Genomic DNA, 72,089 nt, shown 5'->3' with positions numbered 1-72,089 from the left:
GAGTTCTAAGTTCTAGGGGACTTATGACCTCAGATGTTAAGTCCCATAGCGCTCAGAGCCATTTGAACCATTTTTGAATACTATTTACATGGTAACACGCTCAAAGGTATCTAGGCTTTGAACCATCAGAATAACTACACGCGTCTCCTTTGATAGTCTGCATATAAAAAAAAGTAGCACACTGTGAAGATAATTTAAATTACTGTGTTGCACAAACTACAGTTCTGAGTGGTTCTTGTGTAGTTGTTCAAGCTCTTTTAAGCAGGGAAGTCACACAAGCCATATATACATGCTGTATGAACCATAAGTTGAATTTCATCATAGTAGCAACATGTGGAAGGATCAAGACACAGCAGATTTTTTTTTGTATGACACTGCAGGAACTTTTATGAGTAGGGGAGCAGTGCAGAAAATGTTTATTGATGCACAAGAAACCTGAAGAGGGGAGAAATGAAATTAAAAAGTTTGTGACACTAGATGGACTTGTTACTATGGCTTATGTTTGGCTATGAATAAGACAGTTGAAGGTACCATTGTAACCCTAATACACATTCTGGCAGAAAATTCAGAACGAGATTTAGAAGCATTAGGGTTTTGAGCAAAGTTCAATTTTTATTTTCTTTTTCTTTTATGGTTGGTTGGTTGTTTTGGGGAAGGAGACCAGACATCGAGGTCATCGGTCTCATCGGATGAGGGAAGGATGGGGAAGGAAGTCGGCCGTGCCCTTTGAAAGGAACCATCCTGGCATTTGCCTGAAGCGATTTAGGGAAATCACGGAAAACCTAAATCAGGATGGCCGGACGCGGGATTGAACCGTCGTCCTCCTGAATGCGAGTCCAGTGTCGAACCACTGCGCCACCTCGCTCGGTTTTTCTTTTATGTCTGTTCTCAAGTTTGCTAGAAAAGTGCATCAGTATATGGTTTCCTTCAGGGCAAAGACTGTGATATTGTTTCTGCAATCAACTTAGTAGAAGCTACAGGTGATCATTTCAACCAAATGCATAGATCAGGCTTAGGTTTCACTTGTGTATGGAAAGAGAGTGTAGATACGGCAACAAAACTAGGTGCTGATACTCCCAAAGACTCTGCTTTTCTTGGTAGAATTCGAAAGCTGCCAAAACATCGTGATTAATAGGTTTGTGATTTGCTGAATAAATATAGTCTGGAACCTGTATAACCAACTGGTTTCAAATATTTAGTATATGATAAAGTTTTATATATAATAGACAATGAACTTGAGAGATATTTTATCTCAAATTCCAGAATAATTAAATAAATCACTTGGAAATTAGTTGACAACATACTCAGGCAAGATGGCGTCTAGTGTGGTTGTTCATAGTCGTCAAGCGAAAAAAAGTTACAGTTTTGTCGTAAAAAATGCAAACTGTGGGAAGTGTGACAGTGAAATAGTGAAATATTGAGATCCTTTTGTAGCAGTAATGGTACAGGTACGAATGTTATGCTGCTATGTAAAGATAGCAGCACATTAAAAGTGTTTCAGTTGAAGTGAATCTGTATTATTTCTCTTTCCCATGTACTTGACATTAACGCTGCCAAGATTGATAGTTAGTTCCGTGTTATAACGTTTTAAGTAGGGAAAGTTTAATTATAACCACCCGGTACGTCAACAATACATGGTGTAGCCGGTATGCTCCCTAACCTGTGTCCTTTATTGCACAAAACTCGTTATTTAACGTATGGTATAGCCACGTATCTGCGGTAAGAAAACGTTGCGGCATTTTCCCTAAAACTGCTACAGTGAAAAACGCCCATATAGCCTTACCCTTAGCCTTAAGCAAAACAGCAGTCAGTTTAAAAACAATGAAGAGAAAAGATCCTCAAAGGAAAGAAATCAGCCCTCCACAATCGAGTGCCTTGTTTCGACTCTCTCATTACCGGTATTTTCTCACAGAGAAGATGGTATTCTTCGCTTCTAAACTGAAACGTCTATTAATTGAACTCGTCCCCCGTTACATTCATACTTAGGTAAATTTCTACGGACGCCCATGCATCGATGAAACTCTTCCTTTAAATACCAGTCTTGCATCTTTCTTCCCAAGGCTCGAGTTTATATGGTCGTTAACCCTTAAGTCAGTACTAACAGATACTCATATACAGGATGGTCCATTGATCGTAACCGGGCCAAATATCTCACGAAATAAGCGTCAAACGAAGAAAACTACAAAGAACGAAACTTGTCTAGCTTGAAGGGGAAAACCAGATGGCACTATGGTTGGCCCGCTAGATGGCGCTGCCATAGGTCAAACGGATCTCAACTGCGTTTTTTAAAATAGGAACACTTCAAGCTGTCGGTGCTATGAACCTTCCCTTTGAGTACAATAGTAGATTCTGTTGCATTGAATGGAAAAGGCACAATGCCAAGTTCTGTCCTGAAGAGTAACTCTTCTAACAGTCTTTGCTTTGAACTTTTTCCGGGAGTTCAGAATTAGATTCTGATAAACTTCTCCAGCATTTCTGTATCAATTGGACCTTCACATTGACGATGAAACACACAAACTGCATCCATATTGAATACAAAAGGGGCAATGCCAACTTTTGTCCAGGGGGAGTAACGCTTTAAACAGTGTGTGCTTTGAATCTTATCTGGGAGTTTGGTAGTAGATTCCGATATACCACTGTAAGGTTTACAGTAATCCTTAGATCGTCATATTGACGATGAAACACAGAAATTGCATCGGGATTGAATACAAAAGGCCCAATGCTGGCTTCTGTCAATGGGGAGGAACGCTTCAAAGAGTTCGTGATTAGAACATTTATTGGAAGTCCAGTAGTATATTCCGATACACCACTGCAGGCTTACTGTAACCCTTGGACCTTCACATTGACGATGAAACACAGAAATTATATCAGGATTGAATATCAAAGGCACAATGCCATCTTCCGTCCAGAGTGAGTAACCCTTCAAACGATCTGTGGTTTGAACCTTTCCTGGGAGTCCAGTATCAGATTTTGACACACCTCTGCAGATTTTCTGTAACCCTTGGACCTTCACATTGACGATGAAACACAGAAATTGCATTAGGATTGAATACAAAAGGCACAATACACACCTGTGTCAAGGGGGAGTAACCCTTCAAACACACTGTGTTAAAATCTTTACTGGGATATTAGTATTATATTTTGATTAACCACGACATGTTTACAGCAACGATTGGGCCTTCTCATTGACGATGTAACAAAGAAATTGCACCGTGATTGAATGAAAAAGGCACAATGCCAACTTCTGTCCAGGGGGAGTAACACTTCAAACTGTCGGTGCTTTGAACCTTCCCTTTGAGTACAATAGTAGATTCCGTTGCACCACTGCAGCTTTACTGTTACCTTTAAACCTTCACATTGACAATGAAACACACCAACTGCATGTGGATTGAATACAAAATACACAATGCCAACTTTTGTGCAGGGGGAGTAACGCTTCAAACAGGCTGTGCTTTGAACCTTTTCTGGGAGTCCAGTATTAGATTCCGATGCACCACTGCAGAATTACTGTAACCCTTCGAACTTCATATAGACGATCAAACACAGAAATTGTATCGTGATTGAAAACAAAACCACAATGTCGAGTTCTGTCCAGGGGGAGTAACGCCTCAAACTTTTTGTGATTAGAACCTTTCATTGGAATCCAGTAGTAGATTCCGACGCACCACTGCATGTCTACCGAAACCCTTGGACCTTCACATTGAGGATAAATCAAGGAGATTGCATCGTGATTGTATACGAAAAGCACAATGCCGACTTCTGTCCACGGGGAGAGACGCTTCATACACTCTGAGCTTTGAACCTTTCCTGGGAGCCCAGTATTAGATTCTGATACACTTCTGCAGACTGAAATTGCATTATGATTGAATACGAAAGGCACAATACAAACTTGTGCCCAGGGAGTTACCCTTCAAACAGTCTGAGTTAAAAACTTCCCTGGGAGACCAGTATTAGATTCCGAAGCACCACGGCAGGCTTACTGTCTCGCTTGGACGTCCACACTGATGATGTAACACACAAATTGCATCGGAATTGAATTCAAAAGGCACAATGAGGACTTCTGGCCATGGGAGTAACTCTTCTAACAGTGTGTGCTTTGAAACCTTACTGGGAGTCCAGCATTAGATTCCGATGCACCACTGCAGGTATACTGTAACCCTTCGAACTTCACATAGACGTTGAAACAAAAAAATTGCATCGGCATTGAATACAAAAGCCACAATGCCGACTTCTGTCCAGGTGGAGTAACGCATCAAAATGTCTGTGCTTTGAACCATTTCGGGGAGTCCAGTAGTAGATTCCGATGCACTACTGCATTTTTACTGTAACCCTTGGACTTTATTATAGACAATAAATCACAGAGATTGCATTGTGATTGTATACAGAAGGCACAAAGCCGACTTGTGTTCAGAGGAAGTGACGCTTCAAACAGTCTGCGCTTTGTACCTTTTCTGGGAGTGCAGTATTAGATTCCGATGCACCACTGCAGGTTTAATGTAGCCTTTGGGCCTTCATAGTGACGATGAAACACTGAAAATGATTCGGGATTGAAGACAAAAGGCACAATGCCGACTTCTGTCCAGGGGGAGTAACGATTAAAACAGTCTGTGTTTGAACATTTCCTGCGAGTCTTGTAGTATATTCCGATGCACCACTGCAGGTTTATTGTAACCCCTGGACTTTCACATTGGTGATTAAATACAGAAATTGCATCGGGATTGAATACAAAATTCACAATGCGAACTTATATCCAGGGGGAGCAGCGCTTCAAACAGCATGTACTATGAACCTTACCTGGGAGTCCAGTAGTAGATTCCAATGCACCACTGCAGGCCAACTGTAACCCTTGGACGTTCACATTGCCGATGAAACACAGATGTTGCATCGGGATAGAATACAAAAGTCACAATGCAGACTTACGTCCAGAGTGAATAACGGTTAAAAGCATTCTGTGCTTTGAACCTTTCCAGGGAGTCTAGTATAAGATTCCGATGCAACATTGCAGCATTAATTTAACCCTTGGATCTTAACATTGACGATGAAACACACAAAGTGAATCGGGATCGAATACAAAATGCACAATGCCGGTTTCTGTCAAGGGGGAGTGACGCTACAGCAGTCTGTGCTTTGAACCGAACGTGGGAGTCCAGTAGTACATTCTGATGCACCAATGCAGGCTTACCGTAACCCTTGGACCTTCACATTGTCGGTGAAATACAGAAATTGCATCGGAATTGAATACAAAATGCACAATTCAGACTTACGTCCAGAGTGAGTAACGCTTCAAACAATCTGTGGTTTTGCCTTTCCTGGGAGTCCAGATGCAACATTGCAGCATTAATGTAACCCTTGGGCCTTAAACTTGACGATGAAATGCAGTAGTTGCATAGGCACTGAATACAAAAGGCACAATACCGACCTCTGTCCAGGGGATGTAACGCGTCACTCTGTCTTTGGTTTGAATCTTTCCTGGGAGTCCAGTTGTAGATTCCAATGCACGACTGCAGGTTTACTGTAACCCTTGGAAGTTCGTATTGACGATGAATCACAGAAATTGCATCGGGATTGAATACAAAAGCCACAATGCCAACTTCTGTTCAGGGGGAGTAACGCATCAAACAGTCTGTGTTCGAACCTTTCGTGGGAGTCCAGTAGTTAATTGCGATGCGCCACTGCAGGCTCACTGTAACCCTTGGACCTTCACATAGACGATGAAACACAGAAATTGCATTAGGATTGAATACAGATGGCACAATACACACTTGTGACCAGGGGAGTAACCATTCAAAGAGTCTCTGTTAATAACTTTCCTGGGAGACCAGTATTAGATAATGATTAACCACAACATGTTTACTGTAACCCTTGGGCCTTCTCATTGACGATGAAACACAGAAATTGCGTCCGGATTGAATACAAAAGGCATAATCCACATTTTTGTGCAGGGGGAGTAACACTTCAAACAGTCTGTGTTAAAAACTTTCTTGGGAAACCAGTGTTAGATTATGATGCAATACGGCACATTTACTGGAACCCCGTGTGCCTTCACATTGACGATGAAACAGAGAAATTGCATTCGAATGGAATATAAACGGCACATTGACGACTTCTGTCCACGGTTAGTTACGCCTCATACAGTCCGTGATATGGAAGTTTCCTGGGCGACCCGTGTTAGATTAGGATGCACCACGGCGGGATTACTGTTTGCCTTGGACGTTCACATTGACGATGAAACACAGAAATTGCATCGGGATTGAATACAAAAAGCACAATGCCGACCTTTCAAACAGTATGTAATTTGAAACTTTCCTTTGAGTCCAGTATTAGACTCCGATGCACCACTGCAGATTTACTGTAGCCTTTGGGCCTTCATAGTGACGATGAAACACTGAAACAGAATCGGGATTGAAGACAAAAGGCGCAATGCCGACTTACTGAAATCCCTGGGGCCTCCACATTGACGATGAAACACACCTACAGCATTCAGATTGAATGCAAAAGGGACAATGACAATTTTTCTCCAGTGGGAGTAACGCTTCAAAAAGTCTGTGCTTTGAACCTTTTCTGGAAGTCCAGCAGTAGATTCCGATGCACCACTGCAGGTTTACTATAGCCCTTGGACCTTCACATGGATGAAGAAACACACAAATTGAATCGAGATTGAATACAAAATGCACAATCCCGGTTTCTATCAAGGTGGAGTAAAGCTACAACAGTTTGTGCTTTTAACATTTATTGGGAGTCCAGTAGTAAATTCTGATGCACCAATGCAGGCTTACCGTAACCCTTGGACCTTCACATTCTCCATGAAATACAGAAATTGCATTGGGATTGAATACAAAAGGCAGATTTCCTACTTACGTCCAGAGTGAGTAACGCTTCAAATTGATTGCAAAAGGCACATTCCGACGTCCGTCCAGAGTGAATAACGCTTCAAACAGTCTGTGACTTGAACCTTTCCAGGGAATCCAGTATAAGATTCCTATGCAACATTGCAGCATTAATGTGACCCTTGAATCTTAACAATGACGAAGAAACACAATAATTGCATCTGGATTAAATACAAAAGTCAAAATGTCGATTTCTTTCCAGGGGGAGTAACTTTTCAAACTGTCTGTGCGTGGAACACTTATTGGGAATCCAGTAGTATATTCTTATGCACCACTTCAGACTTACTGTAGCCCTTGGACCTTCACACTGACGATGTAATACAGAAATTGTTTCGGATTGGAATGCAAAAAGCACAATGCCGACTTCCGTACAGAGTGAGTAACGCTTCAAACAGTCTGTGCTTAGGACCTTTTCTGGGAGTCCAGTAGTAAATTCCAATGCAGCACTGCAAATTTACTGTAGCCTTTGGACCTTCACAGTGACGATGAAATACAGTAATTGCATCTGGATTGAATGCAAAAGGCACAATGCCGACTTCTGTCCAGAGGGAGTAACGCTTCATACAGAGTGTAATTCGAAACTTTCCTGGGAGTCCAGTATTATATTCCGATTCACCACTGCAACTTTACTGTAATCCTTCGAATTTCATACTGACGATTATACACAGAAATTCCATCGGAATTGAATACAAAATATCACAATGCCGACTTCTGTCCAGGGGGAGTAATGCTTCAGTCTCTGCTTTTTCCTAGCAGTACAATAGTAAATTACGATGCACAACTGCAGCTTTACTGTTACCCTTGGACCCTCACATTGTTGATGAAACACACAAACCGAATCCCCATTGAATACAAAAGGCACAATGTTGACTTCCGCCCATGAGCAACTTTTCAAACACTCTGTACTTTGAACCTTTCCTGAGAATCCAGTAGTAGATTCCGGTGCACCACTTGCAGCCTTGCTGTGACCCTTGGACTATCACATTTATGACGAAACACAGAAACTGGATCGTGATTAAATAAGTAAGGCACAATGCAAACTTTTGTCCAGGAGGAATAACGCTTCAAACAATCTGGGCTTTTGAACTTTTATTTTGAGTCCAGTAGTACATTCCGATGCACCACTGCAGTCATAGTGTAACCCTTGGACCTTCCCATTGAAGATGAAAGACAGAAATTGCAACGGGCATGAATACAAAAGGGAAAATGCAAACTTTTGCTCAGGAGGAGTAACGCATCAAACTGTCTGCGCTTTGAAAGTTTCCTGGGAGCCCCGTAGTAGATTCTGATGCACCACTGCAGGCTTACTGAATCTTGGGACGTTCACATAGACCATGAAACATATTTATTGGATCGGGATTAAATACAAAAGGCACAATGCCGACTTCCGTCCAGATTAAGTCACGCTTCAAACAGTCTGTGCTTTGAACCTTACCTGGGAGTCCAGTAGTAGATTCCGGTGCACCACTCCAGCTTTACTGCAAACCTTTGACGTACATACTGACGATGAAACACAAAAATTCCATCGGAATTAAAAACATGATATCACAATGCCGACTTTTGGCCAGGGGGAGTAACGTTTCAAACAGTCTGTGCTTTTTCCTGGCAGTACAATAGACGATTTCTATGCCCCACTGCAGCGTTTCTGTTATCCTTGGACCTTCACATTAACGATGAAACACAGACTTTGCATCGGGATTGAATACAAATGGCCCAATGCCGGCATCTGTCAAGGGGGAGTAATGCTTCAAACAGTCTGTGTTTGAACATTTATTGGGAGTCCAGTAGTACAATCCGATGCACCACTGCGGCCTTACTGTAACCCTTGGACCTTCAAACTGATGATGAAGCACAGAAAATGCATCGTGATTGAATACAAAAGGCACAATGCCGGCTTCTGTCCAGGAGGAGTAACGCTTCAAACAGTCTGTGTTTTGAACATTTATTGGGAGTCCAGTAATAGCCTACATTGCGCTGCAAAACTGCAAGCTTACTGCAACCCTTGAAATTTCACATTTATGATGAACCACAGAAACTGCATCGAGAATATATACAAAAGGCACAATGAAAACTTTTGTCCAGGAGGAGTAACGCTTCAAATAGTCTGTGATTTGAACATTTCCTGGGAGTCCAGTAGTAGATTACGATGCATCACTGCAAGCTTACTTTAACCCTTGTACCTTCGCATTGACGATCAAACACAGAAATGACATCGGGATTGAATACAAAATTCACAATGCTGTCTACCATTCAGGGGGATTAACGCTTCAAACAGTGTGTACTTTGAAACATTTCTGGGAGTTCAGTATTAGATTCCGATGCACCACTGCAGGTTTACTGTAAACCTTCGACCTTCATACTGACGATGAAACAAAGAAACTGCATTAGGATTGAATACAATACACACTTGTGTCCAGCGGGAGTAACGCCTCAAGCAATCTGTGTTAAAAATTTTCCTGGGAGCCCAGTATTAGATTATGATTCACCACGACATGTTTATTGTAACCCTTGCGCCTTCACATTGACAATGAAACACAGAAATTGTTAGCAACGCTTCATACAGCCTGTGATATGAAACTTTCCTGGCAGACCAGTAGCACATTCCGATGCACCACTGCAGGCTTACTGTAACCCTTGGGCCTTCACATTGACGATCAAACACATAATTACATCGGGATTGGATACAAAATGCTCGATGACGACTTCTGTCCAGGGCGAGTAACGCTTCATACAGTCTGTGATACGAAAATTTCCTGGGAGACCAGTATTAGATTCAGATGCACGACAGTAGGCTTACTGTATCCCTTGGATGTTCACAGTGACGATGAAACACAGAAATTCCATCTGGATTATATACAAAATGTCACAATGCCGACTTCAGTACAAGGGGAGTAACGCTTCAAACAGGCTGTGCTTTTTCCTGGGTGCACAACAGTAGATTCCGATGCACCAAAGCAGTTTTACTGTTACCCTTGGACCTTCACATTGACGATGAAACACACAAACTGCGTAAGGATTAAATACAAAAGGCACATGCGGACTTCCACATAGAGTGAGAAAGGCTTCAAACAGTCTGTGCCATGAACCTTACCTGAGAGTCCAGGAGTAGATTCAGATGCACCACTGCAGGCTTACTGACTGTGCTTTGAACCTTTATTGGGAGTCCAGTAGTATATTCCGATGCACCACTGCAGGGTTACTGTAACCCTTGGACTTTCATATTCACCTTGAAACACAGAAATTGCATCGGAATAGAATATAAAATATCACGATGCTGACTTCTGTCCATGGGGAGTAACACATCTAACAGTGTGTAATTTGAACTTTTCCACGGAGTACAGTAGTAGTATCCGATGCACCACTGCAGCTTTAGTCTCACCCTTGGATCTTCACGTTGACGATGAAACACTCAAATTGCATCTGGATTGAATACAAAAAGCACAATGCCTACTTTTGTCCAGGGGGAGTAACTTTTCAAAGAGTCTGTGCTTTGAACCTTTTCTGGGAGTCCAGTAGTAGAGTCTGATGCACTACTGAAGGTTTACTGTAGCCCTTGGACATTCACATTGACGATGAAATACATAAATTGCATCAGGTTTGAATACATAAAGCCCAATGTCGACTTCTGTCAAGGGGAGCAACGCTTCAAAAGTCTGTGCTTTGAACCGAACGTGGGAGTCCAGTAGTAAATTCCCATGCACTACTGCAGGTTTACTGTAACCCTTGGACCTTCACATTGACGATGAAACACAGAAATTGCATCCGGATGGAACACAACCTTCACAATGCAGACTTCTGTCCAGGGGGAGTAACACTTCAAACGGTCTCTGCTTTGAACCTTTTCTGGGAGTCCAGTAGTCGATTCCGATGCACCACTGCAGGCTTACTGTAATCCTTTGACGTTCCCATTGACGGTAAAACACAGGAATTGCTTCGGGATTGAATACAAAAGGCACAATGCCGACTTCTGTCCAGGTAGAGTAGCGCTTCAAACAGCCTGTGCCTTGAACCTTTATTGGGAGTCCGTTAGTATATTCCGATGTATCACTGCAGGCTTACTGTAACCTTTGGAGTTTCACATTGACCTTGAAACAGAGAAATTGCATCGGGATGGAATACTAAAGGCACAATGCGCCTTTCATGACCCGCCTTCCAGCGGAAACGTCCAAGCCATGAGATGCCGATACCTTTTTCTCGACATGATATTCTGAAACCACTACAAACAGAATCTCCATTAAATTTTCAAGAAGACACATTTGGACGTTCCGCCAATCAGAGGCGTTATTGACTCCTGGAATTCTGGTACATAGACTAATTTAATTTTAAAAATTTAAAAATTAAAAAAAAGTAAATAAGTGAAAGAAAATAAAAATATATATACAGGGTGTTCCACTGATCGTGACCGGTCCAAATATCTCACGAAATAAGCGTCAAACGAAGAAAACTTCAAAGTACGAAACTTGTCTAGCTTGAAGGGGAAAACCAGATGGCACTATGGTTGGCCCACTAGATGGCGCTGCCATAGGTCAAAAGGATCTCAACTGCGTTTGTTTTAAAACAGGAACCCCCATTTTTTATTACATATTCGTGTAGTATGTAAAGAAATATGAATGTCTTAGTTGGACCACTTTTTTCGCTTTGTGATAGATGGTGCTGTAATAGTCACAAGTTGATAACAGGAAGTTACGGTATATTGGTAATTTTTACTTATGGGCCGTCTGACAGCAACTGAATAAAACACAATTTTAGTGCCATACGCGTTTCGCCTTTATTTTCTGCAAGGCATGATCAGTGGCCTGGAATATGTACATATGTTAGCTATTTAATTTACATTTTTGTCACAGTGCCTATAGGTTATAAACAGTTCTGGTGGTTGGTATTTCCTATTAAGTAGTAATGTTTTGAACTGTACTTACAGGTTGCGTGGACAATTTCTTACATATTACGCTCCTGTTGCATTTTGTGTGTTGTTCTTCTTCTTATGAACGCCAATTTGCGGTTTTTCCCCACATTCTACAGTACTGTGAACTGAACGCTTGTTTTAATGCAATGTTTTAGTTTCTGTTGCCGACTGTCGAATGTTTTTGCCAAAGATCGAATGTTATTGCCAAACCTATGAGTGTAACTACTGAAGTATCTGTGGGCTGTTCGTGTATGCATATGTGTGTGTGTTTTGTTGTGATCTATGTTTTTTGTGCTGTGTGTGTGTGTGTGTGTGTGTCTGTGTCTGTATAATGGGGTGATATAATTTATTTTATTTATTTTTTATTGGCTGTGTGTGTGTGTGGTGTGTGTGTGTGTGTGTGTGTGTGTGTGTGTGTGTGTGTGTGTGTCCAGATGGTGTGGGGAAGAGCTTTTTTGTTTTATGTAATCATTTCCTTTACTAAGTGTAGTAGGGAGCCTGTGCTGATGTGAGTTTGTTCATTTATCACATGTTTGTTTTCTGCTATGGCTTTCTGGATGTGGAAGTTTTCTTGCATTTGTATAAGATGTTTGTCATGGTTGCTTATTCTCATTATTTTCATTTCTTGTTCCATGTTTGTAGGATTATGGTTATAATGTTTTAAATGCTCTGCAAAAGTGGAATGGTTTTTTTCATACTTCCAACATCTGATATGTTCTTTGTATCTTGTTTCAAAATTCCTGCATGTCATGCCTATGTATACTGCATCACAACTTTGACAGTCAAGTTTATATATTCCTGATTGTTGGAATTTGTCCCTCTTGGTAGCTGGCTGGCTTAGGTGTGATTGAAGGGTTTGCCCAGGCTTATATGCTATTTTGAAACCCTGTCTCTTTAGGATGTTTGCACCTCTGTGTGTTAGTTTATGTGTGTAGGTCATGGTGTATCATCTGGTTCTTTTCCGTGTGGTGTTGTCATTGTGTGTGTTTGTTGAGTGTGTTCGTAAGTTTTCAGCTTCTGAGTTCATTTGTATTCTGGAAATGTTGTGTTAGTTTTGTATTTGTGTTTTTATTTTTTGATTGATCGTGTGTACCACATGTGTGTTATACCCGTTGTTCCTAGCTATTTGTATGATTGTACTCACATCTTGTTCATAGTTTCTCTTGCTGAGTGGGATTCTGTGTAATCTATGTAACATGTGTCTTAGTGCTGCAAGTTTTTGGCTGTGGGGGTGGTCGGATGTGGAATGTATTATTGTGTCTGTGGCTGTTGGTTTTCTAAAGATGTTAAATGTATGTTTGCCATTTTATTTTTTAATTGTAATGTCAAGAAAATTTATTTGATTTTCTTTTTCAAGTGTGAATTTTATGTTCTGATGAGCTTTGTTTATTTCTGAATGGAGTTCATCTATTTTTTCACTTGGCTCATCTACCAGACAAATAATGTCATCCACATATCTGTACCAATATGTGATTTTGAAACTTTCATTTGTGGTTATCTTTTCAAATATCTGATTTTCTAGGTGACTGATGAAAATGTTTGCTAGTGTTCCTGATATTGGGGATCCCATGGGCAGTCCATCAGTTTGTAGATAATATTCTTTCTCAAACTGAGAGTAGTTTTGTTCAGTTGTCAGTCTGAGCATATCTGTTATTTTCTTTATTGCGTCTGTGGTGAGGTTGCTGCGGGATGAGAGATTTTGTTCTATGATTTCTATTGTTTCTGTGATAGGGATGGAGGTATACATATTTTCTATATCGAATGAAATCAGTGATGCTGTATGTGGTACCTGTATGTTCTGTATGTTTTCTACTAGGTTTCCTGTGTTTATCACTGTTCTGTTGTTTTCTACTTTATAGTGTTCTGTAACTAACTTTTGGAGGTGTTTGGCTATGCGGTATGATGGGACTTTCTTGAAGTTGACAACAGCTCTCATTGGCATTCTGCCTTTATGTACTTTCAGTTGACTGCGGAGTGTTGGTGCTTGTGGGTTTTTCTGTGTTAAGTAGTATTTCTGTTTGTCTGTGAGTGTGTGTTCAATGGTTCTCAGTGTTCGTTTCACATTTGCCTGGAATCGTTCAGTTGGATCTGACTTCAGTTTTTGTATGGCATTGGTATTTATGTATTCCTTGGTTTTTGTGATGTATTGCTCTTTATCCATGAGTGCTGTTACATTTCCCTTGTCTGCTCTTGTTATTAATATGTTATCGTTTGTTAACTTTTGTTGTAACCTTTTCATAGTGGCTGCTTCTGTTTGGTTGTTCTTATTGTGTGTCTGCTGTGTTTGTTTTATTACGCATTTTATTTCTTCTTTTACTAGTTCTCTTGTCAGTCCTATGTTTATTTCATAACTATTTTGTTGTTCTTCACGTGTAAGAATGTGTTCAGTTTCTACTATGAGATTTTCTATGTAATGATTGTTCACTTTGCTATTGGTGCAGTGTTTCAAACCTTTTTCCAAGAGCATTTTTTTCATTTTCGTGTAATTCTGTCTCTGTTAGGTTAACTAAGCGTGGATGGAATGTGTGTTGGTGTTCATGTGGTTTCACATTTAAAACGTTAATGTATTTTTGGGTCTTTTTTACTGTTAGTTTCATTATCTTCTGTTTATGTTTGTTTTGTAAATGTTTCATTGCTGTGCTGGTACTGCGAACGGCTGAAAGCAAGGGGAAACTACAGCTGTAATTTTTCCTGAGGGCATGCAGCTTTACTGTATGATTACATGATGATGGCGTCCTCTTGGGTAGAATATTCCGGAGGTAAAATAGTCCACCATTCGAATCTCCGGGCGGGGACTACTCAAGAGGATGTCGTTATCAGGAGAAAGAAAACTGGCGTTCTACGGATCGGAGCGTGGAATGTCAGATCCCTTAATCGGGCAGGTAGGTTAGAAAATTTAAAAAGGGAAATGGATAGGTTGAAGTTAGATATAGTGGGAATTAGTGAAGTTCGGTGGCAGGAGGAACAAGACTTCTGGTCAGGTGACTACAGGGTTATAAACACAAAATCAAATAGGGGTAATGCAGGAGTAGGTTTAATAATGAATAGGAAAATAGGAATGCGGGTAAGCTACTACAAACAGCATAGTGAACGCATTATTGTGGCCAAGATAGATACGAAGCCCACGCCTACTACAGTAGTACAAGTTTATATGCCAACTAGCTTTGCAGATGACGAAGAAATTGAAGAAATGTACGATGAAATAAAAGAAATTATTCAGATTGTGAAGGGAGACGAAAATTTAATAGTCATGGGTGACTGGAATTCAAGTGTAGGAAAAGGGAGAGAAGGAAACATAGTAGGTGAATATGGATTGGGGGACAGAAATGAAAGAGGAAGCCGCCTGGTCGAATTTTGCACAGAGCACAACATAATCATAACTAACACTTGGTTTAAGAATCATGAAAGAAGGTTGTATACATGGAAGAACCCTGGAGATACTAAAAGGTATCAGATAGATTATATAATGGTAAGACAGAGATTTAGGAACCAGGTTTTAAATTGTAAGACATTTCCAGGGGCAGATGTGGACTCTGACCACAATCTATTGGTTATGACCTGTAGATTAAAACTGAAGAAACTGCAAAAAGATGGGAATTTAAGGAGATGGGACCTGGATAAACTAAAAGAACCAGAGGATGTACAGAGATTCAGGGAGAGCATAAGGGAGCAATTGACAGGAATGGGGGAAATAAATACAGTAGAAGAAGAATGGGTAGCTTTGAGGGATGAAGTAGTGAAGGCAGCAGAGGATCAAGTAGGTAGAAAGACGAGGGCTAGTAGAAATCCTTGGGTAACAGAAGAAATATTGAATTTAATTGATGAAAGGAGAAAATATAAAAATGCAGTAAGTGAAACAGGCAAAAAGGAATACAAACGTCTCAAAAATGAGATTGACAGGAAGTGCAAAATGGCTAAGCAGGGATGGCTAGAGGACAAATGTAAGGATGTAGAGGCCTATCTCACTAGGGGTAAGATAGATACCGTCTACAGGAAAATTAAAGAGACCTTTGGAGATAAGAGAACGACTTGTATGAATATCAAGACCTCAGATGGAAATCCAGTTCTAAGCAAAGAAGGGAAAGCAGAAAGGTGGAAGGAGTATATAGAGGGTCTATACAAGGGCGATGTACTTGAGGACAATATTATGGAAATGGAACAGGATGTAGATGAAGATGAAATGGGAGATACGATACTGCGTGAAGAGTTTGACAGAGCACTGAAAGACCTGAGTCGAAACAAGGCCCCCGGAGTAGACAATTTTCCATTGGAACTACTGACGGCCGTGGGAGAGCCAGTCCTGACAAAACTCTACCATCTGGTGAGCAAGATGTATGAAACAGGCGAAATACCCTCAGACTTCAAGAAGAATATAATAATTCCAATCCCAAAGAAAGCAGGTGTTGACAGATGTGAAAATTACCGAACTATCAGCTTAATAAGTCACAGCGGCAAAATACTAACACAAATTCTTTACAGACGAATGGAAAAACTAGCAGAAGCCAACCTCGGGGAAGATCAGTTTGGATTCCGTAGAAACACTGGAACACGTGAGGCAATACTGACCTTACGACTTATCTTAGAAGAAAGATTACGGAAAGGCAAACCTACGTTTCTAGCATTTGTAGACTTAGAGAAAGCTTTTGACAATGTTGACTGGAATACTCTCTTTCAAATTCTAAAGGTGGCAGGGGTAAAATACAGGGAGCGAAAGGCTATTTACAATTTGTACAGAAACCAGATGGCAGTTATAAGAGTCGAGGGACATGAAAGGGAAGCAGTGGTTGGGAAGGGAGTAAGACAGGGTTGTAGCCTCTCCCCGATGTTATTCAATCTGTATATTGAGCAAGCAGTAAAGGAAACAAAAGAAAAATTCGGAGTAGGTATTAAAATTCATGGAGAAGAAATAAAAACTTTGAGGTTCGCCGATGACATTGTAATTCTGTCAGAGACAGCAAAGGACTTGGAAGAGCAGTTGAATGGAATGGACAGTGTCTTGAAAGGAGGATATAAGATGAATATCAACAAAAGCAAAACAAGGATAATGGAACGTAGTCTAATTAAGTCGGGTGATGCTGAGGGAATTAGATTAGGAAATGAGGCACTTAAAGTAGTAAAGGAGTTTTGCTATTTGGGGAGCAAAATAACTGATGATGGTCGAAGTAGAGAAGATATAAAATGTAGACTGGCAATGGCAAGGAAAGCGTTTCTGAAGAAGAGAAATTTGTTAACATCGAGTATAGACTTAAGTGTCGGGAAGTCGTTTCTGAAAGTATACGTATGGAGTGTAGCCATGTATGGAAGTGAAACATGGACGATAACTAGTTTGGACAAGAAGAGAATAGAAGCTTTCGAAATGTGGTGCTACAGAAGAATGCTGAAGATTAGATGGGTAGATCACATAACTAATGAGGAAGTATTGAATAGGATTGGGGAGAAGAGAAGTTTGTGGCACAACTTGACCAGAAGAAGGGATCGGTTGGTAGGACATGTTCTGAGGCATCAAGGGATCACCAATTTAGTACTAGAGGGCAGCGTGGAGGGTAAAAATCGTAGAGGGAGACCAAGAGATGAATACACTAAGCAGATTCAGAAGGATGTAGGTTGCAGTAGGTACTGGGAGATGAAAAAGCTTGCACAGGATAGAGTAGCATGGAGAGCTGCATCAAACCAGTCTCAGGACTGAAGACCACAACAACAAACATGTGTTGTGTTCAGTTTTTTCTACTAGTGTCATGAAAACTGCGGCGTTAGCTACGTTTTTTGCCAATTCTAGATGAGTCTCATAGAGCATCATGTTTAGGTGCTGTTTTTTCGAATACAGCATCTTAATTTCATGTAGTAACCAATATCGTCCTGCAAATGATTTCGACTTTTGTGCCACTGTAGAACTGTTTTTAACCTTTACATTAATGTAACTTGGAATTAAATCGTTCTTTTTGCATGTTTTGTTGAATTTTATGTGCTGTATCGTCTTATGGAGTTTCAGATGAATTTTCTTGAACCTGTTGTACACGTTGACAGGGAATGCTTGACATAGCTGTCAGACGGTCCATAAGTAAAAATTACCGATATACCGTAATATTACATGCAACTGAGGAAGACAGGACTACAAAAGCTGAAGATGATAACAGGAAGGTTTTTTAAATTAAAATACAGAACGTAGGTACGTTTGAACATTTTATTTCGATTGTTCCAATGTGATCCATGTACCTTTGTGAACTTATCGTTTCTGAGAATGCATGCTGTTGCAGCGTGATTACCTGTAAATACCAGATTAATGCAATAAATGCTCAAAATGGTGTCCATCAACCTCAATGCACTTGGCAATACGTGTAACGACATTCCTCTCAACAGCGAGTAGTTCGCCTTCCGTAATTTTCGCACATGCATTTACAATGCGCTGACGCATGTTGTCAGGCGTTGTCGGTAGTTCACGATAGTAAATATCCTTCAACTTTCCCCACAGAAAGAAATCAGGGACCATCAGAACCGTTGAACGTGCGGGCCATGGTGCTTCGACGACCAATTCACCTGTCATGAAATATGCTACTGAATACCGCTTCAACCGCACGCAAGCTATCTGCCAGACATCCATCGTGTTGGAAGTACATCGTCATTCTGTCATGCAGTGAAACATCTTGTAGTAACATCGGTAGAACATTGTGTAGGAAATCAGCATACATTGCACCATTTAGATTGCCATCGATAAAATAGGGGCCAATTGTCCTTCCTCCCATAATGCTGCACCATACGTAAACCCGCCAAGGTCACTGATGTTCCAGTTGTCGCAGCCAATGTGGATTTTCCGTTGCCCAATAGTGTATATTATGGCGATTTACGTTACCGCTGTTGGTGAATGACGCTTCGTCGCTTAACAGAACGCGTGCAAAAAATCTGTCATCGTCCTGTAATTTCTCTTCTGCCCAGTGGCAAAACTGTACACGAAGTTCAAAGTCGTCTCCATGCAATTCCTGGTGCGTAGAAATACGGTACGGGTGCAATCGATCTTGATGTAGCATTCTCAACACCGACGTTTTTGAGATTCCCGATTCTGGCGCAATTTGTCTGCTGCTGATGTGCGGATTAGCAAAATGGCTCTGAGCACTATGGGACTTAACTTCTGAGGTTATCAGTCTCCTGGAACTTAGAACTACTTAAACCCAACTAACGTAAGGACACCACACATATCCATGTCTGAAGCAGGATTCGAAGCTGCAACCGTAGCGGTTGCGCGGCTCCAGACTGTAGCGCCTAGAACCTCTCGGCCAGTCCGGCCGGCGCGGATTAGCCACAACAGCAGCTAAAACACCTACTTGGGCATCATCATTTATTGCAGGTCGTGACTGACGTTTCACATGTGGCTGAACACTTCCCATTTCCTTAAATAACGTTACTATCTGGCGAACGCTCCGGACACTTGGATGAAGTCGTCCAGGATACTGAGCAGTATACATAGCACACGCCCGTTGGGCATTTTGTTCATAATAGCCATACACCAACATGATACCGACCTTTTCTGCAATTGGTAAACGGTCCTTTTCAACGCGAGTAATGTATGACGAAGCAAATACCGTTCACACTGGCGGATTGTTATGTTATACCATGTACTTATACGTTTGTGACTACTCTTGTTTCATGAATTATGGCTACAGTGCTATATGTGACATTTGATTCATATTCATGTGGGACAATTGTGCATGAACTCGAGCTGAATAGCCATGGAAGCAAGCTGTATGGACAAAACAGCTGCTTCAGGAAGATGGCTACAATTACTATGTTACCAGTACATCAAAAGTTTGCACTTATAAACGTCTGCACTAATAAAACAATTAGTTGCTCCATGTTCAGAAGATGTGCTGAATCCGCAACCCTCTTCCTTTTTTAATGAATATCGCTCAAGTTGGCGTTGAGAACTTTATTGCGTCCACTACCGGTTTCATATTTTGCATCAGGCCATTTTTAAGTTCTTCAGAAAAATTTTGTGCAGAGGGACAACGTGGACGCAGTAGTTTCCAACAGCATCTGGAGTGGTTTTCATTAAATGAATAACATTATTGCGTCCACTACCGGTTTCGTTTTTGACATCAGGCCGGTTTTAAGTTCTTCGGAAAAATTTTGTGCAGTGCGGCAATGTGGACGCAATAGTTTCCGACAGCAACTGGAGTGGTTTTCATTAAATGAATAAGAAAACAGTATTTTCTTTCGAGTCCAACGATCGCGCCAAATGTTTTTACTTCTCTGATCCTTTACTATCGCAGACTGCTGTCAACTGTTTCAAAATTCCAACCGACATTCACCACTTCAGTGGTAGGCCTAAGGTACTCATGCTGGGACAGGTGCTACTTACGTAACGTAGAATGATGTTTATGGAAATAACTATGTACGCAATGGCTTTGTTTGTCACTGCTTGGGGAGTTTTCTTTTCATGCAGAAGGTTTAAAATCATTCTCCAATATTTCTTGGGTCAGCCAAGGGACCAAAAGCCTCAAGAAGACACACATCCAAATGAAGAAAAAAAAAAGGGAATGAGTTTTTCTTTTACTACTATGCAATGCAAGGTACGTAGGTCTATAAAAAAACCGCACAATTCACACAGTCCTGTCAGTAAAGCATTCTCTGCTGTACTTCTCACCCACATTCAAGTACTCTTCCTATTTGAAATAGGGCCAGGTACGTTCACCTAGTTGCGTAAGTGTCAAGGATATATATTTATGGGATTTCTGTTTACTGTAGATGGTTAAGTGTAGTCTCATCATGTATTCGTCATGATCTTGGAAGCAGTTTCATGAGTAAAAGTTGGAATCCGTGAATTCATACAAATACTTGGGTATAACTCTTTATACGTACATGAAATTAAACGATCACATAAGCTCAGTCATGGGTAAAGCAGGTGGCAGACTTTTGGTTATTGGTAGAATACTAGGGAAATGCAGTCAGTCTACAAAGGAAACACTAATAGCTTGTAAAGTACTCGTGCAACCCATCACAGAATATTACTCATGTGTATGGAACCTGTATTCCAAACAGGACTAACAGGCGGTAATGAACGTATACAGATGATGGCAGCAGGAATAGTCACAGATTTGCTTTATCTCTGGACGAATGTCACAGAGATGTTTTGAAAGAACTGAACTGGCAGATCCTTGAGTATAGACATCAAGTAGCCCACAGAAGTCTGCTCACAAAGTTTTGAGAAGAGGCTTTAAATGATGGCCTGAAGAATATACTAAAATCCCTTGCTTATCACTCATATAGTGATCGTGAGGACAAACTTATCGATTAAGCACGGCACACACAGTTGCATTTCAAGAGTCATTCTTCCCACATTACATGTGTGAGTGGAACAGTCAAAAGCCCTAGTAACTGGTGTTGATATGATGGGACATACCCTCTGCCATGCAGTTAGCAGTGGCTTACAGAGTATGAATATAGATTTTACTACCATACAATTCCACTGCCCATACATAGGTGCAAATTTTAATCTAACTACAGATATTAAATACTATGCCACACTAGGCTCACAGCCAGTTAAATGCAGTGTATCAAAAGCAGAAGAGAACATCATGCAGGTGTTTTTACACTTATTTGTTTAATTGTTCAGTAATATAAAAAAGTTATTTTCATTACTGTCTCTGACATGGAACTTAATACTATTTGATCGTGCCAATGGCCACTTCTTGTCATAACAGTACTGCTTCCAACACACCAGGATCCTGCTGCCATTATTGTTTAAAGTTATGATTTACTTTAACTGCCTTGAAATGTTTTAATTTATTATTGGTATCCAATATCTGTTATGATATTTCGTCCCTTATTTACTATCCAAGCAGTGTGTGAGCTTTACAGAGGTAACCAATATGGATCATCCAGATCAACATACAGGGTATTTTTAGATCATGAGACTCTACCTTCAGTGAGGGGATAAATGTTATATAAAGTTTTCTCTCACCATACACTACCACCACGCATCCTGTCCCAGCTGGCCAATGCGGCCGAGCAGTTCTAAGCACTTCAGTGTGGAACCGCGCTGCTGCTAAGGTCACAGGTCCGAATCCGGTCTCGGGCATGGATGTGTGTTATGTCCTTAGGTTAGTTAGATTTAAGTAGTTCTAAGTTTAGAGGACTGATGGCCTTATATGTTAAGTCCCATAGTGCTCAGAACCATTTGAACTATTTTTGAACAATCCAGTCCCACACACTTGCAAACAAACACACTTATTCATTTCTGTTTAAGAAATACACTTTTACGTGATAACTCCCTGGCAGGCACAATCTCTAATATGCAGCACCATACCTTGCAGACTCGTAACTCTCCATTTTAATAATCTGATATTTGTCATTTACTTCAAAACATTGCTAAAATCATCTTCAACAGCGTTTCAGCTAACAATGAGAAGCTAATTTAGCATCACACTGTCATCGAGTTCATTAGAAAAGGAGTCAGCTTAGTTGTAAAAGCGTGGAGAAAGAGATCAACTATAGCTTGGATGAAGTATTTCTCAGTGTGAAATACTGACATAGAAGTTTCCCACTAAGTTTTGCCACAGTTACATGTTCAGTCCTATTTTAACCTATGTATGTGGGAAAATGAATGCTAGAAATGCCATTTTATGCCACTCAAAGCTGATGGAAAATCAGATGCTGTCTAATTTGTGTCTTCATAATTGATTTTATTGGCCTAATGTTAATGATAAAGGCTACTTTCAACACTAATAGGAGTGGGAGTGAGAGAATTCTAACCAATTTCAACTGTAAGTAGCGTGTAATCAAACCCCATTCTTATCTACTATTGAACAAGTGCACTTCTGACCTAGTGTAGGTGCTGCTCAAGCAAGTAATGCAATGTGTTCATGACACTGCCCAAGAAATGTTCAGAATCTTTGTCACTTTATTTAATTATCAACAGTTTTAACTTATTTATTTTTGATGAGACAGATTAATTAAACTCTGTAAATGGAGATTTCACTGCAGTTATGTTACATTCATGCTGATACATGTTCCTTAAGTGGTCCTTTCTAAATAAACTATTGCTGTGATACAGTTATGTGCCGTTTACATATGGGTGTGGCATTGTTCTTTTATTGGTGTGGATTTCAACACTTCACTGTATGAATTATGACATCTGAATATCTTCCTAACGATACATGTCCTTCTTTATCCAGCCTAGGGCAGATTATGAAAGAAATGAATGATAATACGCATCAGTTCAAAGTTTAATTGAAATAATTTTATGTTCGCATCCCCCACTGGTGTGTAATGTGAGGAACTTTAGTATGTTCTTGGCATATTGAGTGAAAATCAATTTTTAAATTTACTAAAACAGATTTATTATAGACAGATAATTGCTCACATTTTCATGCATCTACTACTAGACATGATTTTTTTTGCAGGGAGACAAAAGCATCACCACTAAAACAACCTTGTTTCCCATTTCATCTATCCATTATCAGCCTCATCTGGATACAATGTACACAGTGCATTAATCTGGTAGAGGCTTTATTATCATTTTCTTAGCAATTTTTCTAATGAAAGATGTTAAAGTAAATGAAAACTGCTTTACATCTTTTAATACGAACATGACTAATTTGAGAGTGTAGAAATTGCTGTAGATTCTTGCAAACTTTCACAAGTGCATAGGTTTTAATCATTTCTTTTAACTGTGACTGAACTTAGAAAACCAACTTTATGTGTCAACTTTCAGTAAGTTATTTCGTTTTTATTGGTACTCCAAATTGAGAGTCACTTTTATGAAGTGTTCAGTTGAAGTGCACCCTATGATGGAAGTTACTTTTACAGTGGTGAATTTTGTTAGGCACCCATTTTGGAAGTAAATTGACATTACTGACATATACTGATCAGTCAGAACATTATGACCACCTACCTAAAAGCCTGTATGTCCACCTTTGGCATTGATAACAACAATGATGCGTTATGGCATGGAATCAGCGGGGCCTTGCTAGATCGCTGGAGGGAGCTGGCACCACGTCTGCACACGCAAGTCACCTAATTCCCATAAATTACTGGGATGGGGTGGGGCGATGTCCTCCGACGCCATGTTCAATCACATCCTGGATGTTTTTGTTCGGGCTCACATCTGGCAAGTTGGGGGGGCCAGCGTGCTAACTGGAAATTGCTACTGTGTTCTTCAGACAACTCTGTCACACTTCTGGCATTGTGACATGGTACATTATCTTGCTGGAAAATGCCACTGCTGTCTGGAAACATTATCCTCATCAAGCAGTGCGCACGGTCTGCAACCAGTGTACGATAATCCTTGCCCATCTTGATGGTTTGCACCAGCTCAACTGGACCCATGGATGCCCACGTGAATGTTCCCCAGAGCATAATGGAGCTCTCACCGCCCTGTCTTGATTCTGCGGTACAGCTGTCAAGAAGCTGTTCTCCTGGAAGATGATTGATTTGCGCCCTCCCATTGGCATGATGAAGAAGGTATCAGGATTCATCAGCATCAGACCTTGTGCCACTCTGACACTGCCCCACCTTCCAGTACCAATGATCACGTATCTATTTCAGTTTCAGTTGTCGACATCATGATGTTAACATTAGCACATGTATGTGTCGTCGGGTGCAGACTCCCATCATAAGGAGCATCCAGTGCACTGCGTGTTCAGTCACACTTGTATTCTGCCCAGTATTAAAGTCTGATGTTACTTCTGCCACAGTCCACCATGTGTCCTATTTTACCAGTATGCCCGGCCTATGACATCTGACACCTGTAATGAGGGGTGGTCGCACAACTGCGCAGTGTCTGGATGTGGTTTTACCTTGGTTTTGCAACATGTTGAAGACTCTCACCACAGCACTCCTCAAACACCTGAAAGTTATGCAGTTTCTGAAATGCTCATGCTGAGCTTCCAGGCTATCACAATCTGCCCTTGGTCAAACTCAGACAGGTGGTGTGACTTACTCATTCTGCACATGGACAGCACACTCACTGACACTACATGCACCATGTATATGACTGACTAGTAGTCATTCCACACACGTCACTCTGCTGTCACCTGGAAGGGTTTATATCGATGGTGGGTTATTGGTCATAGTGTTCTGGCTAATCAGTGTTAAGGTTATGTAAACGTTATTCTGGTGCACCATTTGCACTCAATACTTGCTAAAAATTTAGATTTTTAGCTGCAGCAATATAATGAAAGTATTTTATGAATAGGCTTTCCCCTGTGGCCTTCAACATGTTCGCATTTTACACATATATTGCATACATTTCCTCCATCCCCCTTCCCATCTCTAACTTTTCGTCGTCCTGTCTTTGTGTCCACCTCATTCTCCCTTCCTGCTCCCTCTGTCCTTACCTATTCTCTCCTGCTATCTATCTCTGTCCATCTCCTCCTCTATTCATTTCGACATTCCCGTATGTGGTCCCATCCGCATGTATGGCTGCTGTATAACAGGTCAAAAGAGCAGGTCAATACTACTCTCACAACACACGTATCATGTGTGAGTGAGGGAGCCTACATATCTGAGGCTTGGGAAACCTTTTCTTGCCTCTTACTTATAGCCTGCCATGAAAATTATCTTCATAACACATGCCAAAATTACCCCTACACAACATGCCTGTCTTGCAGGGCAGCATGTAAGGCACAGTCTAAAAAATAGTGGTTTGGACTGAAAAACATTCCTGGAGAATAGCTGTTATTCATCTTCTGGTTTGGTTGGACCAGATCAGTAGCATTATCAGTCTCTTGAGAGAGCTGACAAGAATAGTCAAAGGTGTCACATAAGGAGCAAGCATGAGGGAGAACCGCAGTAGAACTATCACTTATCTCCTAGTTCATATGGAATTCTTCAAATTTATCCTTATTTTCATGGAATTGGAAATCAAATTATTTGATGGTAATAATAGTAGCTTACGCACCACTCCCTCTTCCCTACTATATAAAAAAAAAAAATGTAAACATTATCTTTTCTTACGGCATTGTATTACATTCATGAGTAACACTTAATTTAACAACATTTGAGAACTCTATGTTCCGTTAAATTATAAATCTTGTCAGGCCAAATTTTTGAAACATACCCACCGTACATTATGGAATAGACCTACACACAAAACCTGTGATTTCCAGTGCCTATCAGGCTACTCTGCACACTGCAATATTTCTCATGATGGCACACCTGGAGCTCTGTAGTGGTTCTGGAATGAACTTTGGATACCCCTCAAACAAGTAGATCAAGAACTGAGAGAAAAATTTAGGAATACCGTTAATGTACAAAAGTTTTTATGTGAAATTTTTGTAAGAGATATTACTTTTTGCTGCTTGAATTTAACACAAAGAAAAAGTGAGACTAACTTTTAATTAATGCCCCAGGGTGGAAATCTTTCTACTGCTCACGCTGAAAAATTCTGCAGCTGCAAATTCACATAATCATTCTTATTTCATCTTATTAACTGACAGGGAGTTTCTCTTTGACATTGCTGTAATAACATTAAAATTAATGAAATATGAGCAGTAAGAACATCATGTAAAAAATATGATGTAGGTGTACATTCATATCACAACATCTGAGCATATTGTGGGTAGTAGATAACAGTTTGTGTTAGATCAGTGAATATATTGTGTTGTACATTGAGGTGACTAAAGTCATGGGATAGTAATATATGAAAATGTAAAGATGGCAGTAGAATTGTGTACACAAGGTATAAAAGGGCAGTGTATTGATGGAGCTGTCATATGTAATTCAAATGAAAAGGTTCCGACATGATTATGGCTGAATGACTGGATTTAAGAGACTGAACATAGAACAGTAGTTGGAGCTGGACTCATGGGATATTCCATTTCAGAAATCATTGTGAACTCCAATATTCCAAGATCCACAGTGTCAAGCGTTTTCTGGCAATACCAAATTTCAGGCATCACCTTTCATGACAGACAATACAGTTTCCAATGGCCTTCACTTAATGATGGAGAGCAGTGGCATTTGTGTAGTGTGTCAGTGCTAATCAGACAAGCAAAACTTCACTAAAAAAAAAAAAAAAACGCAGAAATGAATGTGAAATATATGACGAACGTATCTGTTAGGACAGTGTGATGAAATTCGCTATTATTGGGCTGTGGGAGAGATGACAAATGCGAATACCTTTGCTGACAGCACTAAATCACCTGCAGTGCCTCTTCTTGGACACTAGATGGCTGGAATACCAAGGCCTGGTCAGATGAGTCCCAGTTTCACTTTGTAAGAGCTGATGGTAGGGATCGAACGTGTCACAGACCCCTCGAAGCCATGGACCATGTTGTCAACAAGCCACTGTGCAAGCTGTTGGCGGCTCCATAATGGTGTGGGCTTGGCATACATGGAACGAACTGGGTCCTCTGGTACAACTGAACGAATTATTGAATGTAAATGGTTTTGTTTGGCTATTTGGAGACCATTTGCAGCCATTCATGGAGTTCATGTTCCCAAACAATGATAAAATTTTTATGGATGAAAATGCACCCTGTCACTGGGCCACAGTTGTTTGTATTTGAAGAACATTCTGGATGATTTGACCAAATGATTTGGCCACCCAGACTGCCTGACATGAATCCTGTCAAACATTTATGGGATGTAATTGAGAGGTCAGTTCACGTACAAAAATCCTGCATCAGCAACTCTTTTACAATTAAGAATGGGTATAGAGGCAGGATGGCTCAGTATTTCTGCATGTGACTTCCAATGACTTTTGGAATTCATATCCTCAGTGCTGGCAATTTTCTGGAGGGAAGATTATGTTCTTCTCATGAAACACCTATTGAAAAAAATTAGAGAATAATCCCCTGTGACAGACCACAGAACAACTTTACTGCACACAGTAAAGATCATGAAGAGAAGAAAAAAGAAATTAGTGCTCATATTTAAGAAAACAGACAGTCGTTACTCCCTTGTTAGATTTGTGAGTGGGATACAAAAGGGAATTATTAGTTGTGGTACAAGGTACCTTCCACCGTAGTGGATTGTGAAATAAAAGTAGATGTAGAAGGTTAGATATTAAAGGCAGGTCACTATGACCTCATGATGAGGATCTCCTACAGGTGAATTAATCTGATGTTGGGGCCTGGGTGAACTCGCTTCATTTTTTAACCTTCAGCACTCAAATCTCTCTCTCTTCCTGGAGTTTGCTATAACATAGGTTTTTTTTTCTTTTGAATTCCAGAAGACAAAATAATGTATTTATGACAACTTATACACTAGAGTAGAATGTTAGAGAATAATGAGACAAAATATATTTGGGAATTGTGTTTGTGTTTAATTTCGTGATTCATAAAACTGTGTTATTTCAGAAACTAATTTCTTTATTAACTCTATATTTTGTTGGAGATAAATACACAAACATGTAAATGTTGGATGTTAATGTCCCTTTTAACTCACTTAAATGTATCAAAGACAACAACCTCAACAACCTTAGGATCCAACAAATATGATCAAAGTGCAAGTTAATACTTATTCCGTCTAATATTATGAGGTTGGGGTTGTTTTGGCAAAGACCAGCCAATGAAGTCATCAGTCTCATCAGTCTAGGGAAGGACAGGGAAGGAAGTCGGCTGTGCCCTTTGAAAGGAACCATCCCGGCATTTGCCTGGAGTGATTTAGGGAAATCACGGAAAACCTAAATCAGGATGGCCGGACGTGGGATTGAACTGTCGTCCTCCCATAATATTATGGGATACCCAAAAAGAAAAACTTAAATTATTTTTTAGAAGCTATATATTTTCAAATTGTGTAGAAAATAACCTGATCCCCTTCAAAATACTTTCCATTATAACTCCCACTGGCGCTTCCACTGTTCAAAATATTTTTTTGCAGTCGTCTTTAGAAATGGCTGACAGCTCCTATCTCCATTTTTAACTTCTTTAATGTTGTCAGATTGGTGTCCTTTCATGCACCTTTTCATGCATCGAAATAAGAAAAAGTCGAAGAGACTCAAGTCAGGTGAGTAAGGTGCATGCCATTTTTACCCAAAAACTGTCTAACAGTGATGGCTGTGTGCAGGTGCATTGTCGTTTTGGAAGAACCATTTCCTGTCTTCCACAAATCATGTTCAAAAATGGTTCAAATGGCTCTGAGCACCATGGGACTTAACTTCTGAGGTCATCAGCCCCTAGAATGTAGAATTACTTAAACCTTAACTAACCTAAGGACATCACACAAATCCACGCCCGAGGCAGGATTTGAACCTGCGACCGTAGTGGTCGCGCGGTTCCAGACTGTAGCACCTAGAACCGCTCGGTCACCCAGGCCGGCACAAATCATGTCTTTTTGACAAACACTGTTCTGTTTAAAACTTCAAAGTAAAGGTTTAGTTGATGGTGTGACCCGATGATACAAACTATCATTGATTTGGGCAGTTGATTGATGTCCAGAAAAAGGTTTAACATCAATTGACATGTCGCCAGTTTTAAATTGAGCAAACTAATCGTGTTGTTGTTGTTGTTGTGGTCTTCAGTCCTGAGACTGGTTTGATGCAGCTCTCCATGCTACTCTATCCTGTGCAAGCTTTTTCATCTCCCAGTACCTACTGCAACCTACATCCATCTTAATCTGCTTAGTGTATTCATCTCTTGGTCTCCCTCTACGATTTTTACCCTCCACGCTGCCCTCCAATACTAAATTGGTGATCCCTTGATGCCTCAGAACATGTCCTACCAACCGATCCCTTCTTCTGGTCAAGTTGTGCCACAAACTTCTCTTCTCCCCAATCCTATTCAATACTTCCTCATTAGTTATGTGATCTACCCATCTAATCTTCAGCATTCTTCTGTAGCACCACATTTCGAAAGCTTCTATTCTCTTCTTGTCCAAACTATTTATCGTCCATGTTTCACTTCCATACATGGCTACACTCCATACAAATACTTTCAGAAATGACTTCCTGACACTTAAATCAATACTGGATGTTAACAAATTTCTCTTCTTCAGAAACGCTTTCCTTGCCATTGCCAGCCTACATTTTATATCCTCTCTACTTCGACCATCATCGGTTATTTTGCTCCCCAAATAGCAAAACTCCTTTACTACTTTAAGTACCTCATTTCCTAATCTAATTCCTTCAGCATCACCTGACTTAATTAGACTACATTCCATTATCCTTGTTTTGCTTTTGTTGATGTTCATCTTATATCCTCCTTTCAAGACACTGTCCATTCCATTCAACTGCTCTTCCAAGTCCTTTGCTGTCTCTGACAGAATTACAATGTCATCGGCGAACCTCAAAGTTTTTATTTCTTCTCCATGAATTTTAATACCTACTCCGAATTTTTCTTTTGTTTCCTTTACTGCTTGCTCAATATACAGATTGAACAACATCGGGGAGAGGCTACAACCTTGTCTTACTCCCTTCCCAACCACTGCTTCCCTTTCATGTCCCTCGACTCTTATAACTGCCATCTGGTTTCTGTACAAATTGTAAATAGCCTTTCGCTCCCTGTATTTTACCCCTGCCACCTTTAGAATTTGAAAGAGAGTATTCCAGTCAACATTGTCAAAAGCTTTCTCTAAGTCTACAAATGCTAGAAACGTAGGTTTGCCTTTCCTTAATCTTTCTTCTAAGATAAGTCGTAAGGTCAGTATTGCCTCACGTGTTCCAGTGTTTCTACGGAATCCAAACTGATCTTCCCCGAGGTTGGCTTCTACTAGTTTTTCCATTCGTCTGTAAAGAATTCGTGTTAGTATTTTGCAGCTGTGACTTATTAAGCTGATAGTTCGGTAATTTTCACATCTGTCAACACCTGCTTTCTTTGGGATTGGAATTATTATATTCTTCTTGAAGTCTGAGGGTATTTCGCCTGTTTCATACATCTTGCTCACCAGATGGTAGAGTTTTGTCAGGACTGGCTCTCCCACGGCCGTCAGTAGTTCCAATGGAATATTGTCTACTCCGGGAGCCTTGTTTCGACTCAGGTCTTTCAGTGCTCTGTCGAACTCTTCACGCAGTATCATATCTCCCATTTCATCTTCATCTACATCCTCTTCCATTTCCATAATATTTTCCTCAAGTACATCGCCCTTGTATAGACCCTCTATATACTCCTTCCACCTTTCTGCTTTCCCTTCTTTGCTTAGAACTGGTTTCCATCTGAGCTCTTGATATTCATACAAGTCGTTCTCTTATCTCCAAAGGTCTCTTTAATTTTCCTGTAGGCGGTATCTATCTTACCCCTAGTGAGATAGGCCTCTACATCCTTACATTTGTCCTCTAGCCATCCCTGCTTAGCCATTTTGCACTTCCTGTCGATCTCATTTTTGAGACGTTTGTATTCCTTTTTGCCTGTTTCACTTACTGCATTTTTATATTTTCTCCTTTCATCAATTAAATTCAATATTTCTTCTGTTACCCAAGGATTTCTACTAGCCCTCATCTTTTTACCTACTTGATCCTCTGCTGCCTTCACTACTTCATCCCTCAAAGCTACCCATTCTTCTTCTACTGTATTTATCTCCCCCATTCCTGTCAGTTGCTCCCTTATGCTCTCCCTGAATCTCTGTACATCCTCTGGTTCGTTTAGTTTATCCAGGTCCCATCTCCTTAAATTCCCACCTTTTTGCAGTTTCTTCAGTTTTAATCTACAGGTCATAACCAATAGATTGTGGTCAGATGGCAGGATTTGTTAGGTTATGTGATAATGCCTGTCCATTGCTTCAGGCTAGACTAGCTGCTTCTGAAGTATGTGTTTTTGCGAGACGGCAGTATTCTCAACGACAGCAAACAAGCACTGATGATGAGTTCAGGGTGCTGAATCTGGTACCAAAGAAGGAGCAAACAGAATCCAGAAGAAAAATTGTAAAACCAGAAGTACTGCCACCACGAAGCAACCAGCTATCACCCGATGCAGACTGGTCAAATGTCTCTGTGGGCCCTCGATCCTTCCATCCTGCAGTTGTACCTCTGCCTGTTCGACAGGGGTATGTTGAAAAAGGAGTTGTTCCAGGAAAATATGGAAATGCTGAACTGATGAAGATTCCTAACTTTCTTCATCTAACGCTTGAGTTTTTCCCATAGCTTCATCCTGGTAAGCTGCTTTCAACATTAAAACAGTTTCAGCAACATATTTACCAAGTATAAAATAAAATTTCGCAGCTATGTGTTGTTCACTTAAACTTGTCATCATAAAAGTAAAACAAGAACAAAACAATACCAGCAAAAACAATCACTGCAGATGAACAGAACAAGCCAAATGACAACACAGGTGCACTGTACTAGCAATAAGTTGCACTATACGTGCCTAGTGGCAGAAATACATACGACACAAGATCCGTCCTCAGTATTGTTTCTCTGGTATTTAAGGGACACCCTCGTATACCCATCAGTGTGAGCACTCATTTGCATGACTTGATGTGAAACTCCAACTGTGCAAGAATGATAGCTGTGGTACTGCAACACAGAATTTTCTCTAGTCAAATGTTCACTACCAAATCCTAATTCTTGCCAAAATTTATAAAGGAAAGCTACTTGATTACTTTTTCTCCTTGAACTCTCTTAAAATTTCACAAATTATTAGAAATATAGGTTTTTTGTTGTGTAGCCCTTACTGTCTGATACCAGAAATGCCCATACCCTTTCCTAGAATGTGGTTAATCTGTTATTGAACACATGAACAAATCTCATTTCCAGTTGCCATCCATACTGTCAGTGTGGTTGTTTCATTTGGTGAGTGTTTTCTCTTGGTATTAATCATATATTTCTGATCCATTGTGTATTGTATACATAATTCAGGTTTGAATCTGCAGTTATTTGATTAGCTCAGAGTAAACTTTCTCAGACAGGTTAACGTACACCATTGTTGGGCATATTTTATAAGAAAGCTGACTTCACAGATGTTACTAAATATTGACAACTCTCACCTCTTACGTAACATTCTTAATTGTTGTCATCCACCTGAATAGTAATTGGATACTTACAAAATCACAGTTGGGATCTCAAAAGCATCACTCTACTGATAAAGCTGATAATATCTTCACTTAACAGATAGTAAAATTTTTAAATGGTAAAGGATCATCACTTGGAATTGTCTCTGACTTATTAAAGACATTTTATTGTTCAATCAAAATGTACTGTAGGAGAAATTAAGTTTTTATGGGATAGCTTGTTCAGCACATGCCAGATTTAGTTCCTATTTGTGAATCAGGATGAAAAATGTTACACTAGGCTTGTGGGTAATACAAAGAGGGACATAAGTTTCCAGCATGCTGGGTTGTTGAAGGGCCAGCTACTTGTGATACCATTTCCATATGACAAACAGCTAAAGTTGCAAAATGCTCTTTTTATTACTTGATGATTACCAGTTTCAGGCTTGTATTCATAGCTCATTCTCAGATCATCCAACCAAGCAGAACAAATATTATTCCACGCAGCAAAAAATCATGACAATTATTAGCAAAATGGAATACAGTGAAAATGATCATGACACGTGTATCCACTTTTGTGATCACTTTCATTGTACTCCTGTGAAAACTGACTGTTATTTAATTTTTGGTGTCTGGAGTAACATTTGTTCTGATTGGATGGATGATTTGAGGATGGGTTATGAATAAAAACCCAAAACTAGACATGATCAAGTAATAGAGATATTTTGCAATTTTGGTTATTTGTTATATTGAAATTGCAAACAGGGACACCATATTACCTTCATGGGGAGAAATTACACTGATTAATCCAAAGAGTTCTATTATGGGCCCATTGCTGTTCATGTCCAATGTTAGTGATTAATCAGTTTATCCCACGATAACTATCCACTTAGGCAACAAGTATTCTCTACACAAAAGGAAGTAATTAGAATTAAATGTGATGACAACACATATAAATTTTTGAGGAATCTGTTAAGCAATAGGGAATTTTAAACACATCTTTGCAGCACATTTATTCACTCATTATATTTGTTCTCAACTCACTGTAGTTTGAAAGTAACAGAGATATTCGCCAATACAATGCTAGAATGAAAAGTGATCTGCACTTCCCTTTGGTGAATCTAACTGTGGCACAGGAAGGAATGCAATTCTCAGCCATAAAACTCTTTGATATTCTATTCAAAGATATAAAATGTCTGACATATAGTGTAAGAGTTCTTAGATATATATTACAGTTGTTTATCCATAAAAACCCATTGTATACCACAGAGGAATTCCCACTACATTGATTTTCTTCTAAATGTGTAGGAATTCTTTTGTCCTGGCACCAGACATGTTCTAAATAGGAATGGCTCTAGTGACATAACATGAGGGTTCACTCAGAGTATCTTTTAGATGGTTCTTGAAGAAGTATTTTGTAGTTATTTGCATGTTCTGGGAGTATATTGGTGACCATTTCCAATTATGTAGAAAGAGAAGTAGGTTTGTATAATCGAAATATTGCTATATGCTCATCATTTACATAAATCAATTTTTACTTCAATCTCAGTTATATGTGGTATAGGAGAAGATTCCAAGTGAAAAATGAGTTTAATGACTATTTCAGTCTTTCATTAAAGTTATGAAAACACTTTCTTATGTCTCACTACGTAGTTTACTCCTATCACTATCTGAAATCAAATTAGTAACAAAATTTTAAGATTTAATTTAATTTATAGAATACTGACAATACTTTAGACATTGTCTATTAATTCAAGATCCTTAACTATTTACAATAATGCAGTAGTTGTGCCAAATTTTTTGTAAGTAATAATTGCCACTTTAAGAATAATACCATAATAATATGTTAAAATAGAAGAAAACTGTTTTTTTTCTGGTTCTTCTGATACAGAATAATAAAGTGCATGTGGCAAGTGTATTGTATCGTCTTCATGATAAAATTCTACAACATTTTGACACTACTGTTTGCAATGTTTTCAAATGCAGTTTTCTTCTATCTTGTGTAAAGTTTCTTCTGATTACTGATTAATGGACAGTCTAAGTATGAACCAGTATGCAACAGAGCCCAGGCAAAACAAATTATTAAATGTAATGAGAAGAAAACTTTTAGTTGAGTTCAGCTGCATAGTGTATAAATTGTCACAACTTGCTATGTGAACATTATATATTTTTCCAACTGTAAGGGCTTCACATTGCGCACATGTTCCCACTGAACAAATCACTACTCTACTCTTAAGTTGCTGAGACTGAGGATCCATTAGTGCTTTACGTGGAGTGATACGTAAAATGTCAGAGTCTCTTCTTGTTAGCACTACAGCACCACAAACTATACAGCTGCTACATCTGTTGAGCAAAGAAGCCATTGGGAAATGAAACATTGATAAAGAAAAGTATGTACATAAAGGAGTCACTTAGTGACACACAAGCACAATGGAAAAGACTGCTAAAATATTAAGCTTTCAGACAGAGTCCATCTTCTGAAATAAAAAACGGGCACACTACCACAACTCACAAACACATGGCCAGTGTCCCCAGGTGCAGGGACATGACAGCAACTGTGTCTGATGTGCGTGGATGGTGAGGATTAGGGGAAGGCACAACCTGGGGAGGAGGAGGGATTGCAAAGAAAGGTTGGGGAAAGACACTTTGCTACCTGTAGGAGAGTGCAGGGATGTGGTGGGGACAGGATAGGGTTGCTAGGTGTAGAGTTTTGTGGCTGTGCTTCATCAGGAGTGGGGGAGAGTGAGGGGAAGGGTATGGAGGGAAATAGGGAAGGGGAAAAGACTGGAAGCTGCGCTGGTGGATTAGGAAGCATGTGCAGTATTGGAGTGGAAACGGAGAAGTTAATGGCAAGGTTTAGGACAGGGTCTACTGGAGACTGAGGCCAGGGAGTTTACATGGAAAAGGGATATGTTTTAGGGGGAGATTATGCTGCACAGTTCGTAAAAGCTGAAGTAGGTGGAAATAATTCAGAAGGTGCCAACTGTGAATTAGTCATTAAAGTAAAGCACATCATACTGAGCAGAATACTCAGAAAATAAGTGATCCAGCTGCACCTTAGCCACAGATTGGCGGTGGCCATTCATTCAGACAACTTGGTAGTTTCACGCCCATGCAGATAGCCGCAGAGTGGTTGCAGCGTAGTTTGTAGATGACATGGCTGGTTTTACAAGTAGTCCTTACTTTTATGATGCAGAAGATGCCTGTGACAGGACTGGAGTAGGTTGTAGTGGGAGGATTTATGGGACAGGTTTTGCATTTAGGTCTATTGCAGGGATATGATCCTTGATGCAAGGGTTTGGGACAAGGGACAGAGTAGGGATGGGAAGAGATATTGCGTAGGGTTGGCAGGCAGCAGGATACCACTGAGGAAGGGGTGGTGAGTATAGTAAGTAGGATATTTCTAGTTTCCAGTCATGGCTAGAGGTATTCACTACACTGGCGGAGAATGGTATTGACTTGCTCCAGCCCTTAGTGGTATTGAGCCTCGAGGCTAGCTCTCCATTATGGCCAGACAGTGGATATATTTTTCTTCATAATTACAGACTATTACCTGAAAAACTAAATTAGGGCACACAAATCACATTTCCTTCAATAGCAATATATTTATTAACTATGTATTTCTAGTACTTAATTCTTTTAGTACCACAACTATGTCTGCTAATAAAAAAACTACAAAAAATTCTCTAATGAGTTACCCAACAACTAATACTACTTTAAACCCTACTGAATCTGTTGTCTGTTAGTTAATTTATTTTGATGTGCTTAAGTTGTAGATGGTTATTTCCTCTATGGGATCCATCCTCATACACAATGGATGTGTGAGATATATTAGGTAAGTGGGGTCATACTTGGAGAGGGACTGTATGACACTAAAGATGTAATGACCATTACTTGGAGAGGGACTGTATGACACTAAAGATGTAATGACCATTGGTATTGAAGCTTTATAAAAGGGACTTCTTGGTATGAAATGGATGTCAGCTGTCAGAATGGAGGTATTGTTTGTGGTTGACACATCTGATGGAGACAGAGGTACTGATTTATCCTTGAGGTGAAGGTCAACATCAAGGAAGTTGGCATGTTGCATTGAGGAGGACTAGGTGGAATGATAGGAGAGGTGGTGTTGAGATTCTGGAAGCATGTGAACAGGGTTTTTTCACCCTTGGTCCAGCTCACAAAAATGTCATCAGTTAATCTGAACCAGGTGACTGTTTTTAGATTCTGGGTGGTTAGGATGCACTCCCCTTGATAGCCTGTGAATAGGTTGGCGTAGGATGCTTACTTGTGATTGCTCATTGTTGTACAATAGGTTCATTTGTAGTTGATCCCTTCAAAGGAGTAATAATTGTGGGTGAGAATAAAATTGATCACGGTGACTGGAAAGGAGATTGTAGGTTTGGAGTTGGTTTGGCATTGGTAAAGTTAATGTTCAATGGTAGCAGGGCCATTGTCATTGGGGGCGTTAGTGTAGAGGGAGGTGGCATTGATGTAGATGAGCAGGGCTCTGAGTAGTAAAGGAAAAGCAACTGTGCAGAGTTGGCAGTGGATGTGGTTGGTGTCTTTTATATTAGAGGGTAGGTTACAGGTTATAGGCTGCATGTAGTGCTGCACAAGAAGAGAGGTGTGTCAGTAGGGCATCCTGAGTGGTTGGGTTTATGGACTTCAGAAAGCCTGTAGAAGGTAGCAGTGTGGGGAGTGGTTGTGTTGAGGAGAGAGACAGACTCGAGGGAGAGCCTCTGGGATGGACTTAAGGATATGAGGAGGGACTAGTGAACATGCTGGATTTCTGGAATAGACTCTTTGTGACAAGGTTTTTAGGTGGGTATATCAGACAGCTGGTGGAACGCTTCTGCTAGGTAATTCCTGCAGTTCATAACCAGAGTGGTGGAGATTTTGTTGGCTGGTAGGGTCATAAGCTCGGGATCGGATTTTAAGTGATGGAGTGAGGTTCTTGCTGTGAATCAAATGTTAGTTTCCTTGATGAGGGGTATGGTGAATGTTACCTCACCATGCTCGTACTGATAAAGACTTGATGTACTACACTACTGGCCATTAAAATTGTTACACCACGAAGATCTCGTGTTACAGGCGCGAAATTTATCCGACAGGAAGAAGATGCTGTGATATGCAAATGATTAGCTTTTCAGAGCATTCGCACAAGGTTGGCGCCAGTGGCAACACCTACAACGTGTTGACATGAGGAAAGTTTCCAACCGATTTCTCATACACAAATAGCAGTTGATCGGCGTTGCCTGGTGAAACATTGTTGTGATGCCTCGTGTAAGGAGGAGAAATGCGTACCATCACATTTCCACGTTTCCAACTTTGATAAAGGTCAGAGTGTAGCATATTGCGATTGCAGTTTATCACATCGTGACATTGCTGCTCGCGTTGGTCGAGATCCAACAACTGTTTGCAGAATATGAAATCGGTGGGTTCAGGAGGGTAGTAAGAAACGCCATGCTGGATCTCAATGGCCTAGTATCACTAGCAGTCAAGATGACAGGCATCTTATCCACGTGGCTGTAACGGATCGTGCAGCCACGTCTTGATCCCAGAGTCAATAGATGGTGATGTTTGCAAGACAACAACCATCTGTGCGAACAGTTTGACGACATTTTGCAGCAGCATGGACTATCAGCTTGGAGACTGTGGCTGCGGTTACCCTTGACGCTGCATCACAGACAGGAATGGCTTCGATGGTGTACTCAATGATGAACCTGGGTGCACGAATGGCAAAACGCCATTTTTTCGGATGAATCCAGGTTCTGTTTACAGCATCATGATTTTCGCATCCATGTTTGGCGACATCTCAGTGAACACACATTGGAAGTGTGTATTCATCATAGCTCTACTGGTGTATCACTCGGCGTGATGCTATGAGGTGCCATTGGTTACACGTCTCAGTCACCTCTTGTTCGCATTGATGCCACTTTGAACAGTGGACGTTACATTTCAGATGTGTTACGACCCGTGGCTCTATCCTTCATTTGATCCCTGCGAAACCCTACATTTCAGCAGGATAATGCATGACCGCATGTTGCAGGTCCTGTATGAGCATTTCTGGATACAGAAAATGTTTGACTGCTGCCCTGGTCAGCAAAATCTCCAGATCTCTCAGCAATTGAAAACGTCTGGTCAATGGTGGTCGAGCAACTGGCTCGTCACAATACGCCAGTCACTTCTCTTGATGAATTGTGGTATTGTGTTGAAACTGCAAGGGCAGCTGTACCTGTACACGCCATCCAAGCTCTGTTTGACTCAATGCCCAGGTGTATCAAGGCCATTATTACGGCCAGAGGTGGTTGTTCTGGGTACTGATTTCTCAGGATCTATGCACCCACATTCCATGAAAATGTAATCACATGTCAGTTCTAGTATAACATATTTGTCCAATGAATACCCGTTTATCATCTGCATTTCTTCTTGGTGTAGCAATTTTAATGGCCAGTAGTGTAGATATTTCAGTCTCAGAGTGAGTGTGGGCCCTGTATGTTCCTTGGATGCTTGTCATGCCAAAGTTAACATTAAAATAATAAGGTACAGCAAGATATGCAGTCATGTTAGTCATATTTTAGAAGCATTCCAGCAGCATAGTTTGACATTTTCTTCAGTTTTATAATTTAAAAAATGTAATAAGATTATTCTTGGTGTGCAGTCATAAACAATGAATGAATGAGAAAGCACTGGTGCAGCAGAGACTACAGTGTTCAATAGTTCTTCAGTTGCACCTGTTTACTTGGAGCCTCAGATATAATTTACACATGATCATTGCGAATGATAACTGACCCTTGCGGTAGCATTCTAGCTTCTCGAGCACGGGGTGCCGGGTCAGGGATTTTCCCTGCCTCGAGATGAGTGGATATTGTTGTGTCGTCTTCATCATCATCATTCACCCCCTTTATGGTTGGAGGAAGCCAATGGCAAACCATCTCCACTAGGACCTTGCCTAGTATGGCGGTGCAGGTCTCCTGCATCGTTCCCTTACACTGTGTCACGGAGTATGGGACATCGTGATCATCATCATCAACTGAAGACTATTATTCTCATAAAAATGTTAAGTGTTAATGAGGTAAACTGCTGTGTACAAGTAAAAAAGGTGATTGTGGAAAACAAAATAACTGCCAAATATTAAAACCAGCCTGCTGAAAAAACAATGTTGTTTACCATACTTAACATATTCCTACAGGATAGTGTATCATGAGAAATGCAGAGAGTAAGGGCACTGTGAGATATTCTTCACAAGGAACTCCTGTTAGTAAAGGTTAAAGTACATCTACTTCTGTTTATGTTTCAACAGCCCAACAGGACCATTATACAACTGTAGGATCCACATTTGAGGATATGTCAAAGGGCTGTCATCTGAAATATAGAACTGTTCCAAAATAATGTGATAAGAAGGATGTAGCACTACACCCTAAATGACTTCATCATGTTACAAAATATGAGAAGAATCTGAAATGGTGTTTTGGTATGTCTGGTAAAAAAATGAGAAAAAAATGTTTGTTTCATAAACAACTCACTTTGCTTCTGGACTTAGTCTCCTTTGATGGATATACACTTGGTCCAGTGATGCTCCAGCTTTTTTATTCCATAATAAAAATATGTTTTGTCAAAATCTACAAATTACTCATTGACGACAACTATCACTTCATCAGTTGGTGACAATTTCTTCCTAGCAAGCCAGAGTTGCAAGTTAGGTAATAGGAAGAAGTCACTTGTGGCTAAGTCTGGTGAACAGGGTGGATGAGGAACTATGTCAAAGCCCAATTCATGCACTTGCGCCGTTGTTACCATTGATGTGTTGGATGGTGCATTATCCTGCTGAAACACCACTAACGTGCATGCCAATCTTGTTTTTTTTTTCAGTCTCAACAAGACTCAAATGGTCCAACAATGAATCATAATAGGGTCTAGTTATGGTAATGTCTTTCTCCAATTAATCTATAAGGATTATTCCTTGGGAATCCCATAAAACAGTGGCGATCATCATACAAGCTGTCAAAATTGTCCTTGCCTTTTTTAATGCACTTTCACAAGCCTTCATTCATTGTTTTGACTCTGGTGTGTAAATTGGGATCCAGGTTACATAAACAGTCACACACCAACACAAAAAGTCTTGCAGACATCACCAGACATTGTGTTGAGATGTTGTGCCAAATGCAATTTTGCTCAACTGTGAACAATTGCGGAGTCCACTTTGCACACAGCTTCTTCATAGCCAATTCTCTGTACAGAACAATATTCACTTGCTTGATTGAGATGCCTAAAAGTTCAGAAAGCTTACAAATTTTTAGTTGATGGTCTTGCATTACCATATCATGGATTTTATCAGTGTATTCCTTTGTTGCGACCTCCATTAGACAGCAGGAGTGTACTTCATATTCAGTGCTTATTTGACCACATTTAAGATCATTAATCCAAAATTAAATTGTCTCCTATGATGGTGTAGAGACTACATGACTTCATCCAATCCCGTTTTGATTTGTGTGGCAGCCCATCTCATCAAATGGAAGTGTTTAATAGCAGCACAAAACTCAGTGTTCTCTATTTTTAATTATAATCGACACACTGACCAATTTAGACTCATTTCAACAGTACTGTACACTATACATTGTTGAATTTCTTTATACAATCATTGGAATAATCAGGCTTATCAGTCATGAAAGCTCAACAAAAATGTTCGATTCTTTCATCGAGATTTACCTGTCTTATCAAAAGACCCTCGTACTTAGTAGTTGTCCGTCACATATATGACCAGAATGAAAAGGAACAATTTACAGTGTTACTGAATCTGGTTTACATAACACCTACTGTGATGGTGTTAGGGATGGTGACTTTCATGTAGTAAGCTTTTTTCTGAAATTAGTTATTTTCAACATTAAGTGTATAATTTAATTTAAATTGCTAGTTACTTTTCAGATCTATGTTTGATGTCTCCTCAGGCAATGACAGGATGTTAATTTTTTTATTTATTTCGATCACAAATACTCCTTCACTTTTTAGTCTCTTGTATAAGGCAAGACTTCGACTTACCAACTTCATATATCCTGGAGCACCAGACTCTGAGAAATGAGAAACATGTTCTTAACTCTTGTACCTCCTACTTTCTCTTCTAGTGCATGTTATGATTAATTTTAATGCTATGAAGAAGGAAATTTCATCAAGTGCTTCAAGTGCGCATTTCAGTAAGCTGTACAATCATTTGATCCAATACTCAGCTGAGTTGATAATGTCAGAAATTTCCAGAGAACCTAAGATAATCTTAGGCCAGTTCAAAAATCTGAAACTTATAACAAGGCCTTATTCAGCAATATTTGGTTCATTGTATTTCCATTTCAGACTTGTCACTTAGCAAAATTTTGTGTATGTATGGCATGTTTAAGTGAACAACATCAAGGTATTGCAATACCAAATTCATATTTCTCTTCTCTTCTAAGGTGGTTCTAGTTTGTAAATAGGTATTCATTTCTAGTATAGAAGGAGAAGAAACAATTTAAGTTTATATTGACACTTGATATACCTGTTGTTATGGAGTAAATGGCGAAATAGTTTTATGGCAGCATATTTCAAATATTTCTGAGCTGTTGAAAGCTTTAAGTGTCGGTAATAAAGTTATACTGTTTCTTGTGGTGATAAAGATGTCAGTTTTAATATTCATTTCAAACAGTGATGGATTACTCAAGACAGATGCCATTAGTGAATATATGTTAGAAGAGATACCAACAAAATGATAGTTTGGGATCATGTCATATTATATTCACCATTTGCATTAGAGTAATAAACACTTTTATTCTTAAGATATAACTCTGTGTGACATGAGTGCAAAAAATGAAAGTTTGTTTATTAAAACACGTGGCCCATGTGCTTTGTTAACTTGGAAATAGTATACACTACCTGGCAAAAAGTGTAAAGCACCAAGAATGGGAGAAAGAAACAAAATGAAACTTCATGGATTGATACAGTATGTGACATTATTTCAGATATTACAATATGAGTTCAAATTGATATAGAACTTGGTAGTACGAGCTCACTAATCAGTATGAAGTTATATCTCTTTTGGCATACATGTACGCATTGGCTATGTTTAGAATAGCGCATAAAACCTATTATATCTTCTCCTGGGGAGGGCTGGACAACAGTTGTAACTAGCCCTTGGTATTGTTGATACTGGAACTGGTATGGAACTGATGTCCGAGCTGATCCCACACTTGTTCATTGGGGAGAGATCTGGAATCTTGCTGGCCAAAAGAGTAGCCTACCTCAACATCATGCAGACAGTTCATAGATACATGCTCCATGTGTGAGTGATGAGTGTCCTGTTGAAAATTGGCACCACAAGAGTGTTGCCTGAGAAGTAACACATGAAGAGGCAGGAAGTTCTTGATGAAATATTGTGACATCAGAATTCCCTCACTGACTACCAGCTGTAACCAGAAGTCATACCTAATGGCTCTCCAGACTGTGATGCCAGGAATAACACTGCTGTGACTCTATAAAACATCGAATTCATTGTTGAACACAATGCAATGCCATTCATCAGTACTCCAGTCTTCCTGTGCACAGCATCTTTCCAAATGCAGTTGTTTGTGTTGTGATGTTTACTGATAGCCTAAAAATGGGACAGCAATTGCCTAATCCAACTGCTACTAGTTTCTCATCAATGGTGCAGGATAACACAGGATGTTGTAAGTAGGCCCTTGTTTGTTCTCAAATGGCAGGTGAAATGTGACAGGGTTATGAAGTGCTTCACGTACAATATGGTGATACTCCCTTGTGGTGGTTACATGTGGCTGACGGGCCGGCCGAAGTGGCCGAGCGGTTAAAGGCGCTACAGTCTGGAACCGCACGACCGCGACGGTCGCAGGTTCGAATCCTGCCTCGGGCATGGATGTGTGTGATGTCCTTAGGTTAGTTAGGTTTAAGTAGTTCTAAGTTCTAGGGGACTTATGACCACAGCAGTTGAGTCCCATAGTACTCAGAGCCATTTGAACCATTTTTTTGTGGTTGACAGGAACCGCAATGACGAGTATGTTTCCCTTACACTGTTTGAAAATGGAAGAGCACATATTGGATTAGCTTTTGTAAGTGGATTTAAATTAAAAGGAAGATAAAAGTTTAGAATTGGAAAATTTAAGAGGTAGTTATTGAGACAGACAGAACATTTGTACCATTTCCATTCAGTATTCACTGCATCACAAAATTTGTGATTCCAGTTGAACCACAAAGAGCACGTAAGTCACTGTTCATCAGTGAAATTGTCAGAAAACTTCTTAAGACATAATGTACAGGAAGCATCCACAGAATCGCAATCAAGTTCCAGATTGATATCACTTTTGAAGGTTTGTGAGCAAAATCATTGTTAGAACTTGAGCTTTTATACTTTCTTTTAACTTTCATCTTAGTGTTGGCAGAATTACTCTTTCATGCTGCTCCACACCTTGAAGCCTCATTTGAAGTGTTTGTGCGTTTAGAAGCATAAAAGATTTCCAGCTTTTTCTTACAAGAAGAAATAGTCAACACCATATTCTCGGGACCCTTCAGTTTTGAGACACTGGTTGAAATTTTGGAACATCTTTTACATCCTTGGGAAAGTTTATAGGATAGAGTGATGGCATCAGATGTGGAATGCAACGTGGGTTGAGGTTGATCCTCACCAATAGACTGAATCTGGCTGTCAGTGCTATGTGATATAATCTTAAGTGCTAGATCAAATGTGTTTGTATTTGCAAGTATTTAAGGCCCACATTGAGCTTCAGAAATAGGCTTTAATTGGTTATCATTCAGTTCATGAATACAGTCAGCTTCAGTAAATACTGAGTCATTATAAGGACAGATACCAGTGACATGAAAACCACTCAGTGCATTAATCACGATTGCTGCTCTAACGTATGCTTTGTCCATGAGTTCAGCTACTTCACACTGTGTCACAATTCTACCCTAGTTACTGTAAATCCACCTCTCAGTTTCTTGAATATAAAGTTTTAAATGGCTCCATGAAAGCAATATCTAGAGGCTACATCCTATGCATGGTATGAGGTGTAATACAGACATGGACAAAATCTTGGAATAACTCAAGGAGGAACTCCCTTCATTAGCTTCAAGTCCTGCTTTTTTCTCGGGATAGCTATATTGGAGTGACATACTAGTCGGCACCTGACATGGTGTTCAGAGATCTCCTTTCTGCCTATGACATTGTAAACTGCCAATTTTCCTTTCACACAAATAAGTTTCACATTTCTGCTTTGGACAGTTGTGATTCCAGTTTTATGTATGTTAATGTTCTGGTAGGGTTGACCTTGAATTTAGCAGCTCTGCTTTTAAAATACAGAAAAATGGCTTCACATTGTTTTGAATAATGCGTACGTTTCCAGCTCTTGTCAATGATTGTGGTGTTCCTGTTGTTAACTGGGAAAAATTTCTTTTCAAAAATAAGTCAATCCACTTTTAATCTGCAATATTTTCTGGTTTAGAAGAGAGGTGAGGCAGATTGTTCTTTAAGGCAAGCTCATACACCATCTGCTTTAACTCCCTATGTGTCAAACCAAAAATAATCTTTTGCCCTTCTGTATAGTACTAGATCAATTCGTTCTCTACTTCACATGTCATCATGTTTCCTTCCAAGTGTCCACCCCCGTAAGCTGAGTGGTCAGTGCGGTGGAATGCCATGCCAAGGGGCCCGGGTTTGGTGCCCTTCTGGGGCAGGAGATTTTTCTCTTCATCATCATTTCATCCCCATCTCCGACGCACAAGTTGCCCAATGTGGCATCAAATGCAACAAGTACTTGCCCTCTGCTGCCGAACTTTCCCAAATGGGGGACTCCTGGCCCTCACTGCTTTATGCTCATTTCCATTTTTCCTTCCAAGTTTCTGTCTTACAACTGTAGTTTCCTTTTCAGTTTGTCGTTTTGCACATCTTTCAATGCACTCTCAAATTGTTGATCTGGGTACTTCATACATCTTAAACGCTCTCATCATTCCCATTTCTTTTTCTCTGGACAGATGGACAGAAGTAACTATGACATTTATTGGTTAACAAATTGAAACAATTGCTCCTAATATCGCCTGGTGGTAATATCAGTATCCATTTGATGGGTGATATTGGGAACACAGTTCATTCAACACCAATTTACACATGACAGCTCTTCAAAACACCTTTCCTGATTTTTAATATTATGACTGGTATCCTTATTTAATATATTTTCCAATGGTTTAAATTAAATGTAAACATTTACTTAGTAGTTTCCTTGATTTATTGCAGTCAGTAATATTTTTGGACACAGCCTCAAACATTATAGATGCCATACTGTTTCCTCCATCACTCTGAGGAAGCTTGCAACTAACACTGGCCATTGCAAAATTGCAGAAATTCAAGGTTATCACAGAAACCCACAGATGACGTGGGTAGCAGCTTCAAAATACAAGTAGGTGATAGTGGTGTAGGGGCAATATAATTTAACACCAGACTGTTACAGGCATCTTATTCATAACATTAATTAAACATTGTTGTCAGTATATCATGAAATGATAATATAAATTGTATGAGATAATTATTTATCCATGATATGTGTGTGTTGCAGACTAACTAAGTACTTCTAAACAGTGACAGGCTACACATTGTACAGTACTTCATCCTATACTTGAAACTCCATACTCATCCTTAACACAAAACATAACTTCTCATTTGACAAACATAGAAATAAAACTGAAAGAAATGGCCTCCACTGATGTAAATTTAAATTTTCAAAATGGCTGCAGTATTTCCATGTATCATTGTTACTCATAGCACTATGTATCATTGACTGTTACATAAAAATTTGTGAAAATTACATCATCTTAAATGGACATTATGCTATAGATAATGTAAACCACCATAAATCAGCAGTTATGCCTACATGATCATACATTCTGTTTCACCTATGGAATTCATATACTGTGAAGCCTTCACTTATTGCAGTCACAAACTTTAAATATTGTAGTACAAATGAAAGAGGACTTTGATATAGTCCCTCCAGAGTTTGCCACATAATTGTATTCAAAACAATATTCAATCAAAGATAATAACAGATGATTCACTTTTTTACACAGCTTAATAATTCTATGTCTAATATAGCTTATTAATATTACCAAAAAGATTTCCCACAACCCAGGTGGTGTGCTAATTATTATTTTCTTATAAAATAAATGTGGAGCTGTTGATGCAAATAATTGTTGTTCTTTAAACAGTAGAATATCCAGGATGGAATGTAATAATGTTATGAAAAAGATAGTCGGTACTCACCTTATAGTGGAGATGCTTAGCTGCAGATAGGCACAGCAAAAAGACTGTCAGAAAGTGAGCGTTCGGCCAATTAGGTCTTCAATGGAATCAGACAACATGCACACAAACTCATGCAACACATTAAGATGACCCATCGAGTTTCAGACAGGCACAACAGAAAGTCTGTTACACATTACAGCTGTTGGCCAAAGAGTTCTTCAGCAATGTAAACACATACAACCACACTCGCACAACCAAGCACACCACATACACACACGGCCACTACCACCAGCAGCTCAGACTAGATTCACATCTATGGTGTACATATACATACTGAAGTGACAAATGAAAATTTGTACTGAGGTCGGGATTCGAACCTGGGTCTCCTCCTCACTATGCAGATGCACTTACCGCTATGCCACACTGGTACAGTGCCTTTGCACAGCTGCTCACACAACCCTGGCGTGACTCGCTCCTCAGTCCCAGTTCCGTATCATGCCTCAGCCCATTTAGTATTCCCCCTAAACTAGGAACACCAAGGTGGTTGAGGAGTGAACGGGAATTAGGATTTAGGAGGGAGGCTTGCAGGTTTGCCCACGCAGTTGGGTAAACTCACTGTGCCGAGGTGGTGAAGAGGTAGCATGTCTGCCTAACGAACAGGTGACCTGTGTTCGAATCCCAGCCTTGGTACAAGTGAATTACAATATTTGTAAAGTGGGAAAGGAAATTATAGTTAGGTGACTGATTTTTAAATGAACCAGTATGTGCAGTGTGGCTCTTAATTGTCATTTTATTCTGTGCAGCCTGCTTAGCCTGAAACAGCAAATTTCTGGCGGGATATGAAGGGGCGGGGGGGGGGGGGGGGGGCAAGGAAAGAGGAGGAGGGATAAGAAATGCAAAAGCATAGTATCCTATAACAACAAATTCAATGAGTCACAACTGAAATCACTCACATATATAAGGGAATGCTGATTGTTTACAGAGAACGATGGCATTAATTGAGCCAGGTATTTTTGACTTACAAGAGAGAATCACAAAAAGTTCTTAAAATTAAACTTAAAACAGTTTTGGTCAGAATAGAACATTTATTAAAAGACTGCAACTGATTTCAGTTAAAAAGTGACTGAAAGAAAGACAGTCTGAAGACCATATACACTGATTCATAAGTACAATTCCAATATAGAAGGAAATATACCTTGTACCTATTTTATTGTATCTGAAGGTGGTTGCTATTTGATTGAAACTGGTTGAAATTTGTTAGAAAATGTTCAGTTATGGTCAAAACTGTTTTAATGTGCTCCATGTAGATCACTGTTCTATTCTCCATTAAAATGTTTTTTAAAGTTACATAATGGAAATGCTGTAAAACCTGACCTGACAGATGCCTGAAGATAGACATCAACTATCCTATAAAAGCCTACTTATCATGTTTCAGGCAACAGCATTAAGTGAAAAATGTAGAGAGATAGTTCAGGGACTGTGCATTGTTCCTGTGGGGCTCTATAGCCTAAATCAGACTATTACAGAGCACACAGAGACGTAAGTGAAAGGAATGACAGGAGAACCTGATACGGGGCTAATGGGAGTACCCTCTGTTATGTACTTCACATCATTTTGGGGAGTGAGGTTACAGATGTATACATAGATCTCTTTATTTTAAAAACAGTTGTGCACATTTAGTCTCATGCTTTCAGGTGCATTGTGTTTCAAAAAGATATTCCTGAGCCCATACTGTGAGAAGCTAATTATTCTGAGGTGCAAAAGTCATAATATACCTCCTAATACTATGTTGGACCTCCTTTTGCCCTGCGTAGTGGAGCAACTCAACATGACATAGAACTCAAGAACTTATAGGAAGTCCCCTGCAGAAATATTGAGCCATGCTGCCTCTATAGCCATCCATAATTATGAGAATGTTGCCTGTGCAGGACTTTATACATGGTCTGACCTCTCAATGATGTCCCATAAATCTTTGATGGGATTAATGTTGAGTCATTGGAGTGGCCAAATCATTTGCTCAAATTGTCCAGAGTGTTCTTCAAACCATTTGTGAACAATTGTATCCCAATGATATGGTGCATTGTTACCCATAAAAATTCGTCCACAAATGGTAGCAAATGACCTCCAAGTAGCCAAACATAACCATTTCCAGTGAATGATCGGTTCAGTTGTACCAGAGGACCCAATTCATTCCATGTAAACACAGCCCACAGAATTATCGAGTCACGTCCAACTTGCACAGTGCCTTATTCACAACTTGGATCCATGGTTTCTGTGGGATCTATGCCACACTCGAACACTACCATCAGCCTTTACCAACTGAAACTGGGACTCATCTGATCAGATCATAGTTTTGCAATAATCTCATGTGGTCATGAGCAAGGAGAGGCACTGCAGGTGATGTCATGCTGTTAGCAAAGGCACTCGCGTTGGTTGGCTGTCGCCATAACCCATTAACACCAAATTTTGCTGCACTGTACATCCCACAAACATTTCTGCAGTTATTTCACACAGTGTTGCCTGTCTGTCAGCACTGACAACTATAAGCAAACAATGCTGCTATCGATCGTTAAGTAAATGCCTTGTCATCTTCAAGAAGGGCTTGTACTTTGCTGAATTTTGTTTTGTTTCATGTGTAAACATCAACACAACACATGCCAGATGGACATTGGAGGCACGTTGAGCTGTTGAGGTACAAGGTGAACTGATTTCTATGAACTTCTTGTGAAACTATGTCGGATGTGTTCAAGATCTGTCTCAGACACTTGGGGATGTCCAGTGATTTACGTTTACACAAACAGTTTGTTCCTTGGAATTGTTCATGCCATCATCAAATGCTCTGTACTGTAGGAGGATCCACATCATACATAATACGAAAGTCATGTTGAACCGTTATTATTGACCGGCACTGCGCAAATCATAGAACAGAAAACCCTTTCTGTTGTCCTGACACCATTTTTAGAAGAATTTGGGGGGGGGGGGGGGAGTAGGAGGGCACCCTGTTGCTACCTAGCAGTAACCATGTAAAACTTGAGAATTTGCTCCTTTAAATGGTAAGTTGCTCATGCATACATATCAAATAACACAACAGTCATCATGTTTTTTTTTTTTTTTTTTTTTTTTTTTTTGTTTTTTTTTATCGGATTATTCTTTTTGACTCACCCTGTATAATTTAAAACATAGGTAGGCCAAAGTTTGCTTGCAGACCTGAAAAAGAAGCTTGCATTACATTGCTTCCTGGAGAAGATATATGTCTTTCACATGACAGAAGCAAAGCAATGTGAATTATGGTATGATATGCATATTATACTACATTTCACATTGACAGGGTACTGATAGTCAAGTATTTTATCTCAGAGGATGGTGCTTTAATTATTGAAACTAGTCATATGTTAATATAAATGCTTTGTATTTCAGGTGGTATCTTTTTAATTAAAATCAATATTGCTGTCACTTAATGCCACTGATGATACAATTTCAAAATCTCACAACTGTAACAGTGTGATATTTTATGTAATATCGAACTATAGCCTGTACCCACCATTAACAGTATTTCACTTAGCACCTTGACTTTGAACAAAACTCTGGAGACTATAGCTATACAGGCATGTAAATAATTGGAATGCTGCTTCTTTCATTTGTTTCAATCTCTCTCTCTCTCACACACACTCACACACACACACACACACACACACACACACACACACACACACACACACACACACACACTCAAGAGGAGCACCTTTCCCTTTCTGTCTTGCCTTCCTTACTTTCCTGCAGTTCGCTGGCTCTACTTGTGTGCTAACAAACCATGTCGGGTTTGATGTTGGCATCAGGTAAAGTCAGTTTGTGAACGGGCCTGTTTGTCCAGCTGGAATGTTCTCTGCTTCTGGTTAAACCCCCATCCCATCTCTATTGGCTAGCAACAAAAGAGCAGTCTGTGTTAAATGCAGCTTGTCATTCCCTAGCCTTTTATTCCCTGAAAGTTTTCCAAGAAATTTAAAAATAAGTAAATGTAAAAATATAAATGTATTTACTGAACTATTTTTTGTTGGGGGTGGGTTTGTGACCTTATGATATTGTCTCACTTGGATCTGCAGCAACTAGACTATAGGAGAACGTTTGCCTAAGGTTTGCTACAAAAACTGAAAATCCATTGTTTGTATACTGCGACTTGATTACAGACAAGGAAAATTTCTAAAGATATAAAGCAGCTAATTCCCAAAATTCATTATTGTGGATAGATTAAAATCTGCATGGTACAGTGACACTACATACCAACAGTAGTTTAAATTTAATGTGTGGGTTGGAAATTTTCCAAATTTCTAACTGGCACGTATTACAGGTACTGTGTACAGTATTGTAGAAACTTCAAGAAAGAACTAAAGGGCACAACATACACATGACATAGTTGCTATAACAAGACACATGTATTTTATTATATGACACCAACCAAAGACATAGTACACAGAAGAGAAATTAATATAAACCTTTCGCTTCAACACGTCCCTTAAATGTTTTTCTTGCTAAATGCAGTACTTAACACATTCCAAATAATGATCTTAAATTTGGTGGGAATATCTGCAGCTTGCAGATTGCCTGGTTCATGCTCAATGGCTAGCTGGTCTTCTAGAATTTTCTGATGGATGTAGTGCATGTGAACATCAATATGCTTTGACCCCTTGTGAAATTCAGAATTTTTGGCCAGTTTAATAGTTCTTGCATTATCAACAAGAAGAAAACACTCTCCAGTGGTGAAATTTCTTCATAGAGCTTAGATAGCCATATTCCTTCTCTTGCCCCTTCCATATTCCTTCTCTTGTCCCTTCATTGGCAGCCACATACTCTGACTATGTTATTGACATTGATATGCAATGTTGCCGCCTACTAGCCCAGGTAACTGCTCCTTTACAAAATCTTGCAACCACTCCACTAACTGAGCGTCAGTTTGCTGGATCACTGGCATAATCACCATCAGTATGTATCTCCAGCCTCCTGTTTGCATAGCTAGCATCATACTTTATACCCAATGACACTGAAACTTTTATATACTTTAGGACTCTTTTTACCACAGACCAGTGATTTTCTTGATTCTCTAAAAATTTTGACACATAGCTCATTGCAAATGCTATATTGGGTCTTGTACCAACAGATAAATATGTAAGACAGCCAACTACTTCTCGATATGGAGCATTAGTTACACTATCACTGGTTAACTCATTTGGCTGCAGATACTGCTCAATTGGAGTTGTCATAGGATTTCCCTCTGTCATGTTAAACCATTGAAGAATATCTTTAGCATAACTTTCTTGATTAATCTCTATTAATCCATTATCATGACATACAACATTAATATTTAAGAAATACCCTACTGGCTCAACAGTAATTTTAAACTCATCTTGAATTTCCTTTAGGAAAACTTCAATATACTTCTTCTTACTTGCAGATATTAATCCATCATCAACATATAGAACTACCATCAACTTGTCATTCCAGTTTTCTCAACAGAACAAACACAGGTCTGCCTTACTTTCCACAAGCCCAAGATTTAGTAGGAAGTCCTATAACTGTTGGTTCCAGCACCTTGGAGATTGTTTTAGTCCATATAATATTTTATGAAGTTTGCATACCCGATTTGGTCCATCACTAAATCCCTCAGACTGCTCCATATATATCTCTTCCTCTAAGAAGTCATTCAAAAAAGCAGATTTTACATCAAATTGTGCCAACTGAAGTTGCTCCCTAGCAGAAACACTCAAAATTGCTCTAATTGTATTGTATCTAGCAACAGGACTGAATGTTTCATTATAGTCAATTTGACCATCAGCCTTATGATTACTTCTACAAACTGAACGGTTTGTAATGGGCTTCAATTGTTGCCTATATCTCTTTCACTAGAACTTTCTTTTGTAGGTTCCTTAAACACATTTGCATCTTATAATTTTTCAATTTTTAATTGCCTGCTTCACTTGGGAGTAACACCATTGTCGTACCAGTTTTCTTAGGTTCAGAAACAACATCCTTACCCCAAAAATGGTTCAAATGGCTCTGAGCACTATGGGACTCAACAACTGAGGTCATCAGTCCCATAGCGGTCACTCGGTTCCAGACTGAAGCGCCTAGAACCGCTCGGCCACACCAGCCGGCATCCTTACTCCAAATAATCCATTTTTCTCATTCAATCCACACTCAAAAGCCATCAATGCCATCAGAATAATCAACTAGCATTTCTGGTTTTCCCTTTGGATACCATTTCTTTAGCTTTTCCTTCAGAATATGAACTAAACACTTCATTCTACAAATATGAAGTTTATTTAGCTGTATCGTCTTTCCAGTGAATACCTCGTAAGAGGTTTTGCCATCCACATGACTTTTACCACTTTTGTTTAACACATAAACAGCTGCTTTTACTACTTCTACCCACAAAAACTAAGGCAGGCCGCGAGCTTGCAACACGGTCCAAGCCAGTTCCACAGCTGTTCTGTTAGTGCGCTCAGCACATCCATTCTGCTCTGAAGTATAAAGATTTGTAAAGATGAGTTGTATGCCATTTAATTTCATCAAATCTTTAACTTCAGTATTATCAAATTCTCGTCCACCATCACATTGAAATGCTTTTGGTAGTTGACCACAAAAATTCTTCACAATACTCACCATTTCTGCAATCTTCTCTGCAGTCTCAGACATCTGCTTGAGAAAATATATCAAGTGTAGTCTTGAAAAGTCACAAGTGAAGCAAAGAAAATATTCTGCTCCTACCAGCGATTTACACTCCATAGGTCCACACAGATCAGCATGAATCACTTCTCCAGGTTGTGTGGCATGCTGCTGTCATAACTGAAAATTGCTGTGATGCTGCTTCCCCTTAACACATGCCTCACATAATTCTTCACCAGCATCTTCAACTTCAACACCATGCTGCTTCAAGAATTGTTGGACATGACATTTGTTTCGATGACCCAAGTGTTCATGCCAAATTTGCAGAGAGTCCTTTGATGGAAGACTTACCTCAGGATCACAAGGCTGAATTTGTTTTGTCACTTGAATCAACATCTTCAGTAGGTTGCCACTACATATGCCACATGCATTTACAATGCCATTGTTTCGGAACTCACACTTGTCTTTCAATGAATAAAAGTCCAATTCCTTGTCCATAGCAGATGACACAGAAGAGAGATTTCTTCACCCTTCTGGAGTATACAAAACATTATCCATATGGCATAACTTCCATTTTCCATTGACAGAAGCTTCAAAATAAATAGTCCCTTTTCCTAGTGTGTTCATAGTCGAATATTTGCCCAGGCATATCTGCAGTGGTGTTGCAAACTTAGTGAATGATACATACCACTCAATTTTCTTAGCATGTGATTCGTCACTCCACAATCAGCGATCCATGTGCCCTCGCTCTATTCTGCACTTATTACTTCACTAATCAAAGCCTGGTTAGGCAATTACTTTTATTTTGGTTGTGGATGATTTTTTTTGCTTGTGTTTCCCATTTGGACATATTTTTTTAGTATGGCGAAATCCACCACAACTGAAATATTGAGCTTCATTTTGTTTGTAGACTTTTTGTATTTGTTTGACAAAGTAACATTCCTCATAATGGTGCAGTCAGCATTTTTAATGTTTGCTTTGGTAACAAAAAGTGCAACTACCTTGTCTCACTTCTCCCTCCAACAAGCATGACGACTGTCATCAGAAGTTAACATGTCCATCAAATGCTTTAGTGTTTGTTGATCTTCAGATCTTGTTCACCATGAATGTCACAGACTCTCATAACTGTCAAGCAGTGTGTCAAGTAGTCGAACCATTAACAATGATTCATCAGGTTTCACATTGTGTTGTTGCATTCGAAGAACTAAGTTTTCAAAGCAAGTAAGATGTGTCACCATGTCATCGCCTGAACTCTTGTAAAAATTTAGGAACTCTGACTGAACAGAATATGCAGCTTGCTTTGTTTTCCATTCAAACATGGGATGTAGCTTGTCCCGTGCAGTCTCACATGCAACCAACAATGCCATGACTTTTTTTTCCACAGTTCTAACAATAATCTGATTCGCTGCACTATCAGCTTTGTCCCATGTTTTTAGAGGAGCATTAGACACATCTATCTGTGCTGATGTTGCATCCACTGGCAAAGCAAATACACACTTTGTATGCGCTGTCTGATGCACATAAAAAAATTTGAACTGCAAACCTCCAAATAGTCCAATTTTCAGCCCCACACAGCCTCTCTATACCATGAATATCCATTGCAGTCCCTTAAAACGTTCAGACTTACAACCAAAAAAATTCCACAAGAGGAAAATGCAGCAGTTGTTCTCGTATATACAATATGAACTATATTGTATATGCAACAAACAATATGAATATAGCACACAACACACGCTAACACATTTCTCACGTCACGAAATGTAAAATTGTAATACCCAATTCCTTTCTTGAATCGTGTACTGGGCCCATAACCTGTTGCAGAAACTTCAGTAAAGAACTAAAGTACACTACATAAAGCATACACACAATGTAGTTGCTATAATAAGACTCATGTACTTTATTTTATGACACCAACCAAAGACATAGATATAGTACACAGCCGAGAGATTAATATAAACATTTCACTTCAACAAAAGAAAGTTGTAGAGAAGGAGAATTGAGACATAGGCAACAACTGAAAAAACCAGAGCACCTTACTGAAATTATGCTGGCTGAAATAAATGAGCCAAAGAATTATACAGAGGCTCTTATTTCTGTAGACCATGAACACTGGAGAAGAGCAATGAAGTCATTTCTCCTCCATTGCTCTTCTCCAGTGTTCATGGTCTACAGAATTAATAGCCTCTGTATAATACTTTGACTCATTTATTTTAGCCAGTATAATTTCAGTAAGGTGCTCTGGTTTCTTCAGTTGTTGCCTATTTCCCAATTCTTGTGTTTTTAAAAATGAAATATAGAACAAGTGCTTTGTGTATGAGAAAGCTCCAATATTGTTTCATGTTTCAGGTACACAGGAATGTATCTACTTACTGATGGATTAGTACGATCAATCAGTTCAATGGCAAAGAGATTTCCCTTGATGTCAATTCTTTGTAATGTGTGTTGAAAGGTGGTTTAATGTTATGTAAAGAAAATGTAATAATTAAATAAATGAGTTTGTCATAAGGGCAATGTCAATTCATTGAATAATGATTATTATATCACTGTGTCGAGTATCAGTGGTTTGTTACAATCAGAACATTCAACATTTCAAATTGTAACTCTTAAGTATAATTATGTGATGTATAGTTGTTCATCCTATGCTTATGGATTTTCTCCATGGCTTCTTTGTCAGGAAGCTGATTGAGGTTTACATTGCAATCAGAATAACATTCCTTCAGCTATTCACATCTTCATCACTTATTGTTACCTCTTATTCCATTGTAAAATTTAAAAGAGAATTGTGTATAATATACATTTTCTTCACAGGGTCTGATAAGAAGTGGTAAACACATCTATTTGTGCCGATGTTGCATCTGCTGGCAAAAGCGCCGGTTTTTCTACGTTGCCAATAAACACTTCATATGCACCGGCCGATGCATGTAATAAATTTTGTACTGCAAACTTCCATATAGTCCAATTTTCAGCCCCACATGGCTTCTCTATACCGTGAGAATCCATTGCAGTCACGTAAAGCTCTTAAATATAATTAAGTGATATATAGTTGTTCATCCTGTGTTAATGAAATTTCTCTATGGCTTCTTTGTCAGGAAGCTGATTAAGGTTTACATTTCAATCAAAATAACATTCCTTCAGCTATTCATATCTCCATCACTTGTTGTTACCCGTCATTCCCTCATAAAATTTAAAAGAGAACTGTGTATAATATACACTTTCTTCACAGGGTCTGATAAGAAATGGTAAAAGAAAGGTGAGTTCATGATATTGTTAAGATTGCTTACTCTTTTCTATGAGAGGATATCATAATAAACTGTGAACAGCCCCCCACCCCTTTACACACACTCACACACACACACACACACACACACACACACACACACACACACACACACGCATACATAATCCGTAATGTATAAAAAATGCTACTCAGAATTTACCAACATTAGTGAACCCTCGTAAAGATACAAGGAACAACTTCTAAATCTGTGTCTGTGTATAATTATACATATGAGTGCCAGAAGAGAATTATAATGATACTGTGTACCATATCCCACATTTGTACTGTACCTTGCAGAGTGCTGAGTAGAAAACCATGTTACCATAAACTGTGAAGACTGGTCTTAGATTTTGATCCCTCTACTGAATATGAGTTCGGTATTGTGTTATACTCAATGAATAATATGTCAGCTGTTTTCAAATGACCATTTTTCAGAGATAGTGATGAATGCAGCTTTGATTAGTAGAAATTCTGATGCTGTGAGACTTTCCTCAACATCCTTTGCTGTGCATAGCTGAGGGCTCCACAAAGTCCACCTTAGTTTATAGTCTTTCAGACATCAGGAATCCTGCAAAGTGATTAAAAAAATTAATACAGAGTGATTTTGAGCATCTTTCTTAGTAATTTAAAAACTTGATCATTATGCACGTAATTAGTTACTTTATATCAATGTATTAGTGCCACTATGTGCTTTCCCAGTCTGAGAGAAGCAACAGTTTGAATGTGAACTATAATGTTTTGTATATATCTGTGGAGTAAAAGGAACTGTTTACAGTTCCATACTACTCAATTAGTCACAGCTTTATCATCAGTAACTTATCCACCTCTGTTGTACATCTTACTGAGAATTGGTACAATTCACTCTCTGCATGGCACTGTGATTCACTGTTATGTGTGCACTGGATGAAATGAAAAGAAGTCATTCTGCATTTAGTGAAGATGCTCGTTGTTATGGCATAAATTCAGTGCCAGCATGCCGGCCTGAAACGACAAAGAAGGGAAGGCTCTGAGAAGAGGTCAGCCAATCTCATGCTGAGTGACCTCCCTCCAGGACGACAATGCAACAGGAGCGGCTACTGGGTGAAGACAACATAAGCGCCACACCTGACTGGTGGCAACTACTTTGATAGTAGCTTCAACAATAGCCACTTTGTTAGCCATCACACTGTAGCCTTTTTATTAGCAAACCTGGTGTCGCACAGTTAGAGATCAGCAGTCACTACAAGAATTCTGAGATCAAAGTTAAGTATTTTTACTTGTCTTGTTGTAAATAAAACTCATTAATATGAGTTGTTTGACTGTTTGTCTAGTGAACCAAATATGCAGGATTACTAGACACAACACTCGTAACATGTAACTCTGTCACTGTGCATGCCAGAGTAAGATTTATCTGAAGTACTCTTGCTGCTCGTCTTACAAAAGGAACATCTGGATGAACTATACTTCTGCCCAAACTCTACTTAATCAAATTTTACTCCCTCGATATTCTTCTCTCTAAACATATGGGTGCAGTATGAGAAGAAGAGCAGGTTCGTACGGGTTTCCAACTGAATTTAGTGAATGAAAACTTACAGTATGTTCTGTTATATGCCCTTTTTGTTACTCTCAAAACATTTAAGAGGACAGTAATGTGATAACTGATACTTTTTCTCAACTATTCAGATTTCAGGGTAGTCATTTGGAATAACTACGGTTTCATCTAAATGCTTGAAATATTAATTCTTTTTAATACAAAATTTTATGTAAATAGTTCGATGTGGTTATGTTCTATTGTGCATTTCTTAGAATCCTTCTGACGAATAGAATGGGGTTTCTAATGAGAGACTGTGCAGCATTTTCTTTAACAGTTTTATTGCCATTCTTTGTATTTAGCAAAGTGTTTTATGCACTATTTCAGTTGCCGTATAAACTCTGCTGTTGTTAGATCTTGCGAATATTTTCTGTGGTAAGAGTAGAGATGTACATGATCTGCCACTGTACTCATGTCTTTTAATAGTTACAATTATGTTAGGTAGTTCAAGACATATGTAATTAACACTCCCAAAATGTATAAATTGATCACTATTAAGATTTTATATTAACGAACAAAATCATACACTTTATAATTTTATCAGCCCTTGTCATTACTCTGACTGTCTTATTCCGAATTACAAGAATAACAATTACTTTATTTCTGTATGCCATGAGCATGATAAAAAAAATCAGCTCCTCAGCCAGGCCCAGGGTTCCAAAAGATATTGACCAGCTTCTGTAACTGTCTCTGTAATGCAGTGTCATGTGGATGCAGTGCAGACAGGCATGCAATCAGCAATACTGCTCTCCCTGCCAGTTTTCTGACTTTTCTACATCTACATTTATACTCTGTAAGCCACCCAACGGTGTGTGGCTGAGGGCACTTTACGTGCCACTGTCATTACCTCCCTTTCCTATTCCAGTAGCGTATGGTTCACAGGAAGAACGACTGCCAGAAAGCCTCTGTGCGTGCTCGAATCTCTCTAATTTTACATTCGTGATCTCCTCATGAGGTATACGTTGGGGGAAGCAATATATTCGATATCTTATCCAGAAACGCACCCTCTTGAAACCTGGACAGCAAGCTACACCACGATGCAGAGCGCCTCTCTTGCAGAGCCTGCCACTTGAGTTTGCTAAACATCTCCATAATGCTATCACGCTTACCAAATAACCCTGTGACAAAATGCACTACTCTTCTTTGGATCTTCTCTATCTCCTCCTTCAATCCCACCTGGTATGGACCCCACACTGATGAGCAATACTCAAGTATAGGTCGCACGAGTGTTTTGTAAGCCACCTTCTTTGTTGATGGACTACATTTTCTAAGGACTCTCCCAATGAATATCATGCAATCGATACCACCCTTCTGGAATGTTCCATGAAGCCTGTTACATTGGTGACCATCATTAGGTTAACGCATCACTTCTTGCTGCTAGCACGTAATTTTGCTCAATGTCACCTGTAAGTGCTCCCCTTGTGCTGGTGCCTGTGCCATCCAAGTGTCAGGCAGCTGCGTTTGCTACAAACTTTGTGATGCTCCAGGGTCCGGTCCTTGTTAGCAGAACAAGCTTTGCATAGCGGCTTCCTGTGTGTCAGACAAATATTTCACAGGCCTCTCACTCAGCAGCGGTTTATAAACTTTCATTCTGGCTAAATCTGAATACTCCCCAATTAGTTATTTTACAATTCTTAGGACTTAATATTTTACTATATACGACACCTCCCATCTCCCAGGATAAATTTTGTAAGCTTGAACCTCAGAGGTTGCAAAATTTCCGTCAACTGATACCGTGTGCAAGTGAACATTGTCAGCTTTTATTGTCAACTTTGTCTTTGCACATCCTAAATGTTAAAGGTTCTTTATTGTGTGACATATTCTGTGAGAGTACGTGGTTCATTAAGAAAATTTGCATTTTCAGTTGTCACATAAGTTACAATTTCACAAAAATCCGTTATTTGAGCTCACATACCTCCAGTCTTTCTGTCTTTTTGGATGGTTATAACACTCGCATTTTGATGCCATTGTGTCAAAAATTTAATATACTTTCCACCACATGAGTTTCCAAGACTTGGACAAGTTAACATATATTTTCCCTACATTGTTTATATCAAAGGGCTTGAGTTAGCTTATCTTTTGTAAGCACACAGAATTGGCGACTCCCACATAGGCGTGTTTACGTCCGTCTTTCTGCTGTGTTGCAGTGTCTGACCACGTTCTCTCCATAACACTCTGGCAGCATGAGGGGTACGTTGTACAGCCCTCATTCATACTCTACTATCTCTTCCTCCTCTCCGCACTGTACAGTCTAGTGAGAGGGAGTATAACTTGCCATACTTCTAGGATTGCTATCTGTTACAACCGTATTTGTTACTTCAACGTTTTCCTCCTACTTCACAAACCGTCTTCCACACTTTCTACAACATTTAAATAAATACACATACAACAGGTATAAAGCAGCACTGAACTCCCATATCCCCACAAGGAATACATACTGCTTGAACAAACTTTAAATGGCTTTCTCTGCTGGTACTATATTTCATCTTGTAAGTCATCCATTTTGCGACCTGCTATCTTTAAATCGTCAAGTTGTCTAACTATATGCTATAATGGTAGTAGTATGAGGATTTGCGTCATGTTTTGCACTTTCTCATCTATCATAAAAAATGGTTCAAATGGCTCTGAATACAATGGGACTTAACATCTGAGGTCATCAGTCCCCTAGAACTTAGAACTACTTAAAACTAACTAACCTAAGGACATCACAAACATCCATGCCCGAGGCAAGATTCGAACGTGTGACCGTAGCAGTCTCGTGGCTCCAGACTGAAGCGCCTAGAACAGCTCGGCCACTCCCCTGGCCATCTATTATACAACAATCTATATCCGTGTTTAGCTTAGGAACTATGTTTGCTTTATCCATGTTGATGCGAATGACATGGTCAGCTTGCAACCTTATATGTGCACCATAACCCTTACACTTACTTAAGAAATTTAATCTACCAGTCCCTCGCACAATGATGTCGCTGAATGATGAATCATTACATAGTCTGGATACTTTTGTTTAAAATGATGAATTTAAGATTGCATTCTTGAACTGGTTGTAACGTAGGAGCTTCACATCGCTCGTGAACGTTAAGTGGTCATTAGTGGGAATTTTTGTTTACAGATCTGTTTTCTCATCGTGACGGTTTTAGAAAGTAACTTATCACTAGACAGTTGCGCATACTGTCTCTTCATTTAATCTACTATAAGGAATTCCTTCTGCCGGCCGCGGTGGCCGAGCGGTTCTAGAAGCTTCATTCCGGAACCGATCGACGGCTACGGTCGTAGGTTCGAATCCTGCCTCGGGCATGGATGTGTGTGATATCCTTAGGTTAGTTAGGTTTAAGTAGCTCTAGGTTCTAAGGGACTGGTGACCTCAGATTTTAAGTGCCATAGTGCTCAGAGCCATTTGAATTTCTTCTCTGGTGCTATATAAGAGAATAATGTCTTCACCAGATCGTACTCAGTCGGTAATGGCCATACTTGATACAGTGTATATACATAACTATCAACTTAAAGTATATTTAATACATAACCTAAGGTGTCATCTGCTAAAAATACGTCTAAATCTATTGTTCACAATAACAGGTATCCTTCACCTTAGTGCGTTCAACGGGACACATTTTGTCCTAACTTGCACTAACTGTTCCGTGATGGTTATCATAATCAAGGCCGGTTGTACCTTCCTGTTCGTTTCGCTATTCCATCTGCAATAATTTGAGCTTTCTTAATTGTCTGTTTAGCGTCTGATTAATCATTATCAATGACGCCCTGACTATCGTCAGTTACTCCTTTGACAATCGCAAGAGCTCTCTCTGTTGCTCCTCTAATACATCTATTTTTGCCTTGAAAATGCCGCATCGTCTTCGTCTAGTGTGCCAACTAGTACCTTACTAGTCTCCCCAATAAAGTTTAATATAACCCACTTAGTTCTAGGTGTCTCATGCTGGGCTAACTACTCAGTTAACCCCCTTGCCTCTGGAATTTTTGCCACATGCCATCCTGTTGTCTTTTGAACGTTCTCACACTCCTCAACGTTCACTTTTGCCTGGTGCAACCTATGGAGACAATGCGCTACTTCTCTATCAGGCAATTCTTGCGTCCACTCGAAATTTTCGTGTAGTTCCTTCAGTTGAAAATAACGTACAATTCTTGCCACTGACCGTCCAGCTTCTTACTGTGTCCTCTTCGCACGCATTCATCATACAACAATATCCAGTCACGCCTTCTAAATTCTTTTGTGTTCTGCGTCCGGTCATAATTAACCTTATTTCTCTCCTTGTTTTCCTGGGTCATCTCGTGGGCAGCTTGATGCAGCAGTTGCATCCGTTGTCGAACCTGTCACGTAATCCTCGTAATTATAAACTACGTTTGCTGGTTTTCTCAGTAACCAACCCAAAAAAAAAAAAAAAAAAAAATCGAAAAGTGTGTACCCAGTTGTACAGTGCGGAGATGTGTGTTACACAAATGTCACGAAAGAAATCCAGTGGTCCCAATCGTCCTGATCTCGGCTAATGTAGTGCCATAACATTTCAGTTAGCGCACGATGTGAACGCTCCAGTGAACCATTTGTCTGTAGATGGTAAGCTGTCGTCTGTATTTTATCTATTCTCAATAGTTTACATAAACGCTTCATAGTATAGCTTATAAAATCACTCCCCAAGTCACTAAGTAATGCTGCAGGCATCCGAAACTTCAGAATTATGTTATCTACCTACTTACGCGCGACCGTGTCAGCGGCTTGGCGGGCAATTCGCTCGGCTATAACAAATTTCATGATTACCGGACTAGGTTAGTGGTGAGGGAACTATGATGTCAATATCGCATCTTTCAAAAATAAACACTGGGGTTGGTGTTAATTCTATTGGCTGCTTCGTCTTTATCTGCGTTGTTTAGTTTTTCTGGCAATTCTAACACTTCTTTATGAAATTCTCTATGTCTGCTTTCATCCCAGGCCAAGTACTGTTTTACCCGCTCATATGTCCTCCCCATCCCCTGAAGTCCGCCGATAGGGGATGTGTGCATTTTCCTTAGCACTGCCAGCTTTTCTTCATTACTCGCTTGTTTCCAGTGTTTCTTCTCTTACGTCAGTGGTTTGTTCTTCAGTGTTCTGTGTCGGAGCCGTTATCTCTGCTCCAGCTGACTCAGCTTGCGTCTCCACGGACGTGGCCTCGACCGGCTTATCTTTACTCTTGTCACTGTTCCTGGCTGGCTCCACAGCATCTGTTTCTGTTGTGCGTCCCCACCTAACACGCTACGGTTATAGGAAAGCGCATTCGCTACTCGATTCTGTTTACCTTCTTTGTACAGTATCTGGTAGTCATACTACTCTAGCGCTAGTCGGAGTTTTAACAATCTAGACGACGGATCAAATATACTACCCAACCACCCCAGTGGTTTATGCTCCATGATTATCTTAAATTTTCGTCCGAATAAGTATGGGCGCAAATATTTGACAGCCCATACAATTATCAGAAACTCGCGCTCTACTGTACTGAACTGTATTGTAATAATCAAGAGGTCGGTTCGTGCACAAGATCCTGCACAGGTATCACTTCCGCGTTTATGGACGGCTATAAAGGCAACGTGGATCAATATTTCTGCAGAGGGCTTCCAACGACTTGTTGAGTCCACGTTATGTCGAGTGGCTGCACTATGCTGGGAGAAAGGAGGTCGGACGCAATACTCAGAAATATCCCATGACGTTTGTCACTCAGTGTAGCCAGAGCCGCTAGGAAATAAACACCAGTCTACAGGGGATAGGCAAAATAACGTGAACACCTGTACCTACTTGGGAATGGTTTATTAACAAGGGATTGTGCCCCATGTGTCCATAATACAGCTGTGATCTTCTTGTAACACTGAGATATAACGATTAATCTCCAGTGGAATGTTATCCCACTCTTTGATCAGAACCTCTTCTAACTCTCTGCGCTCCAATACCACCCACAAGTGTTCGATAATGTTCAAGTTTGGGAACTGTGTTGGCCAGAGAAGACTGCAGTTCAGTTGCATGCTCCTCATAACACTATTTTACTGTCCTGGCTGTGTGAATGGGTGCATTATAGTCCTGAAAAATGGCATCATTGTTGGGGAACAACATCTGTGTCGTGGGGTGCACCTAATCACCTAAAATGTTCATATAATCGTTGGCTGTAACAGGGCCTTTGAGAATAATGATAGGACGAATAGAACACCATGATATGGCTGCCCACACCATCACACTTCCACCTCCATGCTTAACCGTTGGAATCAAGCAATCAGGATTGTAGGCTTCTTTAGGCGTTCTGTAGACATAAACCCATTCCGATATTGGAAACAACGGAAATGCTGACTCGTCAGACCATACGATGTGTTTCTACTGATCAGCCATCCAGGATTTATGCTCCTGACGCCATACTTTACACTTCTTTGCGTTGGTTGCCGTCACTAATGGTTTCGGTATAACAGCTCGTCCATGAATATTCGCTTCATGGAGTTCTCGGCGGACAGTGTCCATAGATATGGCGTCTCGAAGATGGCTATTGAGCTCTGCAGTCACTTTAGCCGCCGTAGTTTTGTGTTGTTTTGGCACAACTCGTGTTAGAGTACAATAATCTCTGTCGTTTAGTTGTGATTTGCGCCTACTATTCGTCTACGCGATGATGTCTTCCCATGTTTTGTGTAGGCTGTCATGACTGTTGAAACAGTTGCCCTTGAAACACTCAATAATTTCGCTATCTTGGCTGCTGATGCCCCAGCTAATCAGGCCCCCACAATCTACCCTCTTTGGAACTCTATTAGGTCTTTCATTGCACGTCGAACTCGCCCTTTGAATGCAAATACGAAGTGTGCATTATTCGTAAACAACCTGCACTAATGCCTAGCCCGTACTGAACGCACACAGTCCAATGTGACACGTGACTTACCTGTGTTGTTGACCGTCAAACAAAACCATCTAATTACTACCACTGTTCACATTATTTTGCCTATACCCTGTAGTCCCCTCGCACACTTTCAGCCGCAAAGACGACTACCAGTATTGTGATTAGCCAGCAGCTACGAGGAAAACTGTCCATAGTCGGGAACTTCTTTCTCATCGCCAGCGGAGCCTCTTAAAATGCGTTACCTGACCATGACCCTCCGTGAGCTGGCCAGGCTAGTCGAAGAAATCTCTGAACAACGATAGGTGAGCGTAATAATTATTGATATGCGCACTCGCATGGATCATTATCCGTCGTGTTATATTGTTGCTTATATTACATACTGATAGTATCAATATCGTATTAGAGTAATTTGGAACCTTTCTATCAATGAGCATGAAAAATTTCGCTTTAAAAATCATTTTATCTGCAATGGGAAATAAACCGACGTTATCCGTCGTCGCTCGGTATCACATGGAAGATGTGATGAGCAGAATTTTTTTGTGCTGATGCCAGCTACACATTGCCAAAATGAAATAGCAAATATCTCCCAAAGCACCGTAGAAAATGTGTCTGACGACTATTAGAAGGGACATATAGTACCCATTAATGCTAATAAAGATGTTTAGGTAGCTGTCTGCTATAGACATTGTTATGTCGTATTAACGAACTCAACTATTTCACAAAACAGGGAAACATAGTACCACAGAGAAATGTAGCTTGGCAACACCTACACTTTCACATAAATAGCCCAACTCTAAATACGACCTAATCCTTAGTATGTAATTAGCTTCTTCTGCAAATTGTATGAGCTCTAAAATATTGAGGTACCGAAAAACTTGAGAAGTTCATTGATATGTCATAGATATTATGTAAATTGAAGGTGGATGGGGAAGAAAGGAAAGAAAAGGAGAGGATCCACTGATGTCACCTGCATCAGGACTTCATGCAGAACCAGTAGCAACGAGTAAAGACATGTGCCAGATCAGGATTTGAACCTGCGCTCTCTTGCTTATTAGGTAGTTGTATTAACCACTGCACCAACCAGACACACTGTTTACCACAATTGCACGGTCTCTCTCGCCATGCCTCCCAGCTGACCAAAACCCCCGCCCATGTCTGAAAGAACAGACACCATGCGGAAATGCCACTATGATACATATAATGTAAACTGAAGGTAGAGGGAGAGGAAAGGAAAGGGAAGGAACTATTGATGTCAGCTGCATCGGGAGTTCATGCAGAATCAGCAGCGACAAGTGAAAATGTGTGCCACACCGAGATTCGATCAGGTTCAAAAAATGGTTCAAATGGCTCTGAGCACTATGGGACTTAACATCTATGGTCATCAGTCCCCTAGAACTTAGAACTACTTAAACCTAACTAACCTAAGGACAGCACACAACACCCAGTCATCACGAGGCAGAGAAAATCCCTGACCCCGCCGGGAATCGAACCCGGGAACCCGGGGATTCGATCAGGGATCTACTGTTTACTAGGAAGTTGCATTAACCACTGCACCACCTGTACACAGTGTTTCTGGCAACTGGGCGAACCATCTTGTGCCCCTCCCCCTCCTCTGTGGCTGACCCACACTCCCACCAGAACCAGCCTATCAGCAGTCACTGTTCGTGGCCTCCACACTCTCTATCTCTACTTTGAGATTTCTGCAGGACAAATGTACTTGTGCATCCACACTGAAGACGTGGATTCATTGTCCATTGAGGTAAATAAGTTAAACGAATGTAGGGTGTCTGTTCTTTTGACATCTGTATAATTGATTCACCTTCATGAGCAACCAGTTCACCACATTCAGGGCAGATGCACAATTATGTTCAAGTTTCTGCAGGAATCTCAAGGTAATGAGCATGGAGGAAATGATGGGGACTGTGGATAGGTGGCACTAGATGGGTGTGTTGGTTGGCTATGAGATATTGTGAGATAGTCATGCAACTGCAATAAACACTGTGATAAACACTTTGTCCAGGTGTTCAGCAGCAACCAACAGTAGACGTCTCCTCCAAATGATGAGGACTAGCCTTGTGGAGCACTGGTTTAGATCCCTCGACATTGTACAGCATGGGCAGTACGTAAATGTTTACCACGCCTCATGCATCCCCCATGTGGCACAAGTGTTCCTGGTCCCGATTACCCACACACGTCATAAGTTGATGGCGATGGGATCCTTTGCCTGTATCAGGATGTTATTTAAAGTTCAGTATTCCTCCTTGACCTCCCACAGGAGCATGGTGGAGTGGACTTATTCCATGTGTCAGACAGAGTTATGGCACTTTTTGTTAACTCCCGACTGAAAGTCTGGCATCGCTGCCTGACGAGCCGGACGTTACTAATTTTGCATGTATGCACACAGGTCTCCATGTCAGCCCCAGTCATGTTATCAGACATTCCACCCCCCTTTTATCACTTTCGGCACTTCTTTCTTGAATTAAGTAACATCCTGCACTCCTTACCCCTTTGCATATACCCTGGACAAAGATTGTAGACGACACATTACAAATGTGTCGAACCCCCAGCTCCATTAAACACGTTTCCTCAGGTCATATGGCGTCATGTGTGGAAAGCGTAACATGCCGGTTATCTTGGCATCAGCGTCTTGTCCACCTGGTATATCACCGTCAATGGCAAACAGGTCAACCAGTTTCATTTGCACCACATCCGCCTCACTGCACACCCACCTGCGTTCACTGTGGTGTGGAGGACATAGACGCTCATCAGTTCTCATGTGATTCATTGTCTGATGACTGGAGTCACGTGCAGCATATCTTAGCTTTCCTTACCCAACAGACATCTGCTCAGATCATTTTCCTGATGCTTTTATTCATGGATGTGATGAACTATCCTGCACCAAAAGCTATTGCTGTGAATTGGATACGCTGCCATACGGTCCGCTACTTTTTTGGTCCTGACGAGAATTCAGAACAAGGTTATTGAATGTACCTTAACGATCGACGCTATACACTTGTTCACAATCCCAGATACAAGCAGTTCTTTTCCAGTTTTCTACGGAGCGCCTTTCATGACCCGCCTTCCAGCTGAAACGTCCAAGCCATGAGATTCTGATACCTTTTTCCCGAAATGATGTTCTGAAACCACTACAAACAGAATCTCCATTAGATTTTCTAGAAGACACATTTGGACGTTCTGCCAATCAGAAGGCGTTAGTGACTCCTGGAATTCTGGTACATAGACTAATTTAATTTAAAAATTTACAAATTAAAAAAATAAGTAAAAGAAAATAAAAATATATATACAGGGTGTTCCATTGATCGCGATCGGTCCAAATATCTCACGAAATAAGCGTCAAACGAAAAAACTGCAAAGAACGAAGCTTGTCTAGCTTGAAGGGAGAAACCAGATGGTACTATGGTTGGCCCGCTAGTTGGCGCTGTCATAGGTCAAACGGATATCAACTGCGTTTGTTTAAATAGGAAGCCCCATTTTTTTTATCACATATTCGTGTAGTATGTAAAGAAATATGAGTGTTTTAGTTCGACCACATTTTTCACTTTGTGATAGATGGTGCTGTAATAGTCACAAACATATAGCCCACAATTTTAGACGAACAGTTGATAACAGGTAGGTTCTTTAAATTAAAATACAGAACGTAGGTACGTTTGAACATTTTATCTCAGTTGTTCCAATGTGTTACATATACCTTTGTGAACTTATCATTACTGAGAATGCATGCTCTTACAGCGTGATTACCTGTAAATACCACATCAGTGCAATAAATGCTCAAAATGATGTTCATCAACCTCAATGCATTTGGCAATACGTGTAACGACATTCAACTCAACAGCGAGTAGTTCGCCTTCCGTAATTTTCGCACATGCATTGACAATGCGCTGGCGCATGTTGTCAAGCGTTGTCGGTGGATCTTAATAGCAAATATCCTTCAACTTTTCCCACAGAAGGAAATCCTGGGACGTCAGATCCAGTGAAGGCGCGGGCCATGGTATGGTGCTTCGACGACCGATTCACCTGTCATGAAATATGCTATTCAATACCGCTTCAACCACACGTGAGCTATGTGCCGGACATCCATCATGTTGGAAGTACATCGTCATTGTGTCGTGCAGTGAAACATCTTGTAGTAACATCAGTAGAACATTATGTAGGAAATCAGCATACATTGCACCATTTAGATTGCCATCGATAAAATAGGGGCCAATTATCCTTCCTCCCATAATGCCGCACCACACAGTAACCCGCCAAGGTCACTAATGTTCCACTTGTCGCAGCCATCGTGTATTTTCCGTTTCCCAATAGTGTACATTATGCCGATTTACGTTACCGCTGTTGGTGAATGACGCTTCGTCGCTAAATAGAACGCGTGCAAAAAATCTGTCATCGTCCCGTAATTTCTCTTGTGCCCAGTGGCAGAACTGTACACGACGTTCAAAGTCGTCACCATGCAATTCCTGGTGCATAGAAATATGGTACGGGTGCAATCGATGTTGATGTAGCATTCTCAACGCCGACGTTTTTGAGATTCCCGATTCTGGCGCAATTTGTCTGCTGCTGAGGATTAGCAAAATCACTCTGAGCACTATGGGACTTAACTTCTGAGGTCATCAGTTTCCTGAACTTAGAACTACTTAAACCTAACTAACCTAAGGACACCACACACATCCATGACTGAAGCAGGATTCGACTTGCAACCGTATCGGTTGCGCGGTTCCAGACTATAGCGCCTAGAACCACTCGGCCACTCTGTCCGGCGTGGATTAGCCACAACAGCAGCTAAAACGCCTACTTGGGCATCATCATTTATTGCAGGCCGTGATTGACGTTTCACATGTGGCTGAACACTTCCTGTTTCCTTAAATAACGTAACTATCCGGCGAACGATCCGGACACTTGGATGAAGACGTCCAGGATACTGAGCAGTATACATAGCACACGCCCTTTGGGCATTTTGTTCACAATAGCCAGACATCAACACGATATCAACCTTTTCCGCAGTTGGTAAACGGTCCATTTCAACGAGGGTAATGTATAACGAAGCAAATACCGTCCACACTGGCGGAATGTTATGTGATACCACGTACTTATACGTTTGTGAGTATTACAGTGCCATCTATCACAAAGCAAAATAAGTGGTCCAACTAAAATATTCATAATTCCTTATGTACTACACGAATATGTAATAAAAATGGGGGTTCCTATTTTAAAAAAAAACGAAGTTCATATCCGTTTGACCTAGGGCAGCGCAATCTAGCGGGCCAACCATAGCGCAGTCCGGTTTCCCCCTACAAACTAGACGAGTTTCGTTCTTTGCAGTTTTTCGTTTGATACTTATTTCGTGAGATATTTGGCCCAGTCACTATCAATGGACCACCCTGTATATAAACGCAAAGAAAACCAAAATTAAGGTAAAAAAGCAATAAAATAAACTAAACAAAAACAAGCTCATACACAACTACTTTCATTTTCATCATTACTCTCTATGTTCTTCTCCCTTACTTTCTTCTTTTCCTACACTTTCCTACACCCTTGTAGTAATAGGTTAGTTGTTTTGGGATAGGCCTAGATAGGCGCCAACGCCTGAAGAGTTGCATTTTTTTTTGTTAGGACACAAGTGGCGATGGGAAGCAAATATTTTTTGTAGTTTTCCCTTTATTGTCCAGGGGCGAAAAAGAAAACAAAAAAAGAAGGTGGCCCAGTTGTTACCACAACTGCCTAGTAAGCAGGAGGTCCCTTGTCGAATCCGAGTCTGGCACACACTTTCGCTCATTGCCACTGATTCCACATAAAGTCCCAATTCAGTTGACATCAATAGTTCCTACATCTACATCTACATGATTACTCTGCAATTCACATTTAAGTGCTTGGCAGAGGGTTCATCGAACCACAATCATACTACCTCTCTACCATTCCACTCCCGAACAGCGCGCTGGAAAAACGAACACCTAAACCTTTCTGTTCGAGCTCTGATTTCTCGTATTTTACTTTGATGAACAATCCTACCTATGTAGGTTGGGCTCAACAAAATATTTTCGCATTCGTAAGAGAAAGTTGGTGACTGAAATTTCGTAAATAGATCTCGCCGCGGCGAAAAACGTCTTTGCTTTAATGACTTCCATCCCAACTCGCGTATCATATCTGCCACACTCTCTCCCCTATTACGTGATAATACAAAACGAGCTGCCCTTTTTTGCACCCTTTCGATGTCCTCCGTCAATCCCACCTGGTAAGGATCCCACACCGCGCAGCAATATTCTAACAGAGGACGAACGAGTGTAGTGTAAGCTGTCTCTTTAGTGGACTTGTTGCATCTTCTAAGTGTCCTGCCAATGAAACGCAACCTTTGGCTCGCCTTCCCCACAATATTATCTATGTGGTCTTTCCAAATGAAGTTGTTCGTAATTTTAACACCCAGGTACTTGGTTGAATTGACAGCCTTGAGAATTTTACTATTTATCGAGTAATCGAATTCAAACGGATTTCTTTTGGAACTCATGTGGATCACCTCACACTTTTCGTTATTTAGCGTCAACTGCCACCTGCCACACCATACAGCAATCTTTTCTAAATCACTTTGCAACTGATACTGGTCATCGGATGACCTTGCTAGACGGTAAATTACAGCATCATCTGCGAACAACCTAAGAGAACAGCTCAAATTGTCACACAGGTCATTTATATAGATCAGGAACAGCAGAGGTCCCAGGCCGCTTCCCTGGGGAACACCTGATATCACCTCAGTTTTACTCGATGATTTGCCGTCTATTACTACGAACTGCGACCTTCCAGACAGGAAATCACGAA

General features: G+C 40.1%; 1 long non-coding RNA gene across 1 annotated transcript; it reads left to right on the top strand.

Moving 5' to 3' along the window:
- The first annotated feature begins 20,065 nt into the window (after positions 1–20,065).
- On the top strand, positions 20,066–56,068 carry LOC124723038. The gene is made up of 2 exons (XR_007006484.1): positions 20,066–20,351; positions 55,910–56,068. It is a non-coding gene; the product is annotated as an uncharacterized LOC124723038 (long non-coding RNA).
- Positions 56,069–72,089: the final 16,021 nt, after the last annotated feature.

The sequence above is a fragment of the Schistocerca piceifrons genome, chromosome X (genome assembly GCF_021461385.2).
Source record: "Schistocerca piceifrons isolate TAMUIC-IGC-003096 chromosome X, iqSchPice1.1, whole genome shotgun sequence".
Taxonomy (NCBI): Eukaryota; Metazoa; Arthropoda; class Insecta; order Orthoptera; family Acrididae; genus Schistocerca; species Schistocerca piceifrons.
Note: the sequence above shows the minus strand (reverse complement) of the source record. Positions and strands in the feature narration are given on the sequence as shown.